This window comes from Papio anubis, chromosome 10 (assembly GCF_008728515.1).
Source record: "Papio anubis isolate 15944 chromosome 10, Panubis1.0, whole genome shotgun sequence".
NCBI classification, from domain to species: domain Eukaryota; kingdom Metazoa; phylum Chordata; class Mammalia; order Primates; family Cercopithecidae; genus Papio; species Papio anubis.
Window position 1 is genome coordinate 8,095,512 of NC_044985.1, and position 72,089 is coordinate 8,167,600.

The 72,089-nt window shown below is 41.8% G+C and overlaps 1 long non-coding RNA gene across 2 annotated transcripts; it reads right to left on the reverse strand.

Moving 5' to 3' along the window:
* Positions 1–30,863: 30,863 nt before the first annotated feature.
* Positions 30,864–56,630, reverse strand: LOC103877311. 2 transcript variants are annotated; one of them, XR_002516020.2, is made up of 4 exons: positions 51,684–56,630; positions 41,219–41,312; positions 40,655–40,757; positions 30,864–31,910 (listed from the first exon to the last, which is right to left on the reverse strand). It is a non-coding gene; the product is annotated as an uncharacterized LOC103877311 (long non-coding RNA). The 2 variants fall into 2 exon arrangements; XR_002516021.2 differs by lacking the exon at positions 51,684–56,630 and having other exon boundaries at positions 41,219–42,352.
* Positions 56,631–72,089: the final 15,459 nt, after the last annotated feature.

A 72,089-nucleotide genomic window follows, 5' to 3' on the forward strand; every position in this document is an offset into this window, starting at 1 on the left:
ATAAAATATTGAGAATAGCTGGAAATTCACAGAGGCAGAAGTAGATTAGAGGTTACCAGGGGCTGGAGAGAGAGAGAATTGGAAGTTATTATTTAATGGTTCCTGTTTCTATTCAGAGTGATCAAATAAATAGTGGTGATAGTGGCACATTGTAAATGTAATTGATATCAGGGAATTGACTTAAAATTGCTTAAATTGCAAATTTTGTTATATATATTTGACCAGAACAAAAAATAATTAAAATTTTTCCAAAATAAACTCAGATTGAATAACAAAACACAGTCTATTTACTGTTTAAGAGAGATATAACCATAATAAAAATATCAAAAGTAAAATTGAAACGAATATGGAAACATATACAAAGCAAATGTTAATAAAATAAATAAGAAAGTAGAGTTGTAATACTAACAATAAATGTTAACAGAGTTCGATTTGGAAAACAGGAGAAACAAAAGGAGATACTTCATTTTGATTTTTTAAAAACCCAATTTACAATGAAAATATTGCATAACATTGATATATGTACCAGGCCACATAGATTGGAAATATATGAAGCAAAATTTGGGGGAACTATGGGAGAAATTGACATCCACAATCATGGAAGGATATTTAAATACGCCTTTCTCAGAGATCAATTAGTAAAAAAAAAAAGAAAAAGTAGATAATGTTTGAATAATAAAATTTAAAAGCTTGATCTAGTATCTAACTGTATATAGAAATTTGTCTCTAACAGAACAACACTTTCTCTTCAAACATACATGGAAAATTGACAACACAAATTATGCGTTAGGCCACAAAGGAAATCTCACCAAATTCCAAAAAGCAAAAATCAAAGAGGTCACATTCACTGAACACTACTGGAATCAAAGTAGAAAGTAGCAACAAAAGGCTACAGTAAAGAAAATCCATATGCCTGGATGTTGAAAACATGCTCTTAATTAATTACAGGGTTAAAGAGGAAATCAAAAGCATAATTTTGACAGAAACATTACAGACAATTTACATGTAAACTGAGGGCTCTAACCAAAGTAGTAATGAGAGAAAATATATAAAAGGTCTTTATTAGAAAACTAATGAAAAATAAATAGCTAGTTTTTTAAAAGCTAGAAAAATGTGCTCAATAAACAGAAAAGGAAAGACTTAATATAGATTAAAGCAGAAATTAATGAAAAATAAAATATGAAATGAGTTGATTAATAAAACAAAAGATAATTTGGAAAAATTATTGAAATGGATTAAAAATGGGATGGCTAATCACAGAAATTAAACATTTGAATAGACACTATTAGGAAGTAATTTTTACACAAAGATGAAAAGAAAAATGTTAAAGTGACAGGAGAATATTATGTGCAGCCTTTCAACAATCTCTGAAAATCTAGAAGGAATCGAAATGTAAGGAAAATTTAAACTGTCAAAATTAACTCAATTAAAAAGTAGAAAATATAATATACCAGTTGCCAAAATTGTAATTATAAGATATAGACAGGAGCAAATCACTTTTCTGAGGAGTTCTAACAAACCTTAAAGAGACAACAACTTTGTTATTTCTTCCAAAGCATAGGAAAAATGAGAAAACAAACTCCTTTTACCCATCAGACATAAGTATGATACTAAACTGGACAAAAAACAAATGACCAACAGAAAACTATTAGCAAAATTGAAAACAACACAGTAAAAGAAAACCAAGATAAATACTAACAACTGTAAGAAACAACCCCATGGCAGGGTTTATGTCAGAAACGTCAGCATACTTCAAGATCAAAAAACCTTTCTCAGGGGCATTCACTCTATCACATAAAATTACATTATATTCGAGGAAAAATATGGAATAAAAATCATTTTGATAGATTATAAACATCTGATAAAATTTAACCCTCATTCTCAGTTTTTATAAAAAGATAACCATCTAGATTTCAATGAAAGTTGCCTCAATTTGAAAAATTTATCTCTCAAAAACCTATAGCTGACCTTAATGTAAACATAGTGGTGTCAGATTAATTGCAACCACTCTCTGTTGTATGATTCCACATTGCACTGAGATCGTGGCCAATACAATAAGGAATGAAGTGATATTCTTGACATTATTTGTATGCATTATGATCATCTAGCTAGAAAATATAGAAGAATCATTCCATCCATTATTAAAATTAATTGAATTTGACAAGGCATCTGTAGTTGACATCGACTTCACAAATCAACAAATTCTCATATGCACTCTGACCCCAGGTTTCAGGTGAATCCTACAAACATGAAATATAAAATATGAAATACAAACATGAAACATACAAAAAGTTATCTGTAACACACAATCATCCTAACCTAACAGGATACATTTGCGATTGAGTTTCATGAGTGTTCATTTATGTAAATACTGTATTTCCTTTGTTCAGTATATAGTTGTTTCTAATCTATAGATCAACACTTGTTTTCATCTGTGCCCAAGAAGGGATAACCCAAGGAGCTTTAAGCATGTCAAGTAATTTCAGAAAAAGTAGGAACTCAGAAAAAGAGCCACGGAGATGGCTTAGCAAGGTTGTTCACACAAAATAAGGCAGCATGGAGCTCCAATGATTAATAGGTGGAGTGATCACATATAATAACCAAACAGAGAGATGGTTTAGCAGTAGTTTCTAAAAGGTTACATCAGTAAATTTTGCTAAATAAGAGAACAAACCAGGCAGACAAAATCCCTCTTCTGCTAGGAGATGAAAATTCTAGCTGGCTCTACCAATTATAACAAAAGAATCCCAGGGGACACACACGTTTTAACAGTGTTAATAGACGAAGTTAATCCATCATCACGCTAGAATGACAAGTTATATAACAATGGCCAAGTAAGATTTAAAATTACATGTCATAAAAAAGAAACACATGGCAGAAAATAAAGGAAAGGAAGAAGAAAAAGGGGGAGGGAAGGAAAGGAGGGAGAGGAGAACCTCGATGTGAAAGGAGTGAATTTAAAACATCTTTTTAATGTAAGAAGAAAATGTTATATTTGAGAAGAAAATTGGGGCAGCTAATGAGTGACTCAGAATCTCCATCAGGGAAACAGCAAAATTTGGTGCTCTACATAAAAATCAGTTTGCTATTTCAGATCCTACAGCTTCAACCAGTTGGAAGTCACTCTTTATTTCCTTTTAGACCTGGAAAGAGTCCTCTCACTGGGGGAAGGATTGATTTCTGTCCCAAAGGTTGTTAAGAACTATATTAAATAATAATATAAAAATAACTGTAAACTAAGTAATGTAGCTCTTGGTCAGGCCAACAAATCACTTACAAAATGAGCTTTTAGCAAACTTTCTGTGGTGTGTTAACATATTTTGAGCACACCCAATCACTCTAATACATCTGGAATAGTGCAGAGTACAAATCCTGCCCCACTGACTGTAGATGTCACAAAACCATTGCCATGGAGAATGCACTTGTTTGGACCCTCTATTCTGCTTGAGAGGATGGTAACTGCAATAATTCCAGCTAAGCTGAACCTCAAGCAGCCTCCTCTCAGGACCTCCTGGCCAAATACCACACAGCCACTGGCTTATCCCAGGAGAGACAATTTTAAGGTCTCGTTTGCCCAATTACCTTCTCAAGAAAGGACTAATTAATTACTGTTGTTACTGTTGTTGTTACTATTACTGTTGATTGTTAACACTAGAAACAATGCACAGATTTGAGTAATTGGCAAAAAGAACTGTGTGCCCCTGTGCACAAAAAGTGAGGAGGGGCTCCCAAAGACCTCTCTATACTCCCTTCTCTCCGGCTTAGAATCCGGTGCCTGCAGCTTTACGCTTGTTGTTTTGCCCTCCTGGGACCACTCTGCAGCTGAGAAGATGCTCTCTCTGCCTCAGACCCCACTGCCCTTTCTCTGGTTCTCTCTCATTCTTTACCCAGACTTAGCTGAGGCAGGCACCATCTCCTCTGGAAATCTCTGGGGCTCCTCAAGATTCCCAGGACACCTGATATCACTGCAGTCTCACACCCACCACACTGTGCTGGCACTGCCTGTAACTGTGCTGGCACTGCCTCTCACCCACATGAGACCCTAGAAGGCAGAGGCTGGATAGGATCTATCTTCAAGTCACTTCATGCAGTATAATCTTGATTTACAATAAATACTCAGTGATTATGTATTGAGCTGAATTAAGTTGAAAAATGAACGTAAGCTTAAAAAAGAATAATCAACTCGTCTGTCTGCATTAGCTATCTCCTACTCACTCTAAAGTTCACCAAGACTTAATTAGCAGCTAGAAGTGCCCCCAACTAATTCAGACATAGATGAACCAAAAGGACTAGTAGACTTGAAACACCAACCCCAATACCAGACCCATAGAAGATGCTTGATCATCTTGGTCACCCTCATGTCTTTCTGGTCATTTACCCATGAGCCATCCTCCCATCCATCACGGCACCTTCCAGGTTCTTCTTGGGCTTACTCCCTGTTTCTCCAGACCCACAATTCTTCCATGTCTATCTGAATTCTCTCACTCCAGCCGTCACAGATTATCTACTACCAAATTCTCATTTCTGAAAATGCATTCTGATTTCTCTCTCTTCATTTCTTCTCCATGTTCAATTCTTATCTTTGTGTCTCTCTCTCTCTCTCTCTTTTTTTTTTTTTTTTTTTTTCTGAGATGGAGTCTCGCTCTGTCACCCAGCCTGGAGTGCAGTGGCATGATCTCGGCTCACTGCAACCTCCATTTCCTGGATTCAAGAGATTCTCCTGCCTTAGCCTCCCAAGTAGCTGAGATTACAGGCATGTGCCACCATGCCTGGCTGATTTTTGTATTTTTAGTAGAGATGGGACTTTACCATGTTGGCCAGGCTGGTCTCGAAACTCCTGACCTTGTGATTTGCCCACCTCGGCCTCCTAAAGTGCTGGAATTACAGACATGAGCCACCACACACAGCTGCTCTTAGCTCTGTTTCATCTTCTGATTTCACCATTAGGTCCCAACACTAAAAGGAAGGTTTATCTGCAGTGAATCCCCATGTCCTCAAAAAAGGAAATTCTACTGCACAACGAGAAGCAGAATGGCAGTGACGACAGCTCTTAATGCAGCCAGCACCACTTTCCTCAAAACGAACAGTTTTAGCAGGTTTGATCACTGAGGGAAAAGAAGGGCTACACAGGAGACAGAAAGAACAGTTAGTTGCCTTAGCAATAAACACTAGACATAGAGGCAACAATTAATGTTGCACGTTACCGCGAACCATACCGTGAACCACGGCAAAATCTTTCCAGCTCAAAGTCCAGTATGGTTAGAAATACCAAATTGTGCAGCCCATATAGAATTTGGCAATATTTAACAAATATATACATGCATTCATCCTTAACTCCAACAATCCCACTTAGCCTAAATATACATTTCAAATAATACCAACAATCATATGCACTTTGTGATGTATTGAAGTGTTATTTGACTTCACAAAAGATACCAAAGAGTCACAGGAAGACGTAGGGTATAACCTGTGTTATATACACATGGTGGAGTACTATGCAACTGTGAAAAAGAACAAGGAAGAGTTCTATGAATTGATGTGGAGTGAATTCCAGAAGATATTGTAAAGGTTTTTAAGGCAATGTGAAAAATAGCATAGGTACACCCTATGTGGCAAAAAGAGAAAAGGAGAAATAAGAAAACGTGGCTGTATATTCTCATCTTCACCAACAGGAGCACAAAGTGCAAACTAGAAAACAATAATGTTAGTTATCTACAGGACGTGGGGAGAGATGGCGTAGAAGGGGTGTGAGAGGAAGTACACCATTTATAAAATGTTTGACTTTTAGAATCGGTATTCTTCAGAAATGTCTACGTCATAAGAGACAAAAAGGCTATGGAAATATGCTAGACATACAAGTAAATACAGTAATTTATTGATGAAAAGTACCATAAAAATTATTGAATCAGTTGATAAAATCAGAATGTGGAGGGTAGATAAAAGCATCACAATTATGTTGAATTTGCTGGTGTTGAGAACTACATTGTGTTTATCTGCAGGAATGCCCGTATTCTTAGGAAATACTTAATAAATTGTTTAGAGTTAAAGGACCATAGTGTATGGAACATATTATGTATTGATTCGGGAAAAAAGAGAGAGAGAAAGCAAATACAATAGGTGAATTCAGGCACAGAGTGTATGGGCATTCTTTGTAACACTTTTTTTCTTGTCACTTTTCTAAAGTTTCACACATAAAATTAAAAGAAAAATGAACAGAGAAGAGGGAATCTGTAAGATTTTCTTTCTTTCTTTCTTTCTTTTTTTTTTTTTTTTTGGAGTCACAGACCCTACTCTCTAATAAATATTCTTAGAATAATAATAATATGTAACTACCATTTATTATGTACCTACTATGTGCCAGATACTGGACTAGTGATTTTACACATATTTTCATTTATATTCGTAACAATCATACAGTACAGGCTTCCTATTTTCTGCACTATTTTGTATTACTTTTATATCATCTTCCAATGTCTGGAACAACTACAGTTATTTGTAGCTTTATAATAAAATCTTGATTCTAATCACAGATATGTAGATGTGCCCCCAACCTATTAAAATAAAGAAGTATTGCAACCCATTAGCTGATTCTCAATGATAAGCAGCAATAGATAACCATGTAGCTAAGGCCATTATTTTTCCCTCTGCCATCCCCAACTTCTAAGCCTATATACCAAGCCCTATTTTTTGTTAAAACCTTTCATTTTAACTGTACACATTAAAAACTCAGAGATAACCATGTTTTCTATTCGTGGCTTTCTCTCTCTAATCTCCAGGAAGTTATTAAAAGCTGTATCAGTAGTACCTTGTATTCGATTATTCTATTACACTAAAATATTTCCTTTCAAAAATCAGAAGTTGCATTCTACCTCCTTCTAGCAAATTGCAAATGAAGCTGGTCATTTGAAAAGCTTAACATGAAACACATTGGGATAAATGTGCTGTCAGGAAAAAAGAGAAAGATGGGTCTAGGAGAAGCCAACTATATTCTAACATCTAGTTTCCTGCTTCTATTAAGGACTGCAGCTTAACACAAATCTTTTTTTTTTTTTTAATCCAAATCTTTTTATTTATTTATTTATTTATTTATTTATTTTTTATTATTATTATACTTTAAGTTCTAGGGTACATGTGCATAACGTGCAGGTTTGTTGCATATGTATACTTGTGCCATGTTGCTGTGCTGCACCCATCAACTCATCAGCACCCATCAACTTGTCATTTACATCAGGTATAACTCCCAGTGCAATCCCTCCCCCCTCCCCCCTCCCCATGATAGGCCCCGGTGTGTGATGTTCCCCTTCCCGAGTCCAAGTGATCTCATTGTTCAGTTCCCACCTATGAGTGAGAACATGCAGTGTTTGGTTTTCTGTTCTTGTGATAGTTTGCTAAGAATGATGGTTTCCAGCTGCATCCATGTCCCTACAAAGGACACAAACTCATCCTTTTTTATGGCTGCATAGTATTCCATGGTGTATATGTGCCACATTTTCTTAATCCAGTCTGTCACTGATGGACATTTGGGTTGATTCCAATGTACCATATGACCCAGCCATCCCATTACTGGGTATATACCCAAAGGATTATAAATCATGCTGCTATAAAGACACATGCACACGTATGTTTATTGCAGCACTACTCACAATAGCAAAGACTTGGCAACACAAATCTTTAAAATCCTCCAAGACAAGGCCAGGCGCGGTGGCTCACCCCTGTAATCCCAGCACTTTGGGAGGCCCAGGCGGGCAGATCACGAGGTCAGGAGATCGAGACCATCCTGGGGGCAGATCACGAGGTCAGGAGATCGAGACCATCCTGGCTAACACAGTGAAATCCCGTCTCTACTAAAAATACAAAAAAATTAGCCGGGCGTGGTGGCGGGCGCCTGTAGTCCCAGCTACTCGGGAGGCTGAGGCAGGAGAATGGCCTGAACCCGGGAGGCGGAGCTTGCAGTGAGCTGAGATCACACCACTGCACTCCAGCCCGGGTAACAGAGCGAGACTCCGTCTCAAAAACAAAAAAAAAAAACAAACAAAAAATCCTCCAAGACACATCATTTCCTACTTCCATAGTTCTCTTTTAACCAGGTTTAAGTGTATCAGGAAAAAAAAAAATTAACTTAGCTCCGAGGAATATCTCTACTTCCTTAGTTGAGGAGATTAAGTCAGTTTCCTGTACTTTAGTATAGCTTTTAGATAACTGATTATGTGATTCATTATTTATGGTGCTGATAATATAATTTATTATTTGACCACATAATTATCACTCAGTGATCAGCAATGAATAGAAAAATGAAATCTCTGGTTTCAAAGATTTTGTTATATTAGCAATAAGGATCATCAGTTTAACTCTCCGACCCCAGGAGACAGAAAACTTCAGATAAAATATATTGTGAAATAATAAACCTGAGCATTTTTGTCTGCCATTAAGCTTTGCAGTCATCTTGCTAGATGAGAACCCCTCTGCTTTACAGATGAAAGTGCTGAGGCACAGAGAGAAACCATGACACCCTAAGTGCCCAAAGGGGTTGGCATTGGAGTTTCCCCTCCGTGGGGCTGTAACTGACCACCCCTGCCTCTGCTTCTGACACCTAGAGTCATTATGCTTCATGGAGAACATGTAAGCGAGCTGTTCGTCATGCAAAATCTTTAGGAAGTGACATTTTCTCTTTCTGCATTATACTTCCTATTTTAGTATACTCTATACTTTTTAAAAACACTGGAATAGAACCACTACTTTAATTTTAAATTAGATGCACTAATGAATTGCAACCCCCAGGTCAGGTCTTACGTCCTCCAAGGGAACTTTCTAACCACATGCTTTTCCTCCTTGCTAGTTGGTACTCAGTGTGTGCTTGGTAAAAGACTGAATGACCAATGAGTGAAAGGCCCAGAAAAAAACTCCCAAAGACAGTGCAATCACCCTGGATAATCCTCTTCCGAATCCAGGAATTCAGACTTATGGCTTGCCTTCTCTGTGCCTGTCACTCTGCAGAGGCCCTTGTTAGAGAAATGGCTGTGGACAAGTGGCTATGGCTCCCTCCACAGAAAGCTAAAGACCCTTCCCAGTGAAGTCAACTATCATAAGCCATATCTGTCCACCTGAGCAAGTGACCAGCAGGTCGATAGATCACTGGACCATCTCCAGGAGAAGAAAAGAACACAATGACTTTTGAAGGGCGTGCTAGTCAAAACCATGCCTCCTTACAGCCCTGAAGGTCCCTCACCCTCTCCACTCGCTGATCTAGTCTATATCTCTGTTCTTTCTGATAGGCCTTCTCACTCTCTGGACTGTTTTCACTCCATGTATAACCAAGCAGAGACTTCATTATTTGAGACTCAATAGGTTTGACTCTCTCTGTGGGCTTTCCCCAATTCCTCTGAGAATTTAGCAATAGAAGATTTTTCCCTCTTCTCCTATAATTAGTGCTACCTACATATTGCAGTATGGTTTTTGGTCTATTATTTTACCATATTTCCAAGTCTTTATGTAGAAGATAATGATAAGAAATGATATCTTATCCCTCGCCTCCACTTGCTGAAAACATCAGATATGCACCCCCCCCACACACACACCCAAAGCACTCCCTTTCTCAATACTACGCACTCTTCAACAGGCTCATCTCAGAAAGAATGAATAATCTTCTCCCCAGAGAGCACCATGTCAAAGCCCATGAAGCATTGCTCTTCTCTTACCTCAGTCAACAAAAGGAGCCTAAGACTCATCCAAGGATTCATGACCTCAATGCTTGACAAGTGCCCCAAGCTGACCCAAACTCCCACCATTCCCTAATCCCCTAAACTTCATAACAGACCGTGAGTTCTGGAGGGCAAAGCCTTCCCTATCTTCTCACTCTCACTGACCATTCCCTTCGCCTTATCCTAAATGGAAGCTCTGTCTGCCTGATGACCCTACGTCCCTGTAACCCTCTCTCAAGTGGGAGTCGTGTTTCTTTCACAGCTGTGTCCCCTGGGACAGGTTTCCTCTTACACTTCACAGTTGCTTCCACACCATGTTCTTCCCTTCTCTCTATGACTCCCAGCCCCTCTAAAGCATGTTCTATCAGATGGTAGCCCATCCCCTGTCCCTGTACCAAGCACCTGCCCCCCTCCTGGTCACTTCCCCTCATTCAATGTGGATTCTATCCCCTGGACTGCTGTTTTTCTCTTCACTATCACTCCTATCATGATTCTTGGTGGTTACAAAACCTTTGATCCATCTATCCAATATCTGGCCTCTCATTTTCCTTATCTTTTCACTGGCGGTGAGTTCGTTTTCTACCCCATGTCAGGCCTTCATCCCCAGAATAGTAATTGATTATTGAGTTATGAAACCAAGTTTTGTATTACATTAAATGAAATAAAATATAAGAGGAAATGTCAGGGTGTATTGCCTGTAATAAGGATAGGAATTATTTCATGAAACTTTGCCTCAATTACATATATATATATATATATATATACACACCAGGTCATGATATAAAATGTATCTCTCTTATGTTGAGTTATGATCAAAACAATTCTGAAACCACTGCTGTAAACATACTCATTACCCATAACTGCACCTCATTCAGTGTTCCCATGGCAAGCATCTCACCCGGTAACCACCACCTTCTCTCTCTTGCTCACTGTCTCTAATATCCTAGCTCCAAAAATTCTTCAGTCACACGAAAGCTTTCAACCCATTAGCCCCGTTTTTTTTCTGTATCCTTTGTTCATCTCAGGTACTCATTTCCCTCCTTGCCTGGTAGCAGTGGCTGCCCACCACATGCTGAGATCTTCAAGGACAAAAAACAACCCAGTTAACTTTTTATCCCTGATATCAACACTGTGCTGGCACAAAATAGGTGTTCAGGACATCTTTGTTAAATTAACAAGACTGTTAAATTTACAAGACTGAGTCCTACTGAACAGGCTGATAAAAGTCTCTATTATTTGTGTTTAATTTTGTTTATCATTGGACGCACACACCGGTTAATCTCCTCTGTCGGTACTTCTCTAATTTCTGTTTTGCAAGGTTTTATCCCCACAGTTGTCATTCAGTAAAGTCAGGACCACAGAGATCCTCAATATTCCGCTACACCATGAGGGAAATTGCAGTGAGTGAGCAATTTCAGCCATAACTCTCTGATCATACACCTAGACTGAGAGAAAGGAAACCCTCAACATCTGTCAAAAGATTAATAATTTTTTATATACAGCTCAAAGCTGTCAAGTGTAGTTCATTAGAATAATAAATCTATTAAATCTTGAAAGGATTAACATCTCATTATCTCACCCTTGTTATAAGAATCAAGGTTTTATTATCTTGATGACTTTAAATAACCCTTCCCACGTAATGCATTCTCCTCACCTCCTCCCCCACCCCTCACAGTTAGGCTTTGACATAATTTTTTTTTAAGTTGGGCATTATCATTTTAAGAGAGCATCAGAATGTCAATCCTGGCTATGGGAGGTTGATGGAAGACTTTGTTTTAAATAATTCTTCACATGTGATTCATTCGTGATTGTACACTTTCTTTCCTTAATACCTTTACTATCACATCTGGCATTTAATCATTTAAAACTCAAACCAAGATGCAGAACGTGGCAATGAAAAAGAGCACTGGATTACGAGTCCAGAAGCCCCTCCCTGGGGAGGTGGGTGTCTCCATTGCAGACTCACTGGGGGAGCCTTGTCAGTTCCCTGCTTGGAATATTCCTTTGCCTTATTCAAAACTGAGCACCAGCAGCTCCCCTATTCAAGTCTTTGTGGATCCCCCTAGGATAGCAGACTCTTTTATATGCCCTCATTCAATCTTAAAATCTTAAAACCTCAAAAATAAGTAAAATACCTATAAGTATATTTATCACATTTTCCTGCAGTCTTTTTTTTCACTCAATTTAGTGCCTGGCACATAGTAGGTTCACAACATATTTGTCGAAGGAATAACAGAAAGTGTCTCTCCTAATTGACTCTAGTACATAGTAGGTACTCAATACTAGTATTGATTTAATTGAAGAATTTGGGATAGAATTTTTGTTTCTATTTTGTGGGGAAATCTAGAAATCAGGGTGATTTCATAACTCATTCCAGGCCATAGAGGTAATAAGTGCTGGGGCTGGGATTTGAACACAGGTCTGCCTAGCTTCAAGCACTCACCCATTCTGATGCATCAGTCTTCCTCCACGTGAGCCTCTGGTGTCTCTCTGTGTCATCAGAGGCTGCGTAAATGTTATCAACTGGCTGCTTGACTTGGACCCATTGGAATGTCATTGGGGCACCAATTGCGCACATCAGATGAGGCAAAATATCACTGAACTTACTGCTGCTCCTCTTTGGACAGCTGACGACTGAGTGCAAACCCTTCCCTAGCACATCTCAGAATGTACTTAAAAAAAGGTAGAGGACACTCTCTTCCCTCAGGGAATGTATAGATTAAAAGCCGTTGAAAGAAAGAAGACACGCACTCTGCTCACAATGACCTCATCTCACCACAATCTCCACCCAAAGGCATCAAGAAAAGAAGCATCAGTGGTACTTCTAATGACTTCTCTGGATCCCAGAGATGGGCTGCTCAATCAATGTTACTGAAACCGGCATGGCCATTACATGTTTATTAGGAAGATAACATCATTTCATTTTACCTTGTCAGGTAATTTTGTATCTAACACAGAGATGGCATAGAAACAATAACGAACAGCTGGAGAGGAGAAAAATGGCTATGTCACCCCATTGTGTAACATCCTAAGGACAAAGCCAGTCTCCAAAACAGATTGCAGACTCCGCTTGAAAAGCTGCTGGTTTGCCCCAGTTGACTGATTTTCTTTGTTTGTTTCATTTTGTTCAGACTTGATAAAGGTGTCATCAATTATCACTCCACCCCCCACCCACCCAAACTCTGTCCTTCTAAATCACACAGACTTGCCCAGCACAGGCCATGGATGGGCACCTTGGTCTCAGAAATCACAGAGCTTTTTTTTTTGAGTTGGTTTCTTTGAAGCCAAAGTATTCATTCTCCTTGAGGCTGATTGAATTATGCCCTTCTAATTCCTCCATGTCTGTCCTCTGAGTTTGTCTGTTGAGTTTTAATTAAGACATTTTGGAAAGTTTTATACTCCTCTTTCAAATAGCAGCTTAGCCTGATACAATCTCCCAACCGTGGTCACCCTGGTCAACTAGACTTACGGTAGTGAAACAGGACATCTTTCTAGGTGTCAGTTTCATTCTTTTCCATTTGCAAATGATACATGATGAGCCTTTGTCTATGCGGCTAATTGTTTATTCCCAAATAAATTCTTCTGCTGTCAAAGTTTAGAAAATCAAATAAGACCCTTTAGACAACCCAAGAACTTGACCTTAGCAATATTACTTTTTCCTTGTTCTTACCAAAAACTTTTGATATCAATGTTTTGTTTTTAATCTGACGTATTTAAAAGAGTTAATATTTTTAACTGGAGTTTCCAGTTAAAGACGGTGGAATAAAGTCTGTCTATTCCAATTTTCTCTTTGAAAGTAAGAGGAAACAACAATAAGAATAAAAATGAAAATTGAAGAAAAAACTCTGTTCCTGTTGGCACATGTAGAAAACGTCTAAGGATGCAAACCCAGTTGCTAAAAGAAATTATTCTCTTTATTTTTCTCTGATAGGTAAGGCCCCACTCAACAAAGTGGTGAAAAAGTAGTCCATACTGATGGCAAATAAGCATATGGAAAGATGCTCCACATCATATGTGATCTTAGAAATGCAAATTAAAATAGCAATAAGATACCAATACGTACTTATTAGAATGGCTAAAATCTAGAATACCGAGAGCACCAAGTCCTTGCTGGGATGTGGGAAGGCAAAATAATACAACCACTTTGTGAAACACTTTGGCAGTTTCTTAAAAAGTTAAACATACTCTTATAGGATCCAACCATTGTGCTCCTTGGAATTTACCCAAAAGAGTTGAAAACTTGTCTACACAAAAACTTGCATGCAGATGTTTATAACAGCTTTATTAATAATTGCCAAAACTAGGAAACCAACAAGACATCCCTCAGTAGGTGAATAAATAAACTGTGGTATATGCAGACAGTGGAATATTATGCAGTGCTAAAAAGAGTGATCTATCAATTCACAAAAAGACATGAAAGAAATTACAGTGTACATTACTAAGTGAAAGAAGCCAGTCTGAAGAGTCTACATACTGTATAATTCCAACTGCATGACACTCTGGAAAAGGCAAAACTATGGAGACAGTAAAAAGAGCAGTGGTTGCCAGGGGTTGGGAGGAGGGAGGGTTGAATCAGTGGAGTGCTGAGGATTTTTAGGGCAGTGAAACGACCCTGGATGACTATAATGGTGGACCCATGTCGTTACACATTTGCCTAAACCTACACAATGCATAGCACCAAGAGTGACCCCTCATATAAACTATGGACTTTTTGATGACAATCATGTGTCAATGTAGGTTCAGCAATTTCTTTTCTTTTTTGTTTTGTTTTTTAAATTCATTTTTAATTAATAAATAATACCTGTACAAATTCACGTGGTAAATAGATATGTGATGTTTCAGTACGTATACATTCTGGTCGGGGAGGTCAGTGTGGGAAGAAGCTCAGAATGTGTGGGGGGAGGATTATGTGAAAAATCTCTGAAGCTTCTGCTGAATTTTGCTGTGAACCTAAAACTGCTCTTAAAAAATAAATCTTTAAAACAATTATCATTAAATATGAATATGCCACATTTTGTTAGTCCATTTATCAGTTGATGGATAATAAATACTCTTTAAAATTATCATTGTCTTTATGTTTCTCTAACAATTAAAACCCCAGGCAGTGAAGTGGTGGGAAACTCATCTCAGTTAACTCTGGTTTCTCTCAGACGTTTCCCTTCATGTCCAAGTTCCAAGGTTTGTGTAGTACCCAGGATGTGAGTGCGTGCATCGTCTTGTGTATAGGAGATGGGGAAGCAGGGGGAGACACCTAGAAGTGAATTCATCTGTCCACAGAGGAAATGATTACTCCCATGTCTCAAAGATTGTCAGTCATGGAGACACACAGGATGCTGCTGCTAGGGGACCCTGTGCCCATTTGTGCATTTTCATCCGGCTCTTCTGATGCTCCCCTGTGACTCCTAAGGGCATGGCCAGCATGTTGAGTTCGCCATTGCTGTGCGGCACCAGGCAGCACACCCTAGAGGAGATCGGTCACTTTCCTCAGCTCTGTGTGGGAAAGAGGCATACATTTTCCCTGCTCTTCAGTCCTCCATTGCTCCTGGGTCTTGCTGTCCGCTCAGGACTCTGGTGAGGAAGTGGGGCACAGAGCCCCTTTCTCCAGAATGGATAAACTCTTCTCTCTCAGTCACTCTTCTCAGCCTCGTCAGTTCCCAGCTCCTGGGGAAATGGTTTCTAGCCTGGAGAGAGGATGGAAGGATGTGGAGCTCGTTATTCCCCTTCCTTAATCTTTTCCTCTAATGCTTTAGGCTTCTGGAACATAAAAGCCAAAGTCTTCCAGACAGATATATAAAATTTCTATTAATATGCAAGTCATTTCTAATAATGCAATAAGAAATATGTGGTGTTTTTTAAGATTCATCCAAGTCATACATGTATCTACACTTTAATTCGTTTTATGGTGAAATGACATTTCATTGTATGGATATGCCACATTTTTGTTTGTCGATTTATCAGTTGATGGAAATTTGGGTTGTTTTCACTTTTTGGCTATTGAGTCCTGCTATAAATATTTGTGTACAAGTTTTGTTTGAAAATCTGTTTTCAATTTTTTTGTATATTTGCCTAGGAGTGGAACTACTAAGTCATGTACTAAGTAAAAAAGGCATACACCAAAGGCTATGTATTGTATAATTCTATTTATTTATTTCTTTCTTAATTTATTTGAGACAGAGTTTCACTCTTGTTGCCTAGGCTGGAGTGCAATGGCACCATCTCGGCTCACCACAACCTCCACCTCCCAAGTTCAAGCAATTCTCCTGCCTCAGCCTCCCGAGTAACTTGGATTACAGGCATGTGCCACCACGCCCGGCTAATTTTATACCTTTAGTAGAGACGGGGGTTCTCCATGTTGGTCAGGCTAGTCTCGAACTCCTGACCTCAGGTGATCCACTCACCTGTATAATTCTATTTAAATGGAACATCCAGTATTGGCAAATTGAGAGAGACAGAAAGCAGATTAGTGGTTGTCAGGGCCTGGGAAGAGGGGAAAATTGGGAGTGACTGCTTTCAAAGGGATGAAATGTTGTAAAGTTAGATAGTGGTAAGGGTTGCACAATGCTGTGAATGTCCAAAATGCCATGAAATTGTATACTTTAAAATGGTTAAAATGGTAAATTTTAAACAGTCAAAAAACATAAAGAGATAATGTCTTACATAATGTATACTTGTACATGATATAAAATATATTGTGTATACTATAACATGTGCACTCTACTTATATAACATAAAACTATGTAAAGTTTTATACTTATATAAATGTACCATTTTTATATGGATGTAATACATAAATATAATGTATATACATACAAAAATAGCCCCCCAAATAGCTACAACCCTAACCCATAGTCAACGAAAACTAGGCATAACAATTTGGTGAAATGTGGGTAAAATTATGAGAACACCGATTCAACTTTTGGAAAAAAGTGACAGATAAGTTGTTGATTAGCTCATTTCTCATAACAAGAACCCAATGATTACTGCTTAATACTGAAAACCAAGAAATATAAATTTGAGTATATTGTTTAAAGTATAAAAATAATCATATAGGGACTTATGATGAGGTCATGGTACTTGGAAAGAGACAGAAGTTAGAAAATGAAAGGTAGGGGTGGGAATCCCCTGTAGAAAAGAAGCAGGTCAAGAGTCAAAGGTCAGAAAAAGTAAATGGCAGTAAAAGGAAATACATATGCACTAATAATTTTGACTTTCATAATGGGACAGCAATAGATACTGCCAGAGTTTCATAACTGAAGAATATAGGGTTAAATGTATTATTATCATTTAATAAGTTTCATTCACTCCTTCAGTTTCATAGCTGAAGGAAAATAGGGACAAATGTATAGATAAAAAACAACAACAACAACAAAACGGAAACAAACAGTAACAATATTAATAACAAAATTGAAAACAGAACATAAACTTTCTAGGCTCTCAGACAGAATACACACCCATGTCCAAAGCAAAGAAAACACAAAGATGTACCACAATACAGAAAACACTAGAAGCAGAGGTTAAAAGAATACACCAAATACAACTGTCATATCAATAAATGTTAATAAGATGAACTCATTTTTTAAAAGAAAATATTTCTCAGATTTCATAAAGCATGAAATCCATCCACATGCTATACACAGGAGACACAAATAAAAGACTCAGAAATTTTGAAAGAAAAGTGACAGATAGTAACAGATTATACAAGCAAATGGAAACAAAATGAAATCAGGAGTCAACTATTAATATTTGTCCTAGCTGCATGCAAAGCATAAGGCAATAAGTGAAATGAAGTATACTTAATAATGATGGAAGGTGCAATCCACAGTAAAGATCTGTCATAAATTTTCGCACAAGAAAACATAAACATTTATGAAGCAAGAACAACGAGAGAGAGATGGAAGTACAGAACCGGTTAAGATGTTTTTCTCACTGGTCTCCAGTCATCAAAAATAAAGTAGAACAAAATAAAATATTAGAGCTTAAAATCAATTAATATGTTAGATGTAATAGACATATCAGGCTGTACATTGTGAAACCAGAGCATATAATCTTCTTTTCAGATGCCTGAAGAACGTTATTTTTAACTGGTCGTATGTTTTGCCACAAGAAAGCTTCAACATACACCCCAAATTGGCCTCTTATATACATTTTCAGATAACATTTTAAAAATTTAGAAGTTAATAATGCAAATAGACAAGAAAAATATCAAACCACTGATGTTTCTGAAAACTTTTTAATAATAATCTTTGGCTGAAAAAGAAAATCAAAAGTCAAATTACACAATATCTAGGAAATATGAATATTGATTGCACTAAGTATCAGAATTTTAGTGCTGCAGCCAGCTAACAGCATTATAGGAAAATTCATAGCTTTAAATATTAAATTTCTAAATAGAAAGTAATTTAAATAATTGAGTTAATCATTAAAATTAAAAAGATGAAGAGGTAAACAGTAAAATAATCCAAAGAAAGCAGAGTGTAGAAAGTAATTTGGAAAAATTAAAACAACAAATTAGTAGAACAAAAAAATACTATTAAATAAGTAAATGGATCCAAGAGCTTTTCTTCTTGAGAAAAGAAATGTATATAAAGAAACAACACAATAAAACATAAACATACAGCATTAGAAATGAGAACTGAGAAATAGTCACATATACAGAGGAAAGTCAAATGAATCATGAATAAAAGCTTTGTTCATCCCTAAATAAAAATGTTTGCAGATTGGATACGATGAGTATTAACCTAAGAAACTGTAAATAAACCATTCTCCCTTACAAAGGACAAAACATCTAACAGATCAATTACTACAAGAAAATTTGAAAAAAGTTGTCATAGAATTACCTCCCCCCAAAGAAACAAAATTATTTGTAACAAATGAAAAAATACATAACTTCACTCCAAATTAAAACAGAGAACATTAAGATTAAAATGAAACACAATTTCCAATTAGCAGAAGGCAAAGATTAAACTATTGGCTCATTTAGTGTGGAAGGCCTTCTGATACTCCGCTGTAGTGTATGAAAGTGACAAAACCTCTTTAGAGTGCAACATGGTAATAATTATAATTTTAAATATTCATTTTCTTTGACTCCAAAATTCTGCTTCTAGTAAATTATCCTGCATATATAGCCCCTAAAGTATAAGAAAATAGGTATGAAGGTGTTAAATCAAGTATCATATGTAACCAAAAAGAAATCATTACAGTTCCCATGATTAAGGAAATAATTTAACAAATTAAGATCGATCCAAACAAACAATGGAATATTACAAGAATACTGCCGATATCGACTAGAAGCAAGTTGGAGAAGATGCTGGCAAGATTATGTTTCTTGATCTGGGTGCCAGTGACACGGGTATGTTCAGTTTGTTAATGTTCATCATGTTATATACTTATGTGCACTTTTCTATACATCATATCTCCCTTCATATCATATTAAAGTTGACCCTTGAACAATATGGATTCCAACGGCACAAGTCCACTTACCTGTGGATTTTTTTCAACCCATTACGCATATCCACAGGATGCAAAATCAGGGCACACAGAGGGCCCTCTTTTTGTGGGTTACCCAGGGCTGACAGAAGGACTTGAGCATGCACGGATTTTGGTATTTAGGAGTCCTGAAACCAATCCCAAGAGACTACTGTATGTTGCAGGGATCAGCAAACAGTTTCTTAAAAGGTCAGACAGGAATACTTCAGGCTTGTGGGACGTACAGTCTCTGTTGCAACTACTCAACCCTGTCATAGAAGTGCAAAAGCAGCCATAGGAAACAGTAAATAAATGGATGTGGCTGTGTTCCAATAAAGCTTTATTTAGAAAAACAGGCAGTAGATCTGTAGCCATAATTTGACCACTCCTTTTATACGGTATAGAGAATATATATAGGCTACACCATATAATCACCTAAAAAATTTTTCAAAAAGCAGAAAGTGCTTCCATATTTGTTCATAGAGTTTTTTAAAAGAATCTAGGTCAGAACAATGCTATCTGCTATACTCCTGTTTCTGTTCTAAAAGAGAGGATTGATATATAAACTTCATACTTGTGTGTTTATCTGTGCACAACATGCAAGGAACATGTTGGGTATTGACAAGGCTCCACTCCAAGTGATCATCCTTGAGTGGGATTAGGCACTGAGCTTGGAGAAAGACTAAATTTTCACAATGTATGTGCAGGAATTATTTTCATATATAATTATCTTAAGTCTTACGATCATTGATTTTGTAATAGTTTGATCAGTTTGGTCATACATGTAGATTTATCTACTCAAATTTGATTTCCTAAAAATGATCTTTTTTCATCAGGACCAAACAATTTAGGATTACAGCTTTTTTGCCTGTATGTGTATGTAAATTCATCCATCATGTAATGGGAAAGAAAAACTCTTCGAAAACAGGTTTCTAATAGTAATTTGTTTCATAAACGTATTTTCCTCTTTACTTATTACAACACATTAAAATTTTATTATCTCAAAGAAAACTAACACCGTTTTTTTTCAATTAATATTTGGGATTTCCATGGAGAGGTGTATGAACAAAGTAAAAAAAGAAGAAAATTTTAAAGGGGATACAGTGTCCATTAACAGCTATTTTTTAGTAAGCCACAAAAGATGAATGTTGTATTTTATTTATTTCAAGGTTATTAGGATAAATCCCGTTATTAAAAAACCAGGACATCATTGACATATAATAAACTTCAATCATACATTTTTGTAATCACCACAGTATAGAAAATCCCTTCACCCTAAGTAGACCCTTCAGCATCAGAGAGAGGAGAGACCTCAGGTCAATTAAGGGAGAGATCTGGGCAGACAGCAGGTGCAGAAAATATACTTAAATATAAGGTCCATGAGTCTAACATGTGAAAAACAAGAGGCTTGAAACCTAAAAATACTTGGGGGCCAATTTGTGTGTGCGTGTGTGTGTGTGTGTGAGAGTGTGTGTGTGTGTGTTAAATGGTTAGTTGAAGGCTTAATGGAAGATGCAGATATAGAATACACCTACATAGGGATAAGAATAGTTCAGACAAAGGTTAATGTTGGGAACACATGCCTGGGTGACAGCAGTAGTTAGAACCAAGGATTCACAGTAACAAACAAGGCCATATGTTCTTCTTTATGAAAGTAAATGTCTCTTTTCTTAAATATTTAAACAAGAATGCTCTCACAGCATTCTTTAAGTTTCCCAGGGATTCGCTGAAAATTCTAGATCATTAGAGCATAGGAATAGATACAATTTTTAAAAAATAAATAAAGATGTTAGTGAAGTTGCCATCTATTCTGCAGGCTTTCCCCTTTTTCCAATCTGTTTCGTGGGCTCCTTGTGTCATAAAATGCTCGTGGGACTCCAAGGTGTTGTAGTTCTTTACTAGTCTCTGTGGGAGGAAATTAAATACATAGTTATAAACTGCAGAGATTTAATTGAAGATACCCACAAAACATTTTCTCCAGTGAACCTAATCTTTTTATCTTTAACTTAATGAGAACACATCCTGTCTGAACTCTCAAGGGGGAACAGACTCATGTGCGTGAACTACTGATGATTCTGGCAGAATTCTAGAAGTCAAGAATATCTGCAGGACGTTAATGGTCTTTGGACTTATTGTTCCACCATCTGTTCTCTGCATTAAAGGGAGATCTTGGACTTCAGCCTAGACTCACCGAAGTGTTCCCCTCAATACTAAGCCAACTTAATTTGTTAGGTGACAAAAGTTGTGTATTTCTAATCAACCAGCTCTTAGATCCCCCAATCGTTGCTAAACCTATCCGTGTCTCTATGATCCGATAAAGCTTCTAAATTTCTCTATTCTAGGGTTAGAGACATTGGATGAGAGGAGAGGAAATCTCAAGTACCTTTGACATTTTTCAGTTTATGTGGAATAATAAAGGGTTACATTTAGTAGTTTTCCATCTCTTTCCATGGCCAGTTATCTTCTAAAATGCCCCCAAGACGGAACGTTACCCTACATTATCAGGGTAGATTCTTCTAACTTTCCATTACTGCCCAAATCTCTCTTAGACTAAGAACACTTAAAGTAATAAGCATCTATTGAGCACTTCCTAACTCTACCTGCTCTGCAAGGATTAGATTTAATCCTAGCTTCAGATTTATGAAATATGTGCCATGATTGTCCCTTGCTTCTCAGATGAAATGAGCTGGGCAGCACAGAGAGGTGAGCTAAATGCACCCAGCCAGTCAGCAGTGGAGGTGGAGTTTGAAACCCAGCAGCTGGACGCCAGCACTGCACTGTCTCTTCTCCTAACTAGGTCTAGGAGTGCTCAATATTATAAAGTATTGCCAAATACACATGGATGGAATCTGGTCAAGTTTTGCCTTGTTATGCAAAACTTGTAGGAAAGGGCTCTATTTATTTGTATGCATTATTTAAATGATCCAATCAATTGCAAACAAGTGATGTCAGATAGGCATATTTTGCACTTTTAATTTGCCCCTGCAATTTAGTTAATACTCTGAATTTACCAGGCAAATGCTTTCTTAATTACTATAACTGCAATTTATTGATTACCAACTATATCTCCCTCTTTCCTACACTATCTCTAACCACAAGATATTTATACTCCTTTAACAAATATGGGAACAAGGATTGGGTCACTGGAATTTTCCCTGCAGCAACTTTAACAGAAACCACCTTTGCTATTTTTTTAAGTTGAAAAAACCCTGATCCATCTTCAAACAATATATATCTATTCTGCTGGAACTGATTCATGTGTTTACTGAAATAACAAATTGTTCTGCTGCTGCATGACAAAAAGAATTCCTGTTTCTGGTGCTTTAAAGCCCACCAGATATTTAATACTATTGTACATTCATCTAATTTAAACAATTCATGAGGCGGAGCAAGATGGCCGAATAGGAACAGCTCCAGTCTCCAACTCCCAGCGCGAGTGACACAGAAGACAGGTGATTTCTGCATTTTCAACTGAGGTACTGGGTTTATCTCACTAGGGAGTGCCTGACAATCATTGCTGGTCAGCTGCTGCAGCCCGACCAGCCAGAGCTGAAGCAGGGCAAGGCATTGCCTCATATGGGAAGCTCAAGGGGGAAGGGAATCCCTTTTCCTAGCCAGGGGAACTGAGACCCACAACACCTGGAAAATCGGGTGACTCCCACCCCAATACTGCGCTCTACCAAGGATCTTAGCAAACAGGCACACCAGGAGACTATATCCCACACCTGGCCGGGAGTGTCCCACACCCACGGAGCCTCCCTCATTTCTAGCACAGCAGTCTGCGATCTCCCAGCAAGGCAGCAGCGAGGCTGGGGGACGGGCGCCCGCCATTGCTGAGGCTTAAGTAGATAAACAAAGCGGCTGGGAAGCTCGAACTGGGTGGAGCTCACAGCAGCTCAAGGAGGCCTGCCAGTCTCTGTAGACTCCACCTCTGGGGACAGGGCACAGCTAAACAACAACAACAACAACAAAAAGCAACTGAAACCTCTGCAGATGCAAACGACTCTGTCTGACAGCTTTGAAGAGAGCAGTGGATCTTCCAACACGGAGGTTGAGATCTGAGAAGGGACAGACTGTCTGCTCAAGTGGGTCCCTGATCCCTGAGTAGCCTAACTGGGAGACATCCCCCACTAGGGGCAGACCAACACCCCACACCTCACACGGTGGAGTACACCCCTGAGAGGAACCTTCCAAAGCAAGAATCAGACAGGTACCCTCGCTGTTCAGCAATATTCTATCTTCTGCAGCCTCTGCTGCTTATACTCAAGCAAACAGGGTCTGGAGTGGACCTCAAGCAATCTCCAACAGACCTACAGCTGAGAGTCCTGACTGTTAGAAGGAAAACTAACAAACAGGAAGGACACCCACACCAAAACCCCATCAGTACGTCACCATCATCAAAGACCAGAGGCAGATAAAACCACAAAGATGGGGAAAAAGCAGGGCAGAAAAGCTGGAAATTCAAAAAATAAGAGCACATCACCCCCTGCAAAGGAACGCAGCTCATCACCAGCAACGGATCAAAGCTGGAGGGAGAATGACTTTGACGAGATGAGAGAAGAAGGCTCCAGTCCATCAAACTTCTCAGAGCTAAAGGAGGAATTACGTACCCAGTGCAAAGAAACTAAAAATCTTGAAAAAAGAGTGGAAGAATTGATAACTAGAATAATTAATGCAGAGAAGGCCATAAACAAATGGACAGAGATGAAAACCATGACATGAGAAATACGTGACAAATGCACAAGCTTCAGTAACCAACTCGATCAACTGGAAGAAAGAGTATCAGCGATTGAGGATCAAATGAATGAAACGAAGCGAGAAGAGAAGTCTAAAGAAAAAAGAAGAAAAAGAAATGAATAAAGCCTGCAAGAAGTATGGGACTATGTAAAAAGACCAAATCTATGTCTGATTGGGGTGCCTGAAAGTGAGGGGGAAAATGGAACCAAGTTGGAAAACACTCTTCAGGATATCATCCAGGAGAACTTCCCCAACCTAGTACAGCAGGCCAACATTCAAATTCAGGAAATACAGAGAATGCCACAAAGATACTCCTCAAGGAGAGAAACTCCAAGACACATAATTGCCAGATTCACCAAAGTTCAAATGAAGGAAAAAATCTTAAGGGCAGCCGGAGAGAAAGGTCGGGTTACCCACAAAGGGAAGTCCATCAGACTAACAGCAGATCTCTCGGCAGAAACTCTACAAGCCAGAAGAGAGTTGGGGCCAATATTCAACATTCTTAAAGAAAAGAATTTTAAACCCAGAATTTCATATCCAGCCAAGCTACATTTCATAAGTGAAGGAGAAATAAAATCCTTTACAGATAAGCAAATCCTTAGACATTTTGTCACCACCAGGCCTGCCTTACAAGAGACCCTGAAGGAAGCACTAAACATGGAAAGGAACAACCAATACCAGCCATTGTAAAAACATGCCAAAATGTAAAGACCATCGATGCTAGGAAGAAACTGCATCAACTAAGGAGCAAAATAACCAGTTAATATCATAATGGCAGGATCAAGTTCACACATAACAATATTAACCTTAAATGTCAATGGACTAAATGCTCCAATTAAAAGACACAGACTGGCAAACTGGATAAAGAGTCAAGACCCATCAGTTTGCTGTATTCAGGAGATCCATCTCACATGCAAAGACATACATAGACTCAAAATAAAGGGATGGAGGAAGATCTACCAAGCAAATGGAGAACAAAAAAAAAAGCAGGGGTTGCAATACTACTCTCTGATAAAACAGACTTTAAACCATCAAAGATCAAAAAAGACAAAGAAGGCCATTATATAATGGTAAAGGGATCAATTCAACAGGAAGAGCTAACTATCCTAAATATATATGCACCCAATACAGGAGCACCCAGATTCATAAAGCAAGTGCTTAAAGACTTACAAAGAGACTTAGACTCCCATACAATAATAATGGGAGACTTCAACACCCCACTGTCAACATTAGACAGATCAACGAGACAGAAAATTAACAAGGATATCCAGGAATTGAACTCATCTCTGCAGCAAGCAGACCTAATAGACATCTACAGAACTCTCCACCCCAAATCAACAGAATATACATTCTACTCAGCACCACATCACACTTATTCCAAAATTGACCACATAATTGGAAGGAAAGCACTCCTCAGCAAATGTACAAGAACAGAAATTATAACAAACTGTCTCTCAGACCACAGTGCAATCAAACTAGAACTCAGGACTAAGAAACTCAATCAAAACCACTCAACTACATGGAAACTGAATAACCTGCTCCTGAATGACTACTAGGTACACAACGAAATGAAGGCAGAAATAAAGATGTTCTTTGAAACCAATGAGAACAAAGATACAACATACCAGAATCTCTGGGACACATTTAAAGCAGTGTGTAGAGGGAAATTTATAGCACTAAATGCCCACAAGAGAAAGCTGGAAAGATCTAAAATTGACACTCTAACATCACAATTGAAAGAACTAGAGAAGCAAGAATAAACACATTCAAAAGCTAGCAGAAGGCAAGAAATAACTAAGATCAGAGCAGAACTGAAGGAGAGAGAGACACAAAAAACCCTCCAAAAAATCAATGAATCCAGGAGTTGGTTTTTTGAAAAGATCAACAAAATTGATAGACCACTAGCAAGACTAATAAAGAAGAAAAGAGAGAAGAATCAAATCGACGCAATAAAAAATGATAAAGGGGATATCACCACCGACCCCACAGAAATACAAACTACCATCAGAGAATACTATAAACACCTCTACGCAAATAAACTGGAAAACCTAGAAGAAATGGATAATTTCCTGGACACTTACACTCTTCCAAGACTAAACCAGGAAGAAGTTGAATCCCTGAATAGACCAATAGTAGGCTCTGAAATTGAGGCAATAATTAATAGCCTACCAACCAAAAAAAGTCCAGGACCAGATGGATTCACAGCTGAATTCTACCAGAGGTATAAGGAGGAGTTGGTACCATTCCTTCTGAAACTATTCCAATCAATAGAAAAAGAGGGAATCCTCCCTAACTCATTTTATGAGGCCAACATCATCCTGATACCAAAGCCTGGCAGAGACACAACAAAAAAAGAGAATTTTAGACCAATATCCCTGACGAACATTGATGCAAAAATCCTCAATAAAATACTGGCAAACTGGATCCACCAGCACATCAAAAAGCTTATCCACCATGATCAAGTGGGCTTCATCCCTGGGATGCAAGGCTTGTTCAACATATGCAAATCAATAAACATAATCCAGCATATAAACAGAACCAAAGACAAAAACCACATGATTATCTCAATAGATGCAGAAAAGGCCTTTGACAAAATTCAACAGCCCTTCATGCTAAAAACGCTCAATAAATTCGGTATTGATGGGATGTATCTCAAAATAATAAGAGCTATTTATGACAAACCCACAGCCAGTATCATACTGAATGGGCAAAAACTGGAAAAATTCCCTTTGAAAGCTGGCACAAGACAGGGATGCCCTCTCTCACCACTCCTATTCAACATAGTGTTGGAAGTTCTGGCTAGGGCAATCAGGCAAGAGAAAGAAATCAAGGGTATTCAGTTAGGAAAAGAAGAAGTCAAATTGTCCCTGTTTGCAGATGACATGATTGTATATTTAGAAAACCCCATTGTCTCAGCCCAAAATCTCCTTAAGCTGATAAGAAACTTCAGCAAAGTCTCAGGATACAAAACTAATGTGCAAAAATCACCAGCATTCGTATACACCAGTAACAGACAAACAGAGAGCCAAATCATGAATGAACTTCCATTCACAATTGCTTCAAAGAGAATGAAATACCTAGGAATCCAACTTACTAGGGATGTAAAGGACCTCTTCAAGGAGAACTACAAACCACTGCTCAGTGAAATAAAAGAGGACACAAACAAATGGAAGAACATACCATGCTCATGGATAGGAAGAATCAATATCGTGAAAATGGCCATGCTGCCCAAAGTTGTTTATAGATTCAATGCCATCTCCATCAAGCTACCAATGAGTTTCTTCACAGAATTGGAAAAAACTGCTTTAAAGTTCATATGGAACCAAAAAAGAGCCCGCATCTCCAAGACAATCCTAAGTCAAAAGAACAAAGCTGGAGGCATCACGCTACCTGACTTCAAACTATACTACAAGGCTACAGTAACCAAAACAGCATGGTACTGGTACCAAAACAGAGATATAGACCAATGGAACAGAACAGAATCCTCAGAAATAATACCACACATCTACAGCCATCTGATCTTTGACAAACGTCAGAAAAATAAGAAATGGGGAAAGGATTCCCTATTTAATAAATGGTGCTGGGAAAATTGGCTAGCCATAAGTAGAAAGCTGAAACTGGATCCTTTCCTTACTCCTTATACGAAAATTAATTCAAGATGGATCAGAGACTTAAATGTTAGACCTAATACCATAAAAACCCTAGAAGAAAATCTAGGTAATACCATTCAGAACATAGGCATGGGCAAGGACTTCATGTCTAAAACACCAAAAGCAATGGCAACAAAAGCCAAAATTGACAAATGGGATCTCATTAAACTAAAGAGCTTCTGCACAGCAAAAGAAACTACCATCAGAGTGAACAAGCAACCTACCAAATGGGAGAAAATTTTTGCAATCTACTCATCTGACAAAGGGCTAATATCCAGAACCTACAAACATCTCAAACAAATTTACAAGAAAAAACAAACAACCCCATCGAAAAGTGGGCAAAGGGTATGAACAGACAGTTCTCAAAAGAAGACATTCATACAGCCAACAGACACATGAAAAAATGCTCATCATCACTGGCCATCAGAGAAATGCAAATCAAAACCACAATGAGATACCATCTCACACCAGTTAGAATGGCAATCATTAAAAAGTCAGGAAACAACAGGTGCTGGAGAGGATGTGGAGAAATAGGAACACCTTTACACTGTTGGTGGGATTGTAAACTAGTTCAACCATTATGGAAAACAGTATGGCAATTCCTCAAGGATCTAGAACTAGAAGTACCATATGACCCAGCCATCCCATTACTGGGTATATACCCAAAGGATTATAAATCATGCTGCTATAAAGACACATGCACACGTATGTTTATTGTGGCACTATTCACAATAGCGAAGACTTGGAATCAACCCAAATGTCCATCAGTGACAGACTGGATTAAGAAAATGTGGCACATATACACCATGGAATACTATGCAGCCATAGAAAAGGATGAGTTTGTGTCCTTTGTAGGGACATGGATGCAGCTGGAAACCATCATTCTCAGCAAACTATCGCAAGAACAGAAAACCAAACACCGCATGTTCTCACTCATAGGTGGGAACTGAACAATGAGATCACTTGGACTCGGGAAGGGGAACATCATACACCGGGGCCTATTATGGGGAGTGGGGAGAGGGGAGAGATTGCACTGGGAGTTATACCTGATGTAAATGATGAGTTGATGGGTGCAGCACGCCAACATGGCACAAGTATACATATGTAACAAACCTGCATGTTATCCACATGTACCCTAGAACTTAAAGTATAATAATAATAATAATAATAAAACAATTCATTACTGCTCTCCCAGGTTCCACTTGGGCTCACTTTGATTGAAAACTGCAAGAGTTCACAGTCCAAAAGGAAACTTTTGGCTCCTTATTTTGAAAGTCTTTGCTCATAACATCAGCCAAATTGTTTATAAATACTTGCTCATTTCTCATAAGAGAATTTTTCATTTGACACATGCACAGTTTAATGTATTAGGCATGGTATACTATGACATGTTTAAATTATACATGGAAACTACTCCGTTGGAATTATATTCTACAATGCATTGGTCTGTTCCCACCAATCAGTATTCATGAAGTTGGAAGGAAGTATAGACAGTAAATTACGGTTTATAATGAGATCAGTCACTCCAAGTATTAACACCCAAGGCTATGGAGCCCTGACCATTATATGTACTGATAGCTTCACATATGCATGGAGAACTGAAATGGAATATCCCTCTGTCATTCCAGGGATGAATCCCACCATGTAACCTAAAGGAGGTAATTTTTGTAGGTGCTCTCCCCTATAGAAATTTACGTTTCCTCACTACCACTTACCCTGAGCATGAGGCACTAAGGTTTAGGAGTTGGATCAATAATCATCTATGTGGTCTTTTAAGGGCAATTGAATCTCAAACTCTGAGCTCAGGTCCGATGATATTCTGAAATTCCTTTCTGCTGAGGACTATTATATTTTTGAAGCTACTCACTTGACAAGGAGAAAGTGTATCTCAAACTTGGAGAAAGGAAAAAGTGTAAACAAAGGGGAAGAGAAGAGGAAGGATAAAACCAAAGAAGGGAAGGAAATTAAGATGAAGATGGGAGTGGTGGGAGAAGAAAATCAGTGACAGTCACTTACATGTAATAAACATATGTTCATTTCAGGTTCATAATTGGAAAGAGTTTAGCATTTCTTATCTATTTCTTTTCAACACATTAGTACTACTTTTACAGGGGTTGATGAAAAATAAATTTGGTTTGAGACTCTGTTGAAGTAAAATAAAATAAAGCCTAACAAGGAAGTTCAGTTCAGATTTGGGCAATTTGTGTACCTTAGTCCCAACTTTACTTTTTTATTTTTATTTTTTTTTGGTTTGTTAATTTAAAGGCCTGGTGTCATCATGCCTGCCCATGCACACATGCTATCATACATGACAAGGACAAATCCTTGTATTTGTTGACTGATTGTCACCTGTTCTGAAAAAGAATATCCCAGAGGCCTTTTGTAGCACTTCTGATATTCTCACTGAGAAGATTTAAAAACCAGGCCACCTATGCAACCACCAGAAGATTCCACTATTTCAGATACAGTTAAACATTATTGTTTAAAGGCTTTATGGCCTATATACCATTAGCAAGCCTGTGGAGATTCCATTTAACATATAAAAAGGTTGACAATACTGCATAATAAATGGCATACCATTATTACTTTCTTTGGTGTTTATTTTAATGGAATAAACCATGATGAATCCTTTAAGTTCTCATGCACAATTCCACAGCATTTCCATCATGATTTGCCAGGAAATAATGCACAACATTTTTACAGCTCTGCCACCTTGCAAAGGAGCCAGAGGAGAAGCATTTTAATGGGATAATAGTTTTTTGGTCTAGCCTGACAGCACAGCCACTGCCGTATTTCACCCTGCATGTGAAGGCTCCCATCTTCTGTGTGGTCTCCATGACATTACATTTTATTGGCTTAATCCCTCTTCTAATTCCCTTTACTCAAAGAAAGCCTTCTTCAATGCTATGTTCCCTCTCAGTATTGAGCAGTCTTTCACTCCAACCGTCAGCCTATATTAAGCTCCTACTCTGAAAATTGTTGCTTATAGGTGGCATTTACAAAGAAGAAGAGAGGGTTGCTTGTTTCAGAAAGCTTCTCACTGTCGGGTGTGGTGGCTCATGCCTGTAACCTCAATACTTTGGGAGGCCAAAGCGGGCGGATCACCTGAGGTCAGGAGTTTGAGCCCAGCCTGGCCAACTTGGCAAAGCCCCGTCTCTACTAAAAATACAAAAATTAGCCAGGCATGGTGGTGGGTGCCTGTAATCCCAGCTACTCGGGAGGTTGAGGCAGGAGAATCGTTTGAACCTGGGAGGGGGAGGTTGCAGGGAGGCAGAGGTTGCAGTAGCTGAGATCATGCCATTGCACTCCAGCCTGGGTGATGAGTGAAACTCCGTCTCAAAAAAAGAAACAAAACCCTTATCGTGTAGCAGAAGGTGAAGGACCTGTGCTGACTGAGCACCTACTATGGACCTGTAGTGCCAGGAATATAATGGGAGCTCAGTCATGTGCACGTTCTCCTGCTCTGCATTAATGTTTGCAATCCTTGCAAAGGCTACTACATCATGCAGATATCATCATCATCCTTTATTGGATGAAGAAATTGGGATTTAGAGTCACTAAAATCCATTGTCATGATAAGACAGCTAGTGAGTGCCAGAGCTGAGATTTGAACCTAGTCCACACACTACACTACCATGCTTCCCTACTGGGTTAAAGAAAATAATTCATAAGACACATACCATGCATCATACTTACGGAGAATTCAGGAGGTATATGATTAATTGATAAATATCTTCGTAAAGAGTGATCTGTGATGAGTTAGCTCGAGAAGACAAGTTGAACATGAAAATATATGGAGAATTTGATTACACTTAAGTTTTATTGGCCATGTTTTACACCAGAAATATTCTATCTTCTAAATACTTGCTTAGAAGCGCTCCACTTTTTCAGGCCATGAAATGAAACCTGCAAGAATGTGTGGCTAAAGTAAGTCAAATAAAAACCCAAATGTTACACCCTTCACAAGGCAAGAGAATTTTCAGGTTAGAAATTTAAGACACTTTTGTCCCAAAACCTTTATTTAAGATGAGAACATTGGAGTCCGGAGAGTGAAAAAGTTTTGCCTATCTTTAGCTAAAGACAAAATAGAGAGGAGAAGCCAGATCTCTAATTTCTGGACCAACTTCTTCACTATATTATAATGAATATTTCCCAGTTTCTTAACTGACCAGTTATTTGTAAAACCACCTTAGAAAGAAAATGATTATAAGTCCAGTGTCTCGGCAGGTGATGAATTAATCATTCATCTTCTGCAAAAAATTGAGCAGGCTTCTCTGATGCAGCCACATCTTTCCTTTGTAATTCCTCATCTGCATCTCCTCGGTCAGGTACGGTGGTACTTCAATGGTTCATGCTCCCCCTAAAAATGGGATAATGAACAACACTAGACAGATACAACTGGTTCATTTCAACAACGGACATTTATTCAACATCCACTGTGTGTCAGGCTCAACCCTGGCTTCTGAGTATTGCCTAATGAGGAAAGAGATGTGAAAATAGGGAACTACCATAATTAGATGATTGCAATACTTTTATTTCATTAATTCAGTAATAATTTGTTGAATCAAGCTTGGTGCTAAATCATGAAAAAAGCAGATGTAGTTCCAGCCTACTGAAGGAGGAAAATGTTAATCAGATCATCAAAAAATAAGTACAAAATTGCAACTAGGACAAATGATAGGAGAGAGAGGTGCAGAGTATCACAAAAGTAAACTACAGAAGGAGTATACCAAAGACAAAAAAAAATGTCAGGGAAGGCATTGCAAAGGAAGTGATTCCCACTTAGAAAAAAAGTGTGTATGTGTGCATGCATACATTATAGTGTGCACTAAATATTTTAAGTTGGTAAGAAAAATGTCACAAGAAAAAAATGAGGAGAGTAATGATTAAAGGAAAAAGCAAAGGGGTGAGGAGGAAAAGATTAGAGAAAGTGAGTTTGTGCATATCACACCTGCCTGGAGCCCATGACTCAGAGTAAAGGTGAGTCCAACCAGATGGACTGTACCCATGGATGTATTTTGATATAAAGCTGTAACTTTTACCAATGTTCTACCTTTGCTCAGTTTACTAAAACTTACTTTAGATCTTATAATCATTTACTATAGGAATGAATTGTGTATCCAATAAAACCTCCAGTCCAAGATCAAGGCACTGTTGAGTTCAGTGTCTGCTGAGGGTCCAGGTCTCTCCATCCAAGATGGCGCCTTGTTGCTTCATCCTCTGGAGGGGACAAAGGCTGTGTCCTCACACGGAGGAAAAGATGGAAGGGCAAAAAAAAAAAAAGGGCTAAGATAGTTCCTTCCAGCACCATTATAAAACACTAATCCAAGATTCATGGATACTCCAGTCCCTTATATAAAATAGTATAGTATTTGCATATAACCTAAGCGGATCCTCCCACATACTTCAAATCATCTCTAGATTACCAGAGATTACATACCTATAGATCTAATTATAGAAATTATAGATTATAGAGATTTTAGATTATATACTTAATATAATGCCAACACATTACTGCATTTGAGTGGATTCGTTGAGTAGTCAGGCACGGCAAATTCAAGTTTTACTTTTTGGAACTTTGCGGAATTGTTTTTTTCTGAATATGTTCAATCCATGCTTGGTTGAATCCAGGATTGCAGAGCCCACACCATATGGGTTGACTGTATATGTCTACTCTCTGTTCTTTGGCTAGTTGATAAGCTCTACTAAGGGCAAGAAGTTCTGCCATCTGAGTTTATTTTGCCTCAGGTAGAGAGCTATATTCCAGAGGACTGCTTAATTTGGTGATAGCGCATTCTGCTTGATCTGCATTTCCAGCTCTGAAGCATGACTCACCAACCAATAATCCAAGGTCAGGGTTCTCAGCGGGAGTCTCCAATAAATCAGAGTGAGACACAGGATGTTCGCCAAATGAGGTAAGACAATCATGAGGTTTCCCCTTCTTCTGGTAAAGGCAAGTGAAAGGCAGGACTTAGAGTACTGCAGCAGTGAATGGCAACATGAATCACAAGAGAAATTTAGATCTTTTCAGTCTTTAAGACCTAGGAAAAATATCACGTTTTAAAATCTCTAGAACATAACTCTCCAGGTCTGTGCTGTCTTTCACAAGTAAAGGCAAAAAGATATTGGCTGCCCTGGTCTAGAGGCATACTGCAGAAATATGGAACAAAGATACACTATGGTGAAGCAAGAGGTTTCAGACAGAATTAACGACATTATTGGTTTTGGGTTAGAGGCTACCACATTGAAGAATAACAATGTTGTTGGTGGCCTTGGTGTCTTAGACAAGTCAATATTCTCATCCACTTGATATCTTTCCTGTCAGAACAAGCGTATTGTAGTAGCTAGTCCAGGATACGAGAAGGCCTTTGGATAAATGTCTTTTAAGTATAGATTTGAGTCCTTCTTTTGCTTTTGGCCTCAAGGGATATTGGGGAAATAATTACAACAGTTTGTTAAGATCTATCTGAACTTTAGTAGGTCCTGCTCCAATTATTTTTCCTATTTCAGTGGAATGTTTAGCCCACAGAATGTCAAGTATAGTCTCAAGATCTTTATTTGCAATGTTCATCAAACAAAATAGAGAAGGCAAAAGTACAACCATATCAGAAATACACCAATTATAAGCAAATGAGTTCTCTAAAGCCTCCAGTAACAGTCCCTCGAGTGTGCATATCATATGACAATTCCATTTGCAAGGTAAGTATCTTCCTATTAAATTTGCAGGGGTTGGTATCACAGAGCAGGATAAGAGCTGAGAGACAGAAGAAAGCTATAGTTTATTTAAAATATCTAATACCTGTGTGGTATGTTTACTCTGGGGAAGATGTTGAACAAAGGTGGCAGAGTTTAATGTAGAAAAAGTAGCACCATATTTATCAGGAATTGAGGAGGCTGACCATCTGTATTTATAGTTAATTCACCTTGAGTGTTTAAGGGTAAAGCAAGACACTGAGTTCTTTCCTTCCTTGATACATGCTCATTGATCTGAATTGAAGGATTTTTCTTGTCTTGCTTTTCCTTTGCATGACCAGACTCTTTTTTCCAGTGTCCCTTCAATAAGTGTCCTCATCAGTAGATAGATGATTAGAAAGTGGGCCACTTAGCTGGCTAATTTACAGAGTATAAGTTTATTTTTGTTCTTATTTCGTATTTATTCTAAAACTCTTTCAAAATGCTCTCCAAGGTGTTGCGGTCCCAGAGAAGAGGCTATTTCTCATTCTAATTTCTGGTTTTGAATTAGGTCTCTAATTTCAAATTTGATTCCAAGGACAAAACGAAGTGAAACGGCCACTGTTACATCAGTGCCATCTTTAACTCCTGAATGTTGTCAGAAGGTGTTTTCTAGTCTGTCCTGAAAACCTTCTATAGTTGCATCTTTTCTGTTTTCATGATTTAATTACAATCCAAACCATTTTTACTAGAAATAGTTCAGATGTGGCTTTTAGAAGATGCTGACCTATTGTTATGGCTTTTTTTCGGAGCAGGAGGTCGGTGGCAGGGGAGAGCCTTGAGTTTATTATAGAAAAAGGTATTCTGAAGTCCTTTTCCAGGTCACTATAATCAACTTTTGCAATCTAGGCTTCAGCATCTGAGGTTTGACCAATATCTATGCAAGTTGAGGCCAGGCTCACACCTGTAATGCCAGTGCTTTGGGAAGCCAAAGTGGGAGCATTGCTTGAGTCCAGAAGTTCAAGACCTGCCTGGACAACATAGAAAGACCCCATCTTTACAAAATTTTTTTAAAAGCCAGGCATTGAGGCACACACCTGTAGTACCCAGCTACTTTGGATGCTGAGGCAGGAGAATTGTTTGAGCCCAGGAATTCAAGACTACAGTGAACTACAATCATGCCACTGCACTCCAGCCTGGGTGACAGAGTAAGAGCTTCTCTTGCTATTTAAAAAAATCATTAAGGAGCAGGTTGTTTAATGTGTTTGCATGGTTTTGAAGGTCCCTTTTGGAGTTGATTTCTAGTTTCATTCCACTGTCGTCTGAGAGACAGCTTGATATAATTTCAATTTTCTTAAATTTATTGAGGCTTGTTTTGTGGCCTATCGTATGGTCTATCTTGGAGAAAGTTCCACGTGCTGTTGAATAAAAAGTATATTCTGTGGTTTTTGGATGGGATGTTCTGTATATACCTGTTAAGTCCATTTGTTCTAGGGTATAGTTTAAATCCATTTTTCTTTGTTGACTTTCTGTCTTGATGACCTCTCTAGTGCTGTCAGCAGAGTATTGAAGTCCCCCACTATTATTGTGTTGTGGTCTCATTTCTTAGGTCTATTAATAATTGTTTTATAAATTTGGGAGCTCCAGTGCCAGGTGCATATATGTTTAGGTGTGTGATATTTTCCAGTTGGACAAGGCTTTTTATCATTATATAATGTCCCTCTTTTTTAACTGTCTTTTTTAACTGCTGTTGCTTTAAAGTTCATTTTGTCTGATATAACAGCTACTCCTGTTCACTTTTGGTGTCCATTTGCATAAAATGTCTTTTTCCACCCTTTTACCTTACATTTATGTAAGTCCTTATGTGTTAGATGAGTGTCTTAAAGGCAACAGATAGTTGTTTGGTGAATTCTTATCCATTTTCCAATTCTGTGTCTTTTAAGTGGGGCATCATTTAGGCTATTTACATTCAATGTTAGTATTGAGATGTGAGGTACCATTCCATTCATCAGGCTATTTGTTGCCTGTATACCTTGGTTTTTTGTTTTTCTTTTTTAAATTGTATTTTTGTTTTATAGGTCCTGTGATATTTATGCTTTAAAGATGTTCTGTTTTGATGTGTTTCTAGGATTTGCTTCAAGATTTAGAGCACCTTTTAGCAGTTCTTGTAGTGGTGGCTTGGTAGTGGCGGATTCTCTCAGCATTTGTTTGTCTGAAAAAGACTGTGTCTTTCCTTCATATATGAAGCTTAGTTTTGCTGGATACAAAATTCTTGGCTGGTAATTGTTGTTGGAGGAGGCTGAAGACAGGGCAGCTCAGACAGCACATGGTCCTACAAAGTGCCTCTCTGATGTGACTCCTGCTCTGGGAGGCGCATCCACTCGGGGAGAATCTGAACCTCCAAGGACTCAGACTGGAAAATTTATGGAGACCCCAAAGCCTCGGCCATAACCTAAACTGAAGTAGTTCTTGGCCTTTTTGGGGACTCAGGACCTTTTTTTTTTTTTTTTTTGAGATGGAGTCTCACTCTGCTGCCCAGGCTGGAGTGCAGTGGCACCATCTCCTCACTGCAAGCTCCGCCTCCTGGGTTCACACCATTCTCCTGCCTCAGCCTCCCGTGTAACTGGGACTACAGGCGCCCGCCACGGTGCCTGGCTAATTTTTGTATTTTTAGTAGAGACGGGGTTTCACCGTGTTAGCCAGGATGATCTCGATCTCCTGACCTCGTGAGCCGCCCACCTCGGCCTTCCAAAGTGCTGGGATTACAGGCTTGAGCCACCGCGCCCGGCCTCAGGACCTTTTGATAATCTGATGAACTCTTGTGACTCTATCCTCAGGAAAATGTGCATAGGAACACATACACATATAATTTTATGCACAATTTCTCATGGTTCACTCTATCTTCACCATCAAATTCCCCCAAACCTCTCCATGGATTCCCACACTAGCACTTACAGTTCCACTGTCAGAATCCAAAGCTTGCTAGAGTCATGAGGATGGGTGTCGATCTAAACCTATGGAGGCCTTAGAAGATATCATCTATCTTGCTTTATCCTAAGGAGCAATAGGCTGAGTAGAGGTATTCCCTGGTGCCTCCAAGAGTGCCCAACCTGCCAATTGAACATTTTCTGGATTCCTGGCTATTGACTAACCAAGTCACTAACCTAAGCACTGCTAGCCATTGTGCTTCTCCAAGCCCTGGTTGAGAATTTTAAAGAGCAACACAACTTACCCCATTTCTACCAGTCTGGCTTTTGAGTTCCACTTGTTTTAAATGACTCACCCTCATTTCTTCCTTTTTCAAATTAAAGCATTTAGGAAAGCAATTTAAAAAAGAGGTTGATATAGGGTGGGCAATGCAGGCTCATATGCACTCAAAATAATTCTGATTTCTTCTATCAATAGTTGCTGGTCTAATTTGAATTTAGAGAAATCCTTAATTCAGCTCAGGTCCAAGGCTTAAATTCTACAATTCCCTGCATACCTGGCTCATGGGAGAGGTGGAAGTTTAGAAGCAACCTACAGTTTGAGGTCTCGGTAAAAGGGAGGGAGTCTGAACAGGGGTATAATGAGGGAGGAGTTGATAGGGGTGAGAACGGAGAGACATCAAAAAGGTAAGGGGAATGAAGGAGAGTTTAGTAGAGGGAAGCAACTGGAAGACAGGATGGAAAAGGATTTAACAGGGAAATGAGTCTATTTTGTTGTTGCTTAATTTAGTCAAACTGCTCATTAACTTTAGCCAAAGACTCTTAGTGAAGCAATTATTAAATCAGAATTTCATTTGGAGGCCTTGCATACCAATTAAAAAATGCTGCCCATTGGGCCTGAGAAAACTTATTTCCTTTTTTTTCTAAAGTACTTCTCAAATGAACAATTTTGTTCTAGTCAAGTCTTCCCCAGAGTGGCCACTGAAAACTCAAATTATCCTTGATGAAGTTACGTCGTTTAGAGATGGGCACAAGAATTAGCATTGTAATGAGAGTAAGTATAAGAAGCAGGAGTTTTTCCTAGAGGAGGCAAGGATTTCTACTTGGACAACCCCACGAGTGCTAGCAGTGGTCAGTAGAAATGTGAGGCTGGAGCACTTCATGTCTCGAGTCCCCAGCATGATGACTGTCCTCCTCCCAACGCAAGCTTGACCATCTGCACCACCAGAAGACAAAAGCCAGCCAGAACACTCTCTGTGGAGCCAAGCCAAGCACTTAGACAAAATCTTGAGATGGAAGGAGAATCCCATCCAGTTCTATTAGTCACTCACAGCAAAATTCATCCAGGTGGATATCAGCCCAGAGAGAACTGTACACTCACCAGTCTGTGAGGCTGGCTCAACCAACAAGCTTACAGAGTCTGCACCTACATTCTACCTTGTAAGTCTTCTGCCACAAACAACAATTTCAGTGAGGACAACACAAAACAGAAACATAAAAGAGAGCAAAGAGGGATGAAAAAGAATGGCTAAATTTCACCAAGGATGCCAATCAAATGGGCACCCATATCAAAACCCAGATACCAAGCTGAGAATAAAACCTAGGAGGTCAAGGTAGAGAGAGCAGAGTCCAGACCAGGTACTCACTGACCATGTCAGCAGTGACTCAACAAGTCGCAAGCAGCAAGGGACAGGGGCCTCAAGTACCACGCCTGGGTGAAGGATGCTGCCCTCTGGGACCTGACGGCAGCTTTGCCAGCACCTGAACTGCCTTTGAGGTCATTCCTCCCTTCTTGGAAGGATAACACATGTTTGCAGCTGAGTAGCTCTATTAGCCCATTTCCTGCTTGCAGAATCCCAGAAGCCTGACAGCCTTTCTTCGTTTCATCCCATCTCTGTCCCTTCAGTCCAAGCTGGCAGCATTTCTGCTGAGATGGTTGACTGGATCCACAAGTGGCACACTGAGTCTCTCTGGCAAACGGTTGTCCAGCCACACTTTTGGCCCTGTTTCCAGAGCACACTATCTGGATACGCTGAGAATCTTCTGAAACATCAAGTGCTGATTTCTTTTTACTAAGCAGTCCCTTCTTCGATTCACCTGTCTCCTCTTGCATTTTACCAAAAGCAGCAAGAAGAAGCCAGATCACGTCTTCAACACTTTGCTTAGAAATATCCTCAGCTAGATATCCCATTTCATTCCTTATGAGTTCTACTTTTCAAATAAATAGAACACAGTTCAGTCAAGTTATCTGCACTTTGTAACAAAGGTCTTCTTTCCTGCAACTTCGTGTAACAGGTTTCTCATTTCCATCTGAGGCCTCACTGGAAGCACCTTTGACAATCATATTTCTACAACAGTCTCCCACAGGCAATCTAGGCTTTTTCTGTCAAACGTCTCAGAACTCTTCTAACCTCTACCCATTACCAAATTACAAAGCCACTTCCACATTTTTAGCTATTTGTTACAGAAGCCTCCCACTTCCTGTTACCAAAATCTGTTATTAGTTTGCTAGGGCTGCCATAACAAACTACCACAGACTGGGTGGTGTAAGCAACAGAAATGTATTGTCTCACAGTTCTGGGGGCTGGAAGTCCAAGATCACTGTGTGGGCAGGTTTGCTTCCTCCTGCGTGCTGTGAGGCAGAACCTGTTCCATGCTTGTCTTCCAGCTTCTGGTGTTTTTCTGACCATCTTTGCTGCTCCTTGGCTTGTAGATGCGTCACCACGATCTCTGCCTTCGTCTTGATGTGGTGCACTGTGTATGTGTGTCAATGTCCACATTTATCCTTTCATAAAAACACCAGTAACATTGGCTTAGGGCTCCACCCTACTCCAGTATGACCTCATCCTAACTAATTGCATTTGCAGTGAGCCTCTTTCCAAGTAAGGTTGCATTATGAGGCACTGGCAGTTAGCAGTTCCACACATGAACTTGGAGGGATGCAATTCAGCCTATAACAAACTGTTTCCATATATGTTTTGTATTTTTAAAACCTATCCTTATTTCCTTAAAAATGAATAATTTCTTAAGTCTTTGATAGAATCTGATTGCATGCAAGAAAATTTCTGCTTTAATTAATATCAGATTTCTTTTTCAATTAAAGCTTAGTTTTAAATTAACATGTAAAGAAAAACTTAGGTACACGATAATCTCTGTGATTAAACAAAAATGTAATTCTGTCATTCAAAAGTGCTAGAAAGCAATATAGCTAGCTAGAAAGGCTACATTCATAGTTTTTTTATATAGTTATAACTAAAAGGTAGTTATATTTGAATCCAAGTGACAGTCAGAAGAGAAGTAGGTAGGGATCGGGACCACGTGGACATGCAGTGCACTTCAGAGAAAATCAGCAAGCAGATAGAAGAGCAGGCCATTAGGGAAAGATTCTTAATGTGTTGAGAATTGCCCAGGAGAAGCACACCAAATGCAGGTCTTCTAATTTTAAATCCACTGTGCTTCTACCATGCAATACCTTTTGTCTTTGCTGATTCAAAATGAAATTTACCCAAAGTACAGCCTCAGCAACACACAGTAGGGGAAGGTCTGTGAGTCTCACCCTGGTCTTCTCCCCTGCTCACCCAGGTGGTCTTTGAAAAGTAAAGACATCTCTGAAAAGAAAGGATGGTATTATATTATACAGAGACCTCCACAGGGTCCCTCTATCGTGTGAATTAAATCTATATCTGAACAAACTTTTCTTCATTCACAAAAACTGCTACTCCTCATTTTAATTGAAAGATGAGCACCCTGAAAATGTGAATGAAAATAATCTCAGCCTTTACCTCCTTTCAAAGAAAATGCACAGTGTTAATAAGATATTTGCATAATATTTTATGGTTTATTGTATATATGCATCTAAATTATATTTACATTTCAAAGTGTTTTACTCCCTGTGAAGTACAGATTCTTTCTCTCCATTTGAAGAATGGCAGATTTGAGACACAGAGAAAAGAAATTCAACTTGCCAAACTTCGTAACGGTCCAATTGGAACTAGAAAGCAATGTAGCTATTTATAGGGGTACTAGTTAACAGTAAATTAATTGAACACCAATTTGTTCAGAAAGTCACCTGGGTTGGTTTCAGGACAACACAGTCATTGTGATTCTATGCAGCTTCTTATACAATCTTCTAATTTCTTAGTTGCCTCTTTGCTTGTGTCTACCTGCAAAGAAATTCAATTGCTTCTTGTCACACAAAGCATGTTCCACAAGGCACATGTCACCTAAATTTTCAGAAGCAGCAGCTGTCTTCTTAGGGAATGCTATTGTTACTTCTGTAATTAAGGCAAGGTGGCCAGGTGGTCTCCACACCAAGACACTTTAATTTACTCTGCCTGGAAACCCACTTAAATCAGAAAGTAGAGTTTCCAGGGGATTCTCCACCAGCGGTGAAGAGTGAAAAGAATTAAGGGTATATGTTGCACAACTTACAGAGACCTACAGGCAGCCTGGGGAACTAGTGATTATTTCCAATGTAGACATTTGCAAAAATAAGAGTAAGCATGGGAAAACAGTGATAGTCAACATTTATTGAGGGGTTAGTCTGTGCCAGACCCTGATCCAAAGGCATTCAAAGTAATTACATATTTGATCCCCAAGCCAGTCCAATGAAGAAGGCACTATTATTACCAGCATTCTACAGATGAGAACTCTAGGGTGGTGAGTAACTTCCACAAAGTCAGAGCCGGTGTGAAGCAAAGTAGGGAACCCAACCTAGGCAGCTCACCTAAAACCATAGGCTAAGAGCAGCTTTTTGTGCAAATGCGTTTATAGATGTTAAAGGGAAAATAAAAGTTTTGATTGTTGAAAATGCAGCTAGAATGGTAGATTATGGGTGTTAATAATTACATTTATTGAAGACTCTGGAGAAACACTGGAATACGTTTAGGATAAGTGAGTAAAGAAGAAGACAAAATGGTATAGACATCTTACATTTGAAAAATGCATCTGTAGAGAAATAGAGATAAAGGCGGCAATACACCACTAAATACAAGCAGATTATCACTTAAAAATATGGTGGACATCATGTTCTTTAATCACAAAACTGTGGAGGAAATGTTCTGTTGGCTAGGAAGGGAACAGAAAGCTATGCACACGTTTTCTTCTAAGTCTCATGGAAAGAGTTAAAGAAGCAAAATTTGTTTTTATTTTATTATTATATGTTTTAGAGACAGGGTCTGGCTGTGTTACCCAGGCTGGACTTGGACTCCTGGGCTCAAATGATCTTCTCACCTCAGTCTCCAGACTTTGTGGCATACAGGCACATGCCACTACATCTGGCTGAAATTATTATCATTATCATCATTATTCTTATTTTACTCAGGTTAAGCAGTTAAATAAAAAGTTTTTCAGCAAAAATTCCTGTAAAGAATCACATCCAGCCAGGCGTGGTGGCTCACACCTGTAATCTCAGCACTTTGGGAGGTCAAGGCAGGCAGATTGCCTGAGGTCAGGAGTTCAAGACCTGCCTGACCAATATGACGAAATGCTGTCTCTACTGAAATATATGTGTGTATATATATGTGTGTGTGTATATATATGTATATATACACACAAAAAAAAAATTAGCCAGGTGTGGTGGCATGTGCCTATAATCTCAGCTACTCAGGAGGCTGAGACAGGAGAATCGCTTGAATCTGGGAGGCGGAGGTTGTGGTGAGCTGAGATCATGCCATTGCACTCCAGCCTGGGCGACAAGAGTGAAACTCCATCTTAAAAAAAAATAAAAATAAAAAACAGTCACATCCAGTCTTCAGAAAGGCTGAATGTTTGGAAAGAACATTGCCTAGAAAGCAGTGTGTGAAGAATACTTATGCCTCAATGTTAGAGCCAGGATTCCATTAAGTGGTGATTTAAAATATCTGGAAATTTGAATAAAGTCCCAATTGCAACTTACTACATATTTATTTAATCCAATTATAAGTCTTGTTTAAAATACACATATAGTAAATACTTAATAATAAGAATGCAATGGTTTTAATAAAAACAAGTTTGAGAAGCAGAGGAAGAAAAGTCATTGTACTTTTTGAAGAAACATACATAAATATGGAAAAAGGAGTTTTTTTGTTTTTTGTTTTTTGTTTTTCTTTTTTATTTTGAATTATACTTTAAGTTCTGGGATACATGTGCAGGTTTGTGACATAGGTATACACGTGCCATGGTGGTTTGCTGCACCCATCCACCCATCATCTACATTAGGAATTTCTCCTAATGCTCCCCCTCCCCTAGCCCCCCATCCCCAACAGGTCCTGGTATGTAATGTTCCCCTCCCTGTGTCCACGTGTTCTCATTGTTCAACTCTCACTTATGAGTGAGAACATGTGGTGTTTGGTTTTCTGTTCCTGTGTTACTTTGCTGAGAATGATGGTTTCCAGCTTCGTCAATGTCCATGCAAAGGACATGAACTCATTCTTTTTATGGCTCCACAGTATTCCATGGTGTACATGTGTCACATTTTCTTTATCTTCTCTATCATTGATGGGCATTTGGATTGGTTCCAAGTCTTTGCTATTGCGAGCAGTGCTGTAATAAACATACATGTGCATGTGTCTTTATAGTAGAATGATTTATAATCCTTCAGGCGTATACCCAGTAATGGGATTGTTGGTTCAAATAGCAGAAATAGGTGTTCTAACTCTCATTTTTCTCATTTATCTATATTTAGATTACATCTGTTAAGCCAAATAGTGTTAAATAATCATCACTAACCTCCAACCTCCATGCTTATAAATTCACACCTACCTGTGCAGGAAACGCTGCCTACCAAATCTGAAATAATACTTGAGGCTGCTGCAAAGTCTAACATAAAAATACCTAGCTAATTAAAGAAATAAAACTATATCATCATAATTAGGAAAAGGAAAATAAGGAAAGCTGACCTGCCTATAGCAACTACTTTTTACTAAAAAATAAAAATGAAAAACAAAACAAATAAGCAAACAAAAAGCACGGAAGTGGCAGAATATAAGCTTTCAGTAAAATTTTTGGAGGAAATCTGTGAACTAGCAGAAATTTGCATCCCATTGGCAAAGGGGACTCTGAGGACCCAAGTTTTAGAATTCACAGGAATGGTGGGGAGAACTCTGGGCTCATATAGCCCATGAGACTGAAGACTTGAGTCACGTCTCCCTAAGTATTTGGGATCTAAAGCAGCCCCAAGTGACATCTGGGCAGCCTTGGGGCACTGGACTAGCAGATAAACTGGCCCCCAATGCAAAATGCAGTATTTTGAGTCTAATAGTGAGTCTAAGTGCACCCTCATCTTGACTGTGAGACCAGGGAACCTACAGCTCGAGGAAGAAAGATGACTGTCTCTGCATGGGCCATGCTGATGCTTGGACCAGGGGAGAGTGGTGACAGAACCCTGAGGTTCACACAAAAATGTGTGGAGTAACACACAGGTCAGGCAGGTAGAGACAGCAATACATAAAAAGCATTCTGTGGTGTCTTAGCCAGGGTATTGCAGGACAAGAAATAAACTGATCAACCCACCAACCAGAGGAAATCCTGGCCATGGGTGATTACTGCAGCTTCTTAAGTGACACACAATCCTGAAAAAAAAAAACAAAAAACTTTGATCACTGAGAAGGGGTTTTCTCCTGATTCAAAGGCTGGGGCAGACTCCTCAGAGCCTGGTGTCCTCCTCAGGAGTAACTGCCAGGCAAGCTGGGAACCACCGGCCACAGCCACATGGACATAAGCCAACATATGGCATCTGTGAGAAGGCAGAGCCAGATTGAAGAGGAGGATTCTGAGCTGCTGAAATGTTCCCAGGGAGTCAGGCCTCAGATGTGGAGAAGCAATGGTGATAAATAGAAAAATTGCATGGTCCAGAATTGAAAATTATACAAGGTCAAAGAGTCATAACTCTCCCTGTGTCCGGGGAAGAATATCCAACAGCACTCAAGCATGCAGGCACGTGCACGGTGTTGTGATCTATGTGGCAGGTTTCTGAGCACACAGCACCATGAAGAAGAAGAAGAGACCTCGAGGTATAAAACCTCCTGAGATCTTGGCGGTAAGCTCCATGCCAGCTCCTCCTGATTGCAGTTTGGAAGGCCAGGTCCCACTGGAGCAAGGCAGTAGGGAAACAACCGCCGGCAAGGCATCCCTAGAGACACTGAACCCACACAAGAATTGCTGATTCCTGCTCATTTAGGAAGACAGATGGAAGGTGGTGGTCATCTGCTGTCCCCAGGAGACAAATCTTGCGGAGGTCTGGAAGCTTCAGCTTACGTCCCCAGAGCCAGAACTTATGGAGGAGGCTGAACTCCCAACAGGAAAAGATCATTGTTAGGTTTCCCATTCCGGTCAGATGGGATCTTCAGAGCAAGCCAGAGGCTCTGAAGAGACACTGCACCCATCCCCCTGGTGCAGGTGTGACCCTACAGGCAGCTACCACATGCGACCCATCAGAGCCCAAGTACTGTGGAGAAGAGGCAAGAAATACAATATTCCTCAAAGATTTGGGGAGATGAAGCTGCCCTCCATTTGTTTTGCCTTCAGCTCTTGATGGACATCTTGGGGCACATTGCACCCAAAAGAATTCCAGAAACTGAGGTCAGAGAATGAAGAAAAGCCTGTTAGTCCAGGTACCCCCTCCCAATCCTAGCTCCTGGAGGAAGGGGCAGAGATGGGTGGGTAAACCTGTAAACCCTGGCTCTGAGGGTAGAAGGAGTTGCCAAAGTCTCAGCCTGGAACTTCCATGGCCCTCCTCGCCACCTTCACACCCTCAGGCAGCTCTTTCTGTATCCCAGTTGCCTGAACATTTCTGCTGACCACGAGTAGCCCAGCCTGACTGAGAAGCCCTGTGTAGAAGGGACAAGATATGTCCCCTACTGGCCTGTAGCATGGAAACAGATCCCCAGATACAGTCTCGGAAGAGCACACTGCCCGTCACCTACCGAGTACGCGGTGTCAGGAGGCGTCAGTCTGGAGGCCACAGTTGGGCATCATTTCTTGTCTTTTCCTCATCCATCCCCTGGACAGATCACCTGCATTGGGACCATCACAAGATACCAGAAGATGAGGAAAAAAAAAAAGTTATTCACTGGAATTTCAGGAAATTGTATGAAAGGCAAAACGGCCTAGCTTGGTTGATCCCTGAAAAAAAATGTTTTTAAAGTCAGAAATAGGCCCCTGTGTTGGGGGAGAGTTGAAGGAATAGTTTTGACCAGGTGCGATGACTAACGCCTGTGATCCCAGCACTTCGGGTGGCTAAGGCAGGCGGATCACGAGGTCACGAGTCCAAGACCAGCCTGGCCGACACAGTGAAACTTCGTCTCTACTAAAAATACAAAAATTAGCTGGGCGTGGTGACACATGCCTATAATCCTAGCCACTTGGAAGGCTGAGGCAGGAGAATTGCTTGAACTGGGACCGGGGAAGCAGAGCTTGCAGTGAGCCAAGATCGAGCCACTGCACTCCAGCCTGGGCTACAGAGCGCGACTTCGTCTCAAAAAAGAAAAAGAAGAAGAAGAAGGAGAAGCAGAGGGAGAAGAAGAGGAAATAGTTTCCACTTCCCAAGTGAATGTTCAGGGTATAGAAGGTCCCCCGCTGGGATTTAAGTTAAAGGAGTCAGTGGACTGCAAGCAAGCATGCAGGGAGCACATTGGAGGCTGATGATAATCAGACAGTCAGCGGCAACCCTGCACCACGGCACCCTAAAGTCCTTCATGAAGCCACTCAGCACACATTGCTTGGCTGGAGCGGATTTTCTCACCCAAATGGCAGACCTCTGAGCCCAGATTACCATGGAGGTAGTGGTGAGGTGACAGTCACAGCCAAGGCAGTAGAGACGGGGACATCTCTGGAGAAAAAAAGCATTTTCACAAGCTTTGAACCCCTGGGGTTGAGAGGTGAGCCAGATTCATCTAAACCTCCAACAGCCGAGGAGTCTTCTGAGTTTATGAGATTTCAATTTAAAAAATGAAGAATAGGCTCTTCTAGTAGCTAACCTGCTGCCTAGCCCGGAATAAGAATCCATTTGACTCTTCTTCCATTTGTTAAGTGAGGGCTGACTTCTGGTTTCAAGCTTTAGGTACCTACTCTGTGCTTGGGATTGTGCCAGGGACCATGTCTCTGTTTCTGAGAGTCATACATTCCTTTGGAAAAGGCATTGCCTGTACTCAGTGTGACACCTGATCGTGCAAGGATTCCAGATTAATATCCCATGCAGTACTAGGCAGCAAGATGGGCGCTGCACCCACAGGGGTTGCTTTGTTAGAGATCCATCCAGACAGTGCATCTTTGGGGTTTTGGAGCCTAGGATTCTGAAGCGTGTGTTGCTGTATGCATTGAGGAACTACAAGGATCTTCTTTGTATTGGACATCTTAATAATCACATTTTAATATAATTATTTTCCTTTGTAATCGTATGTATTTACTTCTTATTGGGGTATCATTTAGACACCATAAAACGTGTGTATGGGTTCAATGAGTTTTGACAATTGCATATACTCACACGACCACCGCCCTAAACAGGATACAGAGCATTTCCAAACCTTAGAAAGTTTCCTCAAGTCAACTCCAATCCAAAACTGAACCTCCAGTGTTCTGACTTCCACCACAGTAGGTCGGTCCCGCCTGTTCTTGACTTCACCCACATAGCTTTCCTGGGTGGCTTCTCTTGCTTGACACAGTGCTTCTGAGATTTGAAACACAAAGCATGCATGCAGTGTGTTCCTTGGGGCCTTGGAAGGAAGACTATCTGGAACGTGTTAGGGGTGTTTAATAAAGGGCTACACGTTGTGAGCAGGGAATAAGGAATCTACAAGCTGCTCGGGGTGAGTCACAACCTGAAGCCAGCGTGTTCCTCACCTGAAGAGGGGCAGGAGCAGCCGCTGGAAGAGGAAAGGCAGCTGCGTCAGGCCAGGAGGCCTTCGGTCGGGAACAGCCAGCCTGGGCAACCACAGAGGGAAGAAGTCAGGAATAAATACCTTGTCTCTCTCTCTCCTTTCCAGACGCCCCACTGGCCCAGCGCAACTGTGAGCCAGCAAGTAGGAGAGGCCGTTAATTCCCTGCAAAGAGGCCAGCCGAGGTAGAGAGCTGCAGGAAAACATCTGGAGCTGGAAGGAGAGGGTGTTCAGCGCCTGGCCGCGTGTTCAGGTAAAGGCATGGGGGTCTGACTGCAGGGAGGGGCACAGTTAAGGAAGTGCTTGAAAATTAGCTCTCTTACCCTTCCCTCCTTTCTTCTTCTCACCCTGCCTTCCTGCCTTCCTCCTTTCCTCCCTCCCTCCCTTCTTTCCTTTCTTCCTTCCTTTATTCAGCCTTCCTTCTTTCCTTCCTCTTTTCCTTTTTTCCTTCCTTTGAAAATGGCCGTACCTGCTATGGACAACGATTGTGTGTTTACTACTATGTTCCAGACACTCTGTTAGGAGCTTTACATACTTATACATATTAAGCTTTAATATTGAATAGTCTTCAAACACCTGTTTTGAAGGAATGGCTATACCCATTCTACGGACTAAAAACCAGAGGTTCAGAAAGTTTGCCTGTGGGGCTATAAGACAAATATGCCACCGTTCCCCCCAGATTAATAACCAACAGATACAAACAGCTGCTGTACCCAGGGACCTGTGAGAAATGGCACTCTAGGAATGCACCAGACTGGAACGACCAGGGAGCTCCTAGGAGGATGGGGCCTCTGACCAATGCTTGAAGGAGGGGGGACTCCCTGTGCAGGCTGCAGAGGGCATCCCAGGTGTGTGGACAGCAGCAGTAGAGGCACAGAGGGAGGGGGTGGGCTGCCAGCTTGGAAAACGGAGACCATCCACTTGGAGGTGATGAAGGTTACTGAAAAGAAAAGGTAGTAAGGGATTAAGGTAGAAAGGCAGTGAACACTGACATTCTGAGTTTCATACCACAGACAGTAAGGAAACAGTAAAAATTTTGATCAAGGAATTTGCAGAATCATAATGGATCTTCCAGAAAATGTCCTGTGTCAGTGGGTAAAATGGATGATCTGTAATAGAGACAATCGGGAAGTTATTGCAGTGATCCAGGAGAGAGGTTTCGACTACAGTCGTGGCTGCCGCAATGAAAACAGACAGTCCTGAGATAGACTGGGAGAAAACAGCTCAATAGGACCCAGCACCAGGGTGGACGGAGTGCTAGAAGAACAATGAGTCCTGAGAAAACAACTAGAGAATCCAAGCTGGAGGCGAGATGAGCGCGGGGAGGAGAGGAGAGCTCAGCAGAGGGAAGAAGTTAAGGGCAGAACCAGAGCCATGGAAAAGAGAGACGCTAAATTGGTTTGGACAAACTGCACTGAGGTGCCAGCAAGGTGTCCGGGGAGAGCTCTTTCGTAAGCTATGTGGGAGGTGTTGGGGAGTCCGATGGAGAGCTCGGCTTCAGACAGGGGCCTGGTCAATGCTGGGAGCAGAGGAGAAAGCTGAGGGAGAAAGAGTAGGCAAGAGAAGGCAGCCAAGGATGAGATATCCAGGTTGCTCTGTGCTCGGCTGTTCAGCCACCACTGTGCAAAGACCCAGGACTTAGCAATGGTCAAATTACTGTCTGACTCAGTTTGTTTTCTTTGGGGAAAGGGGAGGAGGGAGAGGACATTTCAGACGTATAATAATAATACTCCTTAAACCACAGGTGGCATATTCACTTTCTTCAAGTCAGAAGTTGCCAAGGGCACTTTATTTCTAGACCATTCTTTTTAAAAATCAAATCGTCAGGAATTGTGCTTCTGGGAAATGTTGTACCAAACACCTATTAAATATGCAGCCATGCCGTTTGTTTTGCATTTTTCTTAAGGGTAACAATTAACCTTTAAAAAGTCTGACCTTTCCAAAGAGGTAGACCTGTTGCGGGGAGCTCTGAGGTGTTGGGTAAATGTTTCAGAGAATTGTTTGCTTCAGGAGCGTCATAGACTTAGGGCTACCGAGGTTTTCTTATCCTGTAATGCTGTAGTTCTGAAACCGTTCACTTGCATGGTATGCTTACTTTGTGAAATGAAGCCGTCAGTTGGAGTCACAGGGCTCAGCCCCCGGCACCGCGAGACAGGGGAAGGAAGCACAGCTGGCAGGGCAGGCACTCACATCTCACACACTCGGCAGGGAACACATGCCCCACAGCAGAGCCTGACTTGAGATTGTCCCTCAGCTTATTCCTAACCACTACCCAGAGGTGTAGCCCCAGCCCCGATCCACTGGAAACCAGCCTGGTCACCTCTTTTCCTACCACCAGGGGAATCGGCCAGTCCTTGCAATTCACCACCAAAATGATCTTTCTACTTGGAAATCTTACCACGCCATGCCGCTGATTAAACCTCCAGCGTCCCCATGTTTATCCAGGACACAAGGAGGAGCCTGTGATCTGGCCTCTACTCACTTCTTCAGCTTTAGCTGCCATTCTTCATCCCGCCCCCCGCCTTGTACACACAAACACACGTTGTCCTTAAGACAAACCAAAGTCCCCATGGCTCCCTACAAGTCTCCACTCAATGGGCTCTCTGCACGCCCTGCTCCTGGAGAACCCTCCAAGTCCTCATTGGCAAATGCCTGCTTTTCCTTCCAACGCAGCTCAAACGTTGCCTCCTTTGGAGTGCCAGCTGTGACCCATTTCCATCAGGTGGCTCTTGATGTACCCATAGCATTCTATAAATGCCTGTTTCCTAACAGGGACTCTACTCTGTCTTATTCATCATGTAAAGTGGTCCAAGCTCCCAAGAAACCACACACAGAGGAGAACCTTAAGCAATTTTGTGCAATCGATACAAGAATAAATGCATGATGAAAACTTTTCCTCCAACAGACATACTTGAAAAGTACACAGGCAGACTTTCCCCAGACATTTCTGGAAAATAAAAGCACCTCCAGTATCAATCTGATTCCAACTAATGCACGATGGTATGCCCACAAAGGGTTAAACTGAAGAGAGCCAGGGAAAAGGATGGTTGACAGGAGCGTGTTGGAGATGAAGCGAGCCACTTGCCATTGGGCTGAATTGTCATAATATGCATGAAAAGGCAGCTCTCAGCAAGCCTTGACCAGCACATCTAGGACACATGCTAGATGGAGGCCACAGAGATGTGGGTGAGACAGAGGCCCCACTTTATGGGAGCTTAGAGTCTAATAGAGAAAGAGAGAAAGGCAGACAATAAGAACCTCGAAGAGAGAAAATGGCCAACACTCCCAGGAGGTGGAGGCAACCTCTCAGAACTTAGCCAAGAGCAGTGGCTAGCGGGGAAGGACCCTGAAGGAAGAGGGAACAGCAGGCAAAGGCACCTTTGAAAGGAGCTTTCAGAAAGTTGCAAGCACCTCTGCATGACTGGAGATCAGCGTTTCATCACAGGGGGCTGAGAGATGAGGCCAAAGAGATAAGCAGTGGATGGATTTTAGGAGACTTCCCACGGCGTGCTAAGGAGATAAATCTTACACTCTAAGCAGGTGGGAGCCGTTCTTAGAGGAACAGGAAAATCACTGAGCAGCACTACGTGTGGAGTGTGAGGAAAGAAAGGGATGGGAGTCCTTGCTGGCACAAGCCTCAATTATGTACTCAGATTAAAGCTGAGAAATAATTCCACCTACAGGCCCAGCAGGGGTCCCATGCACAGTCGGGGGGTGCATGCAGTCAGACATCCCGGGGAAGCACAGATGGGTTCTCACACAGCCTGTCAGGTGAGGAGCAAACACACGGCTCCGGAGAGAGGTCTGTGGTCCGAGGTGCGCTGCGCGGCCGCAGGGAGACACAAGCCCGTGGTCAGTGAAGCTCTGTCAAGGTGCACATTGGACGAAAATTCCCTCCGCTCACTGACCTAGAAAGTGTGCAAGAAAACAAATGAAAAAGGATTCATTACCTCAAAAGGCCAGCAAAGATCATCTTCTCTTATCAGATAATGAGAGTGCTCTTCAGGAGCTGAGCATAAAAGAGAATCTATTACAAACACTGATCCCAGACGTGACGTGAAATGCAGCATCATCACAAACTGTAGTTCTTTACCAAAAAAAAAAAAAAAAGACACTCCGTAAATTTCAGACACAATTAGAAATGCAAAGATAACAAAGTCATAGGAGGAGGAGGGGAAAAAATATTGGTTCTAGAGAGACAGTTAACAGTGAGGAAATATTAATATTGATTTCTACTTTTACAGCAGCAAGAATAATCAGGCTGAACCGGTGACTCAATTAACACACCAACGCTTAACCAGAGCACCAAAAGCAGAGTTCGCTGTGCTGAACACATCAAAATTCTGCACGAATCAATTTAAAATCATTTCCCCTCTTCTAGTGTGATGACGAATTTATTAACAGGCTCAATTGAGAGGATTACTCAGTCCCCACACCTCCCTGTGAGTGCTCAGGCTACAAGTCTTCAAATCCCAGGGTCACTAATGGAAGAATCCATGGAGGGGGCACAGCATGGAAGGCAGAGATGGGAAAATGCGCACCTGGGTGCTCGGCTCGCGTCCTTAGAACTGCCTGGATGATGGCAGTGTCAGGGGCAGGACGAGGTAGGGTTTGCCTGGCATCAGCCTAGATCAGCATCTTCTGTTGCCAGCAACAATGCACCAGAAAACGAGAACCAATTCAACATTTGCATTAGTCAGTGTGTCCCCACATTCAAACAGGAAATAAATATATAATAGAAATGGAGTGGATACAAGGATGTAAAAGGAACTACCCCAGTTCAAAACAGACTACCCCAGTTCAAAACAGCCACTGAGCTTACCAGGAGAGGAAATGGAGAAGGGTAGGTCAAAGGAGGCAAACTTGCCATTATGCAGGATGAAAAGCTCTGGAGAGCCAACGAACAGCATGAGGACTAGAGTTAATGTTATTGGATGATATACTGAAAATTTGTTCGGAGAGTAGATTTTAGGGTCTCTGACAACAACATAAAAAGGTAACGATGGCAGGTGATGGACATGCTAATTTGCATGACTGTAGTGATCATTTCACTATTTAGATATAGATCAAAGCATCATATTGCACACCAAAAATCTATATGCTAAAAAAAACAACCACTGAGTCCCTTGAATTCGACCTCCTAAATGATTCCTCAATCAGCCCTGCCCCTGCCTCCCTACACTTTCCTAGTCCAGGTCTTCATGCTGCGTCCCGGGTCATTCCCAGAGCCTCCTGATTTGTCAGTCTGGCATGGGTCATGTACCTCCATTGAAGGAATGCCACCAGCATGGCACGTCCAAAGCAAGATTCCATCAGAGCTCTTGCTCAACAGTCCCTGGTGGCTCCCACTGCCTCCTGAGTAACCCCAGATGGCATGCATGTCCTCAGCCTCTCTGCAGCCAGCTTCTTCTGCCTCCACCTTCCCCATCTGCTTCCCACCATGTCGTTTTGCAATCCTGGTCCCCTTTGTTCTTAGAGCACACAAGGGGGCATCTCACTCCACAATGCCCATCTAGACTCATGCTGTTCCCCCTGGCTGCACCACCCTCCGCCTGCTTCTCGAATGACCTGGAAAAGTCCTGTTGGTCTGCATTAGTCAGAGAAGCCTGGCTACTGTAACAGACAATCCTGTGCCACCATTCATCAACACCATGATGGTGCGTGTGCTCACCTGCCCATCCCATGACTTCTGTTTCACTCAGCCATTCAGGCCCAGGCTCCACCCCACCAGTAGTGGCTCAGCCCCCCAGGGCCTCAGCATCCAGCTAGCAGCCAGGGAAGAGGTACCAGGAAGCCTGACAGGGAGGGTTTATGGGCCAGGCCTTGAAAAGTTAAAGGTGGATGGAGGACATCATTTCTGATGTCCATCCATGGAGTGTATCTTTATGCCTAGTGGAAAAATTAGCCATTTGAGAGCAATTAGCCTGTTTCTCCAACAACATCTTCTCGGGCCAGACAGGACACCATCTCTTTCTGCAGCCTTACAGCTCCCTGCTCACCCCGCCCTTACACCGGGGATCTCTTTCCTCCATGACACCCACCAGACACTAACGGTATTGTAGCACAGACTGGGTCTCCACCTCTGTGCCCCACCCCCTTATATGACAGGCTCTGGTGCATCTGGAAGTCAATCAGAATGCACCAGAGCTTGGTAGCAAAATGGAGACACGTTTCATGGAGCAATGCGTGGTGCCTGGAGAAGGTCTCCTCTTCCAGGCACTTGCTGACCTGGCCCCACTCTCTCACTGGAACCGAACAGGACCATGGAAAACAGATATATGCCAAAAGGAGCCATAGCGTGCCTTTGGACAATGTTTGTCTTTAAAATGGTAGAACACAGTGAAATGAAACAGGCCTGGGCCTAAGAATTAATATACGAGGACTGGAGGAAGGAAAGAAGTGAACTTTTCAAAATTTTTCCCCTGCCTTGATAAATAGGTACCTAAAGGCGTGAATAAACAGAGGGAATAAATGATCAAGGTGAAGGAGAAACAGAGCCCTTGTGTTCAAGCAACAGTGATAATTTCTCCAGTTCATTGGTGTGATAGGCACTGTGCCGAGATCCTTGTATCTGCTATTTCTTCCAATGCTCAGTGGTAATCCTTCAAGATACGTGCTATTAATATGGACACCTTAAAAAGGGAGGGAACTAAGGTTCAGAGATGATGGACATCTTGCTCAAGGTCATACCCTCAGAGCATAATGCAATTAAGATTTGAACCCAAGCATCCCATACCCAGTGGTGTACAGGATGACAGCATCTGTGAGTTAGAAGGAGGGTAATCATCTACGATGCGGTGCATGTCGGGAAAGGCATCTAGACGTCAATCAGAATGCACCAGAGCCTGTCAGAAAATGGAGACGCGTTTCACGGAGGAATGTGTGATGCCGGGAGAAGGTCTCCTCTCCAGGCACTTGCTGACCTGGCCACATTCTCTCACTGGAACCAAACAAGACCATGGTAAACAGATCTATGCTAATATCATCTCTTCTTCCTATAGACAGCAAATTTTCTGAGCCATTCTACCCAAATCCCAGAGGCTGGGATCCATGAGGACTGCTCCATTCATCATAGGAGAATGCAGGAGAAACATTGATATTCCAAGCTGTATGTTTCATTTGTAAATTAGAAACACTTACCTTTAATTCATATTCTCACCATTTTTGCTATTACTTTTGAGCACTCAAATTTTGTGCCCTGCTTTTACAAGGCCCCTAATCTTCAGCTCCGAGGGCCTAAAATTGTCATTCAGTCTAAATTAATAGCAGTCTTATTGGCTCATTATTTTTGACATCTGGTTGGAAGTGCAAAGCAATAGCTATTAGGTAATAATCGCAGTAGGCTCTGATTAGAAACTAATAACATTAGCAATAAACGTTAAATGTGGTTGCCATGAAGCTTTGAAGCTTGATCGAAGGAAGAGGACACAGGGCTGTTCTGCAACGGAGAGAATCTGGGGGAGGGGGCTGAAACTCACCTCCCAGTTCCCCCAGATCAGACCACCAGCCCTGGTAACTTACATCACCAAAAACAACATCTGATGCTATAACAGGAAAGAAAAATGTAGTAGACAAAAATCACAAGGCTTGAATGGAAATACAGCAAAGTGAATATTCTGAATTTCCCAAATTCACAAATAATTCACAGAGATTTTTATTTTTCTCTCAACGTTTTCCTGTCTTCTTCAACAAATGTGCATAAAACCATTTCTTGCACTGGTAATTATTGATATTTATTGAGCAGTAATTATGGTCCAGGCCCTCTTATTCTAAGCACTTCATATACATTATTGCATGCAATTCTCACCCCGCCCCCACCCCCAATGAAAAGCCTATGGAGTTGCTGCTGTCATTATTCCCATTTACAGATTGGAGCCTGAGGCACAGAGAGGTAAAGTCACTATCCCAGGCCACACATCTTGCACAGTAGCGGAGCTGAAGCTTGGATCCCAGCAGTAACGCTCACACTCACACAACACTGTCATTCTTGCTTTCATTTTCTAACAAGTTTTTCTGGAGCATGTACAATTTGCCAAGCGTTCCTTTCTGAGCTATAGCAGAAGGAGACTGGAACACAAAGAAACACAAGCACATATAGTCCTGGGCACTAACCGACTTGCCTGGATTGTTGCAATAGCTTCCTAACTTCTGAGCACCTCTTCTTTCTGGTATTTCCCAACGAAGCAGCCAGAGGGATCCTGTTAAAATGTGACTCAGGTCATGTCACTCCTCAGTTCAGAACTTTCCTCTAACTCCCTGTCTTGTTCACAACAAAGGACAAATTAAACAGGTTGATTTATGTCCACCTGGAGCTCCCCTCTTCTATCCCGCCTGTCACTTCTCTGGCCTGTCTCTCACACCTGTCCCATTTGGTCCATGCCAGTCCCATGAGCCTACCCTCCATTAGCAAACAGACCCGCACCTCCTACCTCAGGGCCTTTGCAACTGCAAAGTGCTCTTCCTAGAGTGCTCATCCCATTCTATCTCTTTTACTTTTTTTTAGTTGACAAATGTTTATGGAGTCCAACATGATGTTCTAAAATATGTATACATTGTGGAATGATGAAATCAAGCTAGCTAACATATCCATCACCTCACATGCTTTTCAATTTTGATAGGAGAACATTTAAAATCTATTCTTTGGGCAGTTTATTATTAATTATAGTCACTGTGCTGTACGATAGATTTCCAGAATTTATTTTTCCTGTTTAACTGAAACTTTGCCCCCTTTAACCAACATCTCCCCATTTCCTGAACCCCGGCCTTCAATCCCTGGTAACCACCACTCTAGTCTCTGCCTCTGTAAGTTTGATTTTTTTTAAAGTACACATGCAAGTAACATCATGCAGTATTTCCTTCTGTGCCTGGCTTATTTCACTTAGCATAATGCCCTCCAGGCTCCTCGCATTAGCTCTGTTGCTTGTCCCTTATCTCCTTCAGATTGTGTTCAAATGTCATTTTGCAGCAGGCTGTGTCTGAGCCTTTTTAAATGGTAAACACCTCCCCCGGTGATACTTCCCATCCCATCCATTTCTTGTTCTATTTCTCCATGGCACTTCTACCACCTGGCAAACTGTACGTGTTGGTTAGCTGGCTAGTTAGTAAGTTTGTGGATAGTTAACATTCTCTGTCTGCTCTCCACTAAAATATACGTTTCAGGAAAACAATAGAATGTGTCTCTTCTGTCCACTGCTTTATCCCCTGTGCTTAGAATGGTGTCTGCACACAGTAAGTGCACAATTCATATCTGTTCAATGAATACATAAATCCTACCCTCAAGAATCTTATCTGTTTATGAAAACGAACTACACTCTCCCTGGGTGGTGCTTCAACCAACTTCACAAATGCCACACATAAGCCACCCCCACGTGGTATGCTAGCAGGCAGCGTAGGAGTCAGTGTGTCGATGGGGTAAAGGCTGGAAGATGTGTGAGCTCACAGCTGTGTGAGGTCTTCCAAGGCACAGGATGGAGGGAACCTTCTGGAGAAAATACAGAGCTAAGGGTAGAAGTAGCAGCTTAGGATGGTTTAAAGCCTGATATGGCTGCTTACCAGTTCCTGCACTTATACCCTTGAGTGAGTTATTCAACCTCTCCAAGCCTGAGTTCCCTCATCTGTGAGAACGGAAATAAAAGTCCTGCATGCCTTCAGTGGACTGATGAACCCTCCTTTGGCCAAAAGACCTTGGAGTTTTAAGTTCCCGACCATGGCGGGACAGAGACCAGATGCGTCCCGCCTGCTGCAAGTCCCTTTACCTTACTAACTATCGGCAGATTTTAATCAAAGGCCGACTTAAGGAGGACAAAAAGCCAAGCCAGAAGACTTCACTTACTTCATCCGACCACCGAGCGCCCTCCTGCTGTTTGTATGGTTCTGACCTGACAGCCACGCTGGGCCGCAGAGGCTGCCTTCTTGATGGATGGATGTCTGCGAACAGGTTTGGACTGGTGTCTTAAGACTGCCCAGAGGGTGGACTTCTACTCTATTTCACCTTTTTACATTTACAATCGAGATAGAATACATTTAAATGTTAACTCTCCACCCCAAAGTGAACACAGGTTATATGTTGCCATACGTTTCATGCATGTGAACCCAGGAATAAAATTCTCCTTTAAATTTACTGATTCCGACCCTCATTCAACATCTGTAAACTGATGATAACATCCACCAGGTCACAATGTTGTGGAGATGCAACGTAAAAACACAGGCACACCATCTAACGCCACGCCTCACATACGGGGATGAAGAGAGCGAATTCCACTTTCCCTTCCCCTGGAAACGCTGGGACAAGCTGGAAAAGGCAAGAAGGAGCAGAGAAGCGGGAAGACTTTTTTGGAATAATCTCCACATGCACGGAAATATCCTCAAATGACGGCCAAGATTTCAGGCAGACCCAGCTGGCCCTGAAAGACAACAGAAATCCAAAGATAGGAATTGAATTTGTTTCCTGAAAGCAAAAATCTCCTCAAGAGCTTTGCTGAGCTCCTCCATCTGCAGTGAGGACCCACAAATCCAAACAAGCCTCACGCCAGCAGCAGGCTATGGGCCAGAGTGTCCAGCTTTGTCTGCAGCAACACGTCAGCCCTGGTGTGATACCAATGTTTTGCCCGAGTTTCCTAGCTGAGTGTCGCCAATCACACCAAGCATTCCTCCAGGGCGGGGACCGGGTCCTGTCCCAGTTTTGTGCAGCACTAACAGCTCCTCTACATACGACTCTGGCATGGACATCACTTTGTAGATCCTCTAAACAGCCCTATGGGGTCAGCACATGGGACAGGGGTCACTGCTAAGCTCCCAGTTTACAGAAGACGAAACTGAGGCTTGGACTGATTCCATGTCTCATCCACACTCTCAGACTAGCAGGTGGCTGATTCAAGACACGTACCCGACTGCTCTGACTTGGGTCCAGTGGCTGTTCCACTACATCACACAGCATCTGTACCTCTCAGCACTCAGCTGTTCCTAGATATGGATCAAACTAAACTGATGTGCCGAAAAATGGCCTGGCAATGACTACTTCCATTCATTGGTATGTACTCGATGCTAGGAACAGTACAAGTTATGCTGCACACACTCTTTGCTTTAAACCTCCACATAATCCTATGAGGTATTACCATCTACCCCTGCAGTTCCCTTTAGTGATAAGGTAACTGAGACCAAGAGAAGCTAAGTAACTCTATCAGTGTCATGCAGCTAGAAAGAGACAGAAGTGGGACACAAAGTGACCCCTATGCCAGACTCTTACCCTGCACAGGGACACCTCTTGATGCTATGCAGGGAAGGAGTGCCTGGGGAGGTAAGGAACCTCAGTCCTTTGTAAGTCTCTGGAAGGAGGCCTCTCTGGGAAAGGAGGAAAGGAAGCTAAATGCCCCAACACTGCATCTCTTTCCCTGGTGCAAGGAAGTGTTATACAACCTTTGAAGTGGATTCAAATGTCAATCACCAGCTAAAAGATATTGGTCAATCACCCAAACTTCATGAACTTCGGTTTCCCAGTCTATGAAATGGCACATACTGTATAGGATTATTTTTAGAATTAAGTGACATAAACAATGCAAACCATTAAGCACTGATGTGGGGAACATGCTCCATCCCTTTTCTCCTTTCCCACGTGATGGAAGGGACAACACTGGACATTGTTCAAGAAGAATGTAGAGTAAGAGGAGGTTATATCAAACAAGACTGGCTGGAGGTCCACAGAGACACAGGCCAGGAGGTGCTGAGGGGCAGCCGTGCAGGCAGGGCAGCGGGGTCAGAGGCCTGCAGCAGGACAGATGCCAAAGTTTCTAGAAAATCCAATTTGTGCCTTTGATTATGGTTTTGTCCCTTCTTGGGCAAGCTCAGCCCCAGACAGAGAAGAAGAACTCAGGGCACTTACCTCACCCTCAACCTTCCATCACTCACTTGTCACACACAGGGCACAGCCAGGCCTCTCTGTCCCATTGCAATCTGGAAGCTGTGGGCTCAGACCCACACGGTGTCTACCAGAGCTTGTGGGACTCCACGACTCTAGGCTGACCACCATCCCCCAAGCCTTCTCCCTCCAGTGTCTGACCAAGGCTGTGGTTACTCCTTTTCCTCACCTAAAAGTCAGCATTTTTCCTGTTCAAGGCAGTACTGAACAATAGTTGGGGATGGGGGAAACTGAGGCATGCAGGGTGGCAGAGTAGCCATGACTATCCTTTGCAAGGCAGCATCATCTCCCTTGAGTTCGAAGGACAGGGAGCCTGCAGGGAGCTTTTCTCTGTGCCACCTCCCCCTGCCATTCCGTAGACAGCTGCCTGCCGGTAGGGAGGCGGGAAGCACATCCGTCTCTCCGGAATTGACATCAGCCTGGCTTTTTAGTCCCTGAGGCTGGGCTAATACACAGCTAATTATGAATGTTTCTGGCCCGGGTTCCCTCCCTGAAAAGCTGCCACATTCAGCATGGCTTATGAAGTCCCAGCTTTGTCGACAGCCCCCAGAGTCCTTGAAGGCTGAGGAGGTGCCTCCAATGGCCATTGCCTGTAGCTGCGAGGTGAACATCAGCAGCCCTGCCAGTCGTGGGTTTTCTGAACTAGGGTTCCGCTGGACCTGCAGAACATTGGGACACTTCGTTTTCAGCAGAGTTCTGATGCCTTTAGAATTTCAGATTTGTTAAAGCACCAGCTCTTCACAAAACCTTGAAAATAAATGGAGACTGACCAAAAGCAAACCCTCCAGGACAATGTCTGTAGATGGTCCCAGCATGAGCTTGCTCCCTTCCTTCCTCCACCCTCCCAGGCACCCAAACCAGCCTCAGGACCACAAGCACAGGGAGTCATGTTAGGGTGCCTTGGCCACAGGACAGAAGATGGATGGAAGTGGCAGTAAAATAAACAGGTCTTTATAGTCAGGAAGCCATGGTGTGAATCCTGGCAGCACCATTTATAACCAGAGTGACTAGGGACAAACTGCTTCACCTCTCTGAGTCTTGGTATTTCCGCTGTAAGACAGGGAATGGTATCAGTCCTGAAACGTGGTTTTGAGAATTACAGCACAGAATTCAAGGCAGAAGGCCTGGCACGGAGCCTAACACATAATAAGCACATAATTTACCTGCCTTCCACAGTCAGGAAAGGAGACACTGAGAAACACATTGAAGGTGATGAAGTAGTAGGTTTCTAGCTTTAGATCAACGGATGTCAAGAATCCAGCTGTCAAAGCGCCCAGGTTCTGAGGCCATGGTGGTCAGTTGGTTTCCAGGCAATGGGGTCTTAGCTATAAGCAGTTTGGTAATTTATGTTGATGGGGTCCTGGGAAGCCCTCAGCCTCTCCCTTCAGTATGTTTCTGTCCCTCAGCTATCAGGGGGTTAACATTCCTCTGTAAGAGTTTCCCTATAGAGCCATAGAACTGCTCCTTGTTAGAAGCTGTCAAAGAACAATGACACTAGGGCACTGATGCCATAGTATCACCCCCCATCTCCCATCCCATCAAGCCTACAGGATCGAGTAAGACTCCTTGGCAGAGCTCTCAATGCTCTTAAAAATCTAGCCCCATCTATAGCTTCCCAGGCTCATCCCCAGCAATGTTTTATGACATTGTCACTACATCACTTATTTAGTTATCCGTCCTCAAACTTGCCATGCCCTTCCACAGCTCCTCACTTTAGCCTTTGCTGTTCCTCTTCCTGAAACACCCTCTCCTGCATGTTTGTCTCATGGACTCAAGTGTAAGTCTCAGCCCAAACCCTCAAAACCCCTTGCAGGTGAGTACCATGCTTCTGGCCAGGGCTGAGGGAAGAGGGAAGGGAGAAGGTGGCTGTCATTTCCGGAACACCTGCTACCCCGTCCCAAGCACTGTGCTGGAGGATTCACAGAGGCATACTTACCTGTTTTCATCTGCAGGACAACCCTAGGACTATGTATTTTCTCAGTTTAGAGAGAGGAGAGAACTGAGATGTAGGAAGTTAAAGAAACTTCTTTCCCAAAGTTACAGGGTTAGAAAGATAACAGGGAGATCTAACCCCAAAGCTGGGGCACCTGCCCATTACCTCACACTGCCTCCCCTCACTGTGTTAAGCATGACAAGTGCCTGGGATGGGAGTTCACAGAGGCTCTGGTGGTCTCATGGCCACCTCTGACATGGGGTTTTGGCTTCTGAATTCACTTCCTCGTGTCTGCCCAGCGACCACACAGATGAGTAATCCACCTCCTCCTTACACTTCCCTCTCTTGGCCACCAGTGCCAAGCAGTCACAAGGGTGCTGGACTTCACTCAAGTTATCCAGCCTGAGTCCACAGGAAGGGCCATCTAGGACCCTCCGTTGCCAAGGATGTCTGCCTGTGGTCCTCAGATTAGAGCAGAAAGGAGAGTAAGTAGCTCCTGGTGAAAACAGAAGTCACCAATGGCCTACTACATGGAAATACTTGACAAGTAAGTGGCCAAACAAGAAGGACCCATGGCAGAGTCACCAAATGTCCTCTCTGCCCAGTCGTTCTAAGCCTCCGTCCTGGGTCTTCTTTCTCGGTTTGCCCCCGGGTTCCATGCTACCCGCTCTGGGCTTGGCACTCCAAGTCCACTCCATGCGTCTCACTCTCTCCTCACAGGGCCTCAGACTCCCGCAATAGCTCCTACATTTACATCTTCAGCCCTGACTGCCTTCCTTCCTTCCAACCCTGTGATTCCCCTGCTACTAGATATCTTCTCCCAAGTGTGGCAGAGGCACGAGTCCAAAATGACCTTGATCATCCTTCTTCCTCTTCAGCAAACACTTGTTTTTCCTAATTCCTTTATCTTGCATGATAACACCCACCCAGTTGTCCAGGTCATAAACCCAGGTGTGTTATTCTTGACTCCTTCATCGCATCCCTTGCCCATATCCAGTCAGTTACTGAGTTCTGCAGATTAATGTCTCTTTTATCAGTCATTTCCCTCTATTTTAAGACCACTGTTGTAACTCAGGACTTATCTCTTTTTTTTTTTTTTTTCAGACGGAGTCTCACTCAGTCGTCCAGGCTGGAGTGCAGTGGCGCCATCTTGGCTCACTGCAACCTCCATCTCCTGGGTTCAAGCGATTCTTCTGCCTCAGCCTCCTGAGTAGCTGGGACTACAGGTGCATGTCACCACGCCTGGCTAATTTTTGTACTTTTAGTAGAGACATGGTGTCACCATATTGGCCAGGCCGGTCTTGAACTCGTGACCTCATGATCCACCCACCTTGGCTTCCCAAAGTGCTGGGATTACAGGCATGAGCCACCGTGCCCGGCCAGGACTTATCTCTTAATGGGTCTCTCTGCTTTCTGTTCCTTTGCAAGTGACAGCAATGGTCACATTTGCCAGACCGAATCTTATCTTATTCACCCCTTTGCAAACCTATCAGCATCCCTGTACATCTTTGAGAGAGAAACTCTTACTTCTTAAATCCACACATGACACCCTGGGGGATCGGAACACCCCTGCTGTCTATCCTTATTTCCTGCTGCTCTCCCAGTCATACAATATGATCCACAGACCCCAAGCCCCAATCTGTTTTGCACTCTGTGTCACACACACCACTCTCTGCCTCAAGTGCCTTTCTCACCCTGCCCAGCCCCATGTTGGACCAACTCCTACTCACTCTTCAAAACCCAGTCCAGGTGTGGCCTCCTCTGGAAAGCTTTGAATGGTACCAGTCTGCTTTAGAGGTGGGTTCACTTCTGTCATAGAATAACACATTGCCCCTTCTGATCATCCACTTTCACACTTGAACCCGGGCTCTGTTTGGTTCGTCTTTGTATTCCTCTAGCTGGCCCAGGTCCTGGCATAGGGCCAATCAATACATGTTCACTGAATGCAAGAAAGAATGGATGGAGGAACAAATGAATGAATCCAGGGAACATCTGATAACTCCACTAAGGTCAACGTTCCTCAAAGAAATACTCAGATGGGAATATCACAATTTTCTCTTCATACTCATGGTGACAAAATGCCCAGGCACTTTCCATCTTCTCCATTAAATGGGTAAAATTGGGCTTCTGGCCACATTGGCTGTGGCAGATGGAGGAGAGAAGATGAGGAGTCTTTCTGAATGGTGCATTTTCCTCTCTTGGTTTTCTTAGCTGCCAACTCTAATTCACAAGTTCAGATGCGCCTGAGGACAACCAAATCCAAAGCATCCCACGCAGGAACCAGGCCCTCTCATCAAGAGTTGTCAGAAAGGCCGCCGGGGAATCACTGCATCTCAGACTTGATGTGAGTAAGAACCCCTGATGACTTTGCTAAAAGCTTTCTTGGCCTCACTTCCAGATTTTCTGATTTGCTGAATCTAGAGAGGGGCCCAGAAAACATGATTTTACTGAGCGAGCTTCACAGGTTGTTCTGGTACAAGTTGTCAGTGAATCACACTTTAAAAACATTGCTTTAGGCTGGGCGCGGGGGCTGACACCTGTAATCCCAGCCCTTTGGGAGGCCGTGGCGGGTGAATCATGAGGTCAGGAGTTCCAGACCAGCCTGACTAACATGGTGAAACCCTGTCTCTACTAAAAATACAAAAATTAGCCAGGTGTAGTGGTGCGCACCCTGGGAGGTGGAGGTTGCAGTGAGCCAAGATTACGCCACTGCACTCCAGCCTGGGCAAACAGAATGAGACTCTGTCTCAACAAAAAAAACAAAAACAAAACAAAACAAAACAAAAAAAACACTGCTTTAGGTGTTTAGAAAAAAGTCCCACCCATTCCTAAGCCAAATATAATTTGCTTTGATTTTTCATAGACCTAATCTGGGATAAAGTGCTCTGAAAATCAAATACATTTGATATTCTGTTCAGGGCCAATGGAAGCAATCACTTCTCCTCAGCTTGGAGATCCTATTAGGAGAGCAGATGACTTAAGTATCTTAGAAGATTGAGATGCATTTGGAATATCATTCATGACTCCTCCCTGCAGGGAGTACTAAAAACAACGCTGAGAGAGCGGTGTGTGTCCCTGTGTGTGTGTGCACACACACAGACACACACACACACACCTCTGCACGTGGACGTTCATCTCATCTTCCACAAACACAATTTTGTCACCTATTTCACCATTTGGGGTAAAACTTAATCCACTTTAGAATAAAATCAAATTTTGGAGTCTAATAGAGAGGGAGGGGGTTGCATAGAAGGAAAATAAGACATTTGTGTTACCACTGTACATTATAAATATGAAGATGTTTGAAACTCTCTGTAGCCTTGCTGTTCATATACAGAAAAAGCTAAGTTTCATCTGCATATTCCTGTACACACACACATTTAATGTTGTTCTAAGTGAAGAAAAATCACAATTTTAAATTATTAGCATGAATATTAACATTTCTCTCTCCATTGAACAATGCCAGTTATACATGCAAATATAAGAGCATTGAACTCACATGTGAAGTCACTTCAAATACAGTTGTATTTCATAGCTTATACATGCATACATATTTCATTCTGGCCACAAGAGTGGAAACCCTGCACAAAACAAACTCAACTGTTTCTATTTCACTCTTACTATGTGCATTTTCTGCCAGCACTGTATGGAAGCTGGCGGTTTCCATAATACCTTGTACTGACTCAGAGTCCCTCTGAACTCTCACCAGTTCACTAATGGGCATCATGAATCCTCTGTGTGAACAAGGCATTGGCAGATGTGCGCATGCTCCATTGTCCCATTAGATTTCACTTATAAAACACAAGTTCAAAAAAAATTATCAAGAACTTCAAGATGGCAACACTAGACCATTACAGCAAGAACAAGCCCCTTCTGAGTGCAGTGCCTTGTGCAATTGTCCAGGCTGCATGCCCAAAAAGGTGGCCCTGTATGTCCTGTGAAGTCTAGGAGGTATCTTAGACAAGTGTGAGAGATCTAGAGGTGAGAGGCTCTTGACCCACATCAGCAAAGGTGAAGGAGAGAAAAAACTGCATTGAGGGTGAGCTGCACTTCCAAAAACAGTAGGGCAGGGATGAATGAAGTCAATTGCCCAGGAAGGCTTCCTGGAAGGCTGGAGGGTCCACGAAAGGGGCAGAAGGTTGGAGTAAGTGACGAGTGCCAACTGGAGAGGAGACCAAACTCACAGCACAAGAACTGCAGCTTGAAGTGCCCAGCAGAGAACCTTAGGGAGAGTCACTAGAGAGCCCCAGAGGAAGATAAGGTGGCTGCTGTATAGCAACCATCCAGATGGCCCCAGTGCCACATCAAATCTGCACCAGCCAAGGGAGGTCTTCTCTGCCCCATCTCTGCTCTCCTCTGCCTCCACCTCCAACTCTGCAGGCATCAGGAGCCACAGCTGGAGGACTGTCAAGAATAAGGTTGGGGAAGCAGAAAGAAGCCCATCATGTGTCCAACCAACTTCAGCCTTTCTGTTCTAAAGCAGGTCCCAGCAGAGGGAGGGCAGAAGAATTAACTTTGAAAGAAGTTCATGGTTTTATTGTACTAGATGGGACATTTCAATTACAGAAATGGAACTGTTCCCATAATAAAAAGACATTACAGGATGTTCCACTGCCTCAAAGTGACAGGCTCTCACATGCTCATGTTTGGCTTAAATAAACAGTTAGAGTTCATGTGTTTTCAGCTCATTCGAATAAATGTTTTCCTGTGCATACACACACACATTACATACATCACACACACACACAACTCTGCCGTGTGCATCCTCTAAGTTCACCTAATCATCTATCCACAGATACACTTGTGTCACCTTTGCTACCATTTGAGATGAAAAGCTAACTCACTGCAGAATAAAATCAAATCTCAAAGTTTAATAAGGAGGAAAAGGGGTTGTGTAAAGGGAAAAAAAATCATGTTCTCACCTTCACTGTATATTATGAACATAAAAACCTAACAGAAGGAACTCTTTGTAGCACAGCTTTCTTCCACACTTCTATGAGTTTGTCTGTTTGTCTGACTGGTTGGCTGGCTTGTCTGTTTTTGTTTGCTTGCCTGCCATTTGTTTGGGGTTTCTTCGCGATAGGGTGATCATTGTGTCCAGATGTGGACTTGAACCCCCAGCAATGTCCCCAGCACAGAATCCAGGGGATGTTTTCTTAGGCAGTCCGAGACTACTGAGTACAGTTCTTTTACTTGAAAACATTAAAATTCCTTTAGAATCTCCAGTTCAAAAAAAGTATGTGCATTAAAAAAACAAATTACTAATATAATATATCCTCACCCAGGTGCCCAACTGAAGATTTCTGACCACTTCAACCTGGTGGATTCTGGTGCTTAATCCTGAATCAAAAGAAATAAAACGAGCTGCGAAGAAAGAACTAACATAAAGTGTATGTATTTCCTATTTATTTTAAAGTGAGAGGAGTTTTATTCCTCTCACTTTATCATGGGAAAAATTATTCTTTTCTAGATTTTAAAACTTCTTATCTACTTGCAACAGGAAAAGAGGTTTTTAGGGGTTTTTTTAGGATGTATAATTCTACAACACAAATCACTTAGCATAAATATCGGTATTAAATCATCATATATTCAGAGCTTTTGGGGAAAATTCATTGTATTTTCAACAATAATAACATTCAAAACCTTTATATTTCCACCTTAGGCTCCAACACAAGTCTTCCTTCAGGCCTCTTGAATGATCATTTTCCTAAAAAAGCAACACCACCGGCAATTGCAATGAATAATTATATCAAATATCATTTTTGAGGTCTTTCCGTGTTCAAGGCTCTATGTGAAAAGCTTCATTTGTATTGACCATTCAGTTCTTACCAAAACCCCATGAATTTGACAGATGTAGAATCTGAGGCTACATTGTTCCCCCAGTCTGTTGCAGTTCATTGAGCTAGGATGCAGCAGGATTGGGAGACAGTCCCAGGCAGGCTGGTGCTACAGTGGTGTTTGGAGCGCCTCCTCTGGGTGACTGAAGACCATGCCTCTACTTGAAGGGGTTCATAATATCATCAGCACCAGCTGTTTACAGATTTCACAGAGAGGTGCGAGTTAATGACATGGGTCTTAGACCCAACATTTTACAAAATCACACAGTGGAGCTTAAGAGAGGCATTTAAAGAGTTTCCCCATCTGGGTAATAGAGATCATGGGAGAAGCCCTACCAACTCCAGAATGTTGATATGGAGTCAAAAGAGCAAAAAAAGTGTGATCCTTAAATCAAATATCTAGTTCTTAATAACTCATTATCTTCAATGCTTCAAAACCTTTGTAAAAACATTTTTTTTTTTGCTTTGTCGCCCAGGCTGGAGTGCAGTGGCCGGATCTCAGCTCACTGCAAGCTCCGCCTCCCGTGTTCATGCCATTCTCCTGCCTCAGCCTCCCGAGTAGCTGGGACTACAGGCGCCGCCACCACACCCAGCTAATTTTTTTGTATTTTTAGTAGAGACGGGGTTTCACCGTGTTAGCCAGGATGGTCTCGATCTCCTGACCTCGTGATCCGCCCGCCTCGGCCTCCCAAAGTGCTGGGATTACAGGCGTGAGCCACCGCACCCAGCCACATTTTTTCAACTGTTGAGATAGCTACTAATTTAATGAAAGGTGTATTAGTCCATTCTCACGTTGCTGTAAGGACAGAGACTGGGTAATTTATAAAGGAAAGAGATTAAATTGGTTCACAGTTCTGCAGGGTTGGGGAGGGCTCAGGAAACCTACAATCATGGTAGAAAGAGAGGCAAACACATCCGTCTTCACAAGGTGGTAAGAGAGAGAAGAATGAGAGTCAAGCCTAGGGGCAAGCCCCTTGTAAAACCATCAGATCTCGTGAGAACTTACTATCACAAGCATAGCATGGGGGAAACCACCTCCCTAATTCAATTACTTCCCACCTGGTCCCTCTCACCACATGTAGGGATTAGGAGAACTACAATTCAAAATGAGATTTGGGTGGTGACACAGCCAAACCATATAGGAAGGAGATAAAAGAAGAAGAAAAGGAGAGAGAAAGGGAAGGAGGGAAGAAAAAAGGAGAAACTAAGATTAAAACAAAACCCCCAGTGAAGCAATGGCACAACTGAGATTAGAACCCAATCTCTTTTACTCAAAAACCCAGTATGAGAAGAAATGGTGATATTTGCCTTTTAATTTAGTTTATGGCAGTTTTTGAAACACGGTTGCCTTTTTTGAACATGTCAGAGGAAATCTCATCCTTGGAAATGCCTTACACACGTCGTGGCCATGCTGGAGGGAAAATGGGGATTGTAATCACCATCTCATGAAAGATACACTCAATATAACAGAAAGATCATGCTTAGTTAAATAAAGTTGCTCCATGAAGATTTACCTGATAAAGATGCATACGCACTGAAAACAAGTGGTGTTCTCCAGTTATGAGCAAAGCTTCATGTCTACCTAATTTCCCACCACTTCTCACATTTGAGGCTTTTGCAGGGAGAATAATGTTATCACCTCACAGCCAAAGGCTCCTGGAAGGCCACACGTCACTCTCATAAGCCTACTCATTATTATTATTATTGGTGTTGTTCTTGTCCTCATGATTTTCATTATTTATTACTGGCTTTGCTCTTACAGTGAGTAAATAATTCTCTGGAAGTAATCTGTTCCCCCAGGTGAGTGAATAAAGACTTCCTCTTTTCAGAGTAAATGCTTTTTATTTTTTCTTTGTTGGCCAAAATGCATACCACTCCCTCACAGTGACCATTCCATAATATGGTTAAACCTAATTGTATCATCTGCTGAAGGAGGAACGTCACCAAAATGGTGGCCCCCATGTCTCCTATCAGGCCCTGTGAAAGCCCCCAACACAGGAAGGAAAGGATAGTTGTGAACTAGGGGAAATGCCTAGAGGATCAACAAAAACCCGCTTAGGAGAAAACAATCATTCATTCCCTCAAGAATTGCCCACCCCCACCACCTCACAGGTCTGAAATTGCAGAATCCAATGTCTCCAGGGACCAGGGAGATGGCAAAACTCAGGCGACTCTCACATGTGAAGCAGGGGAATGTTGCGAGTCGTGGAGACATTAGTGTTCCTCTCTAACTGCAATGTTAGTGTTGCCAGCCTTTCAAATGTTTTCAAGAGATGCAGGAAGTTGAGACTTCTGTGTGAAAGAGTACACTCTTCAAATTTGGTAACTTTTTTTTTGTTTTTGAGACAGAGTCTCACTCTGTCGCCCAGGCTGGAGTGCAGTGGCGCGATCTCGGCTCACTGCAAGCACTGCCTCCCGGGTTCACGCCATTCTCCTGCCTCAGCCTCCAGAGTAGCTGGGACTACAGGCGCCCACCACCACGCCCGGCTAATTTTTTGTCTTTTTAGTAGAGACGTGGTTTCACCATGTTGGCCAGGATGGTTTTGATCTCCTGACCTCGTGATCCACCTGCATCGGCCTCCCAAAGTGCTGGGATTACAGGCATGAGCCACCGCACCCTGCCTTCAAATTTGGTAACTGTTTTGTTCTAATTTAATACACTGTGTGGGCCAAACAAAAGCCAATTTTTGGCCAATCATGTGATAGCACTTCAAGCCAACTTCTGCATAACTGAAGGAACAACCTGTCCAGTAGGTGACCAGTGATCAGAGGCATGGATAGGAGTCCAGTGCAGGATGGTATTTGAATGCTCTTGAGATTTGAAACCCTGAATTTAATACAATTATCCTGGTGGGCTTCAATGCGTGCAGCCACCGGAAAAGGCTGTCTGCCAGTGGGGCGGGAGGGGTTGAATGCTAACTTCTCTGAGCCTCAGTTTCTCCAGCTATAGAATAGTAGGAAAGACAATAGTATTTATAAGTTTACTGTAGGGATTAAAATGCAGTAATACAAAAAAATGAGTCAGACTAGAAACCTCATGGTAAGTGTTCCATAATCTTAGTTCCCAGCTCCAGCCAAACAGCTGTGTGACCTTGGGCATGTCCCTTTATTTTTGTGGACTACAAACGCACCAGTGCTGGGTTTGGGCCACGTTATCTCTGTAGCTTCTTATGTGTAGCTGTTCTGGGATTCCCCGAGGACCGCCTTCCTCTCCCTAACGGTGCTGCCCTGTTGACATTCTGTTCTCTCGATAATTACTAGGATGGCTCTACCAACACAGTTACCTCAGAATCGAAATCCAGCAAAGGAGTCATTAGCAGTTTAACTGCATTTTAAATATATGTATATATAAGATCTCCAGATCTCCCACAACGCTATCTAAAGGACAAACGATTGTCATTTAAGTTTTGACATAATTATAACATTTAAGGTTAAAATGTGCACGGCTCGATAATCCTTCCTGAGTAATTGCAGTGTTTCTAGCCGAACTGGAGGCTGATAATTGACTTGCCTGGAGGTTGCTAGGGAAGCACTAACTTCACAGGATGAGTGAGGGGAGTTAAATCATAGGACCTGGAAGAGACTGTCATGTCTTTCAAAGAATAACCCAGTTAACTACAGCAGGGCGGGGCAGAGCAGGGAGCGCTGGAGCAAATCCAGCTCCCACCAGAGCGAGACATGCTATGCAGGGACCAGAGCAGCTGCCGCTGTGCCCGGGGAAAGACGCCATTCATCACGCTCCTCTGACCCCCTCCACACGTGATGCTATTGCTACACTCCATCATCATCATCACGTCTCCCCAGGTACCAGTCAGTTTTTGCTGCAAAACAACACAAAATCTCTGCCGCGTGACAGTATTATTTCACATCTGGTCTGTGGGTCTGCTGGGTTGGCCACCCACCCTGGGGTTCACTCCAGGTCTGCTCCCCATGTCTCTCAACCTCAGGCTTCCTGGGCACAGTCCTTTCGTGGTGATGGCAGACTGCATGAGGACAAGCAGATACACACAAAGCCTCCTCCAACCTCAGCACAGACTGGAGCACTGAAACTTCCACCCAGTTCTACAGACTGGAACAACCACACGGCTAAGCCCAGCCTCAGAGGGAATGGAGGGGGAGAGACTCCTCCCATGGTGGGGCAGGGGAGTGAATATTTGCTGAACAATCATCTAATCTGTGGCACCCCTAATGACCTTGAGTCTCTGAGGACAAGAATCATTCTTATTCCCTCCCCAGCACGCTGCCCAGCATAGCTCTAGAAACGGTGACTCTGACTCCTTGCTGAAATCCAATCCAATGATAGCCAGTGGTAGGTCACTTAGGCCACAGGCTGTGATCATAGGAAAGTCCAGGTAGGCAAGCCGGCATTAGGGAAGTCTGCTAGAAGTGAATAGAGCTCCAGC